Source organism: Magnolia sinica, chromosome 12 (assembly GCF_029962835.1).
Source record: "Magnolia sinica isolate HGM2019 chromosome 12, MsV1, whole genome shotgun sequence".
NCBI classification, from domain to species: Eukaryota; Viridiplantae; Streptophyta; class Magnoliopsida; order Magnoliales; family Magnoliaceae; genus Magnolia; species Magnolia sinica.
Window position 1 is genome coordinate 25,572,616 of NC_080584.1, and position 72,089 is coordinate 25,644,704.

The window sequence follows — 72,089 nt, forward strand, 5'->3', positions numbered from 1 at the left end:
TCTGTCCTCGTTGGGGGATATTGTGACGCTTCGTCACTGTTGCACATGTGGGCGAGCACACGTGGGCGAACACTAATGTAGGTGGGGCCTAAGGGCGTAAGTGAGCTAGCAGTGATTGGCAAGTTACTGTGATGGTAGGCTACTGTGCACATGGTGAAGGCAAGACTTTATCCCCACATCGAAAGCATCGTCCGATGTTGTGGTGGCTATAAGTTAGTTTCTTCCCTTAACTGTAGTGATGCGTTTTAAATCAGTGAGCTTCGGGAAAGCAGTCTATATCACCCCTTGCCATAGAGGCAAGGATATGCAGTATCAGGTTAGTTGTATCCTTTATTTAGAGCCTATCTTGATATTTGGACTAGATCCGCCATCCTTCTGTGGACCCCCATCATTTGTATGCATGTTGTGAGGGATGATTCATTAAACCATATGCCATAGGGCTGAGATATTTATGGGACTCCTTGTGAGACGGAATTTTCCTCACATGATCACGTGATACGGGCAGGTTTGATACATGGCCTAGATACGGCTGACGGTATTCATGGACTCGTCAAGATTTTTATATTGCATTACATCTTTAGTATATGATATTTGGCTTATTATGTCTCCGCATTGCATAGCTGATCTACATTGCTTCGTCAGTATATGATATTGGCTTATTATGTTTTTGCATCGCATAGCTTAGATAAAGCTGATGATATTTATGGACTTACTAGCATGTTTTCGCATTACTCTGATATTGTATACTTGACACTTACCTTGCACACATACTTACACCACCCTCTAAGCTTTCTATAAGCTTATGCACGATAGATGCGTGCAGGTGGCGTTAGGTCGCAACAGCACTAAGCTTGTAGCATGCAGCTGTCATTTGAAGCTTGATTATCGATATATGTATTTTCCTTTCAACACCGTTGAAATTGCTATGTTAGAAACCGTACGTTTAGTCAAATTTTGGTGTGCCAAACCATTTCAAGTTTGTGTCATGCTTATGTGTTTTTTGTATCAAGCTTGTGCTTTGATTTGCTTTGAATCTTCAACAATCGTGCTGAATCAATCTTGCCGATATATACGACGACTTGCTGAGATTTTCAAGCTGAAGAAAGTGTATGAGTTTCAAGTGTTGGTTGAAGACTCAACTTTCAAAGAACCCAATCACAATACTGCGATTCAAGTTTTGTAACCGACAACGTCCAAGACTCAAGTCCTAATTGAAGACTAAGTTCGATACGTTGAGTTCAAGCTTCGTACATCGTAAGAATTAAAATTACTAATGTAATCGATATTTTGATGGTTCACATGTTCTATCTCATAAGCAAGGTATGAATGACCTAGATTGACCATAGGGCATATTACATTCATTTCGGACTTGGTATCGGTCATTTTATAGGTTAATAGGTTATTTTTTCGACTAACCCTAGTACTGGCTTGACCAGTCCTAGTATTTTCTCAACCAGTCCAGGATTTGTTATAATTTTTTAAATTCTTTCTATTGGTCCTCGACTAGTCCTGGAAACTGCTCGACCAGTAGAGTGAACAGTGCTCGACCGGTCGTGCAAGGCCTGACTCGAATTACAACAAGCATTCTACCCCTACTCGACCAATCGTGTGTAGTCCACGACCAGTTGAGCAGGACACTCGATTAGTTGTGGGACCCACAAGGCTAGTCGAGCACTTGCTAAATCTTATCGCACCAGAATTTTTAAAAATCTGTTAGACCTAAGGCCAGTCGAAGCGAACCTAGCGCCAATCGAGTGAACAAATTTTTCACCTATAAATAGCACTCGAATTTCAGAGTTTTCTATTTAATTCTAATGATTTTTAAACAATCACTCTAAGATAATTTTGTGTTCATTCTAAGCTATTTTGTGCATATTTTAGATTCTTTATAAATAGCTCTTGTTATTTGATTTTAAATCTCTATTCCAATCTAATTTTGAAAAAGGGACATTTGAATTACCCTTTGTTGAGATCGAAATCAAATCAAGTTAGCCTAAGTTGATTTAAATTAAAAATCATCTAGACCTATAGCCCTATACACTGGTGGGACTGAACATTGAACATCTACGTCATCATCAAGTTGGTTCTACCGGGGTACTTCAGAATCTTCATATAGATAAGTGTTTCTTTTTCTATAATTCCATTTTGTTTGGTTTATGAGATAAGTCAGAAAATCGCATTTAGTTTTTTCTGAGATCAGCTAGAAAATCTCGGAGTGTGGAGTTATGATTGTGTGAGCCCACTTAAAATATAATTGTGAAGGTTTTAGGTGAACCTTAAAAAACCTATTTGATTAGTAGACGCTAATATCCCGAGGTAGTGGATATTAGGAGTGGAGTAGTTGTGTGGCTGTTTTCAGACAGTTGGTGTACACACACGAACCACTATAATTCTCAGGTGTTTGGTGGATGTTTGATTTATTTCTTTATCATTTTGTGGTTTAAGATCGTGGGATGTATTTGTGGATGTGAATGTTGTAATCTTTATTTTTCAAGCATTGTGTGGTGAATGTTGTAATAGATTACTTCTTATTTCTTTCACCTCCATTTGAGTTTGAGTTTTTGATACTCACCCACGTTCTAGTAAGGTTGTACTGCCACAAACCATAGGTTTTTGGTGTCAGGTTGTCCTTAGAACCAAGTTTGTATCAACCTCTCAATACTTGATTTTAGAGGTTGCTTTCTATTGTGATATCAACTGCTTCTTAAGTCTTAATTTTTATACTTCATTTTAAATTTGGCATTGTCCTATTCACCCCCCCTCTAAAACATTTAACTCAGCCTTTTCAAGTGGTATCAGAGCCTAATAGCTCGTTTTATTTTTATTATTTGGATTAAATTCCTAAGCTAATTGATCTGACCTTTTTAAGAAGTCAAATTTTGATAGCCTCTCAATCACTAGGCCTCCACCATTTGATGGCTCCAATTATGCCTATTGGAAAGCCAGACTGAGGATCTTTTTAAAGTCCAAGGATGAGAGCATGTGCCAAGCCACAGTGACCAATTGGACCCCTCCCACCACTGCAGTGACTGGTACTGATGGATCTATATCTATAAAGGTTTCACCTTATTTTTCTTGGACCACTCTTCAGAAAAGTGAGAGTAGTGTCAATGCAAATGCTTTAAATGCTATTACTTACGCACTATCACCAGATGAATTCAAGAGAATTATATCCTGTGATACTGCAAAGCAAGCTTGGGATATTTTGGAAATGACACACAAGGGTACAACAATTGTCAAGAAATCTAAAGTTCAAATCCTCACAACCAAATTTGTGAAAATACGTATGGAAGAAAGTGAAACTTTCATGGACTTCTATATAAGATTGAATGATATTATCAACTCTATGTGGGGTCTTGGTGATAGGATCCTAGAAAGTAAAGTCTTTGCAAAGATACTGCGCTCGTTGCCTGATCGGTTCAATTCAAAAGTGACCGCGATCCAGGAACTTCGTGATACGGATAATATGTGGGTAGAAGAGTTAGTTAGGTCTCTTCAAACCTATGAGTTAAATTTTAAGGCCCCCAAAGGTAAGTCAACTGCCCTCAAGTCTTTTAAAATTATTTCTCATGAAAATAGTAATAATTCTGATTTAGAAACTTCTGAAGATGATATGGCTCTTTCAGCCAAAAAATTTTACAAGATTTTCAAGAGTAAAAAAAGGGTTAATTTGCAAAAACCTATTGAAAAGAAAATATATAGATCTAAAAATTGGAAATCTCTAAAAGGCAGTCAATGCTACAACTGCCATGAATATGGGCATCTAGCAAACAAATGTCCTAAGAAGGATAAGTCTAAAAAGAAATGTATGTTGGCTACATGGGATGTATCTTCTAACTCAGAAGAGAGTCAGAAGATTCTGAAACCGAGTCGGCTAATGATGTTAAAGCCTTAATGACTCTAACCAAGTTCACTTTCTTAGATAATGATGATTCAACCAGTGAAGAAAATCTAGGTAGTGACCATGAAAATGAAGAAGATCTTCAAGATGCTTATGATGCCCTGTATAAGAAAAGTTGTAAAATAGCTATAAAGTTAAAATTTCAGAAAAAAAAGTTTTCAAAACTAAAAGAGAATTTTGATAATCTAGTCTTAGAAAAATCACGCTTTTTAGATTTCTTTGAAAAAACTAAGTGCCACTTAGATTTTAAAACATCCCAAGTTGAAAACTTAAAATCTGAAAATGAAAAGCTAAAACTAGAAGTCTCTTTGCTTTTGATTTTGAAGGACACATGAAAGTATGCCCAAGGTAATTCTAAACTAGAAAAACTTTTATTCGAATCCAGAAAATGTGGCAATCGATCTGGATTGGGCAATGATAAAAATATTCCTCCCAAATATAAGAATACTCCACCTAAATTTGTTAAAGGGAAGTCTTCTAACTCAAAAGGGAAAAGTCTGAATCAAAATAATTCTAAAAATACTAAAACTTTTCAGACTTTAAAACCTAAAAGTAACCATATCAACTATAAAAATTAGAATTGTTATCCTTTAACTGAGAAATTGTAGACTTACTTAAGGAGCTCTTAAAATCTAACTCAGTGGGTAGGACTTATAACGACTATAAACATAAGAAGACCAACTATGCTCTTAAACCCAAAACTGTAATGAAATGGGTTCCTAATGTTGCTTGTTTGGTTGCCCACACCACTTTTAAGGCTTTGAGCCATTCAAAGTGGTACCTAGATAGTGGTTACTCTAGACATATGATAAGTGACAAAGGTCTATTCACCAGTCTTAAAGACGTGATTGATGGTTCAGTCACATTTGGTGATGGTAACAACTACAGAATTATTGGCAAAGGTATGGTTCAACTCTTTAACCTCCCTCTATTTGAGAATGTTTTATATGTAGAAGGTTTAAAATATAATCTATTAAGCATCTCTCAAATATGCGTTAATAATCATAGTGTAAAATTTACCAACCAAGGGTGTGAAATTTTAAATAAGAATGGTTCTGTAATATTGACTGGTCGCAGAACTTCTGAGAACTGCTACATAGTTAGTGACTCAAGCTCATCTAAGCTATCGTGTTACATGGTCCAAACCGATGAGATCGAATTATGACACAAGCGCATAGGACATGTACACTAATGCAACTTGTATAAATTGAGCAAAATTGAATTAGTAAGAGGTCTACCCAAAATAAAGAAAGTGGATAAAATATATGGCGAGTGCCAGATTGGTAAACAAACTAGGAGTGCTCACAAAAAGGTGAACTCCAATGCCACATCTAAACCACTCGAACTTATCCACATGGATCTCATTGAACCAACTAGAATGGAGAGTCAAGGTGGTAAGAAGTATATTCTGGTCATTGTAGATGACTTTACCAGGTATACTTGGGTAGTCTTCTTAAGACAAATAAAAAACTCTTGATGAAGTAAAAATGGTACTTAAACGTATCCAAACTGAAAAAGAATCACAAGTCACTAAGATCCGTAGTGATCATGGTTTTGAGTTTGAAAATAGCAATTTTGAGAAATTTTACAGTAACCAAGGAATATCACATGAATATTCTTCGCCTAAAACACCACAACAAAATAGGGTAGTGGAAAGGAAAAATAGAGTGCTTCCAAAAATGGCAAATGTAATGATAAATAGTATGAAGCTTCCTAAAACTCTTTGGGCTAAGTCGTAAATACTGCTTGTTATATAATTAACCACATTTATACTAGAAAATCAAATAATAAAATGGCTTATGAAATGTGGTTTGATAAGAAGCCTACTGTCAAATACTTCCGAGTTTTCGGCAGCAAGTGCTACATCTTCTGTGACCAAGAAAATTTGGATAAATTTGACACCAAAAGTGATGAAGGGATATTTTTAGGGTATACTCTAAATAGTCGAGCGTATCGAGTTCTTAATAAGAGGACTAGTGCAATTCAAGAGTCCATTAATGTGGTTATAGATGATCACTTGAATACACCTATCTCAAGTTCAGAAGATGTTGAAGTCTTTTTGTTTAATAATCCAAACACTTCATCTAGTCAAAATAACAATGAACTGCGGACAGTTAAAAACCATCCATCTGATCAAATCCTTGGAAACCCTCTCATTGGTGTGCGCACTTGTAAACTATAAGGTATGTGCAACTACATATGTTTTACATCTAAGATAGAACCGGTTAATGTAAAAGAAGCCCTTACTGACGGAAACTAGATTATAGCAATGCAAGAAGAGCTCAATCAGTTTGTTAGAAATGATGTTTGGTTCTTAGTTCCAAGACCAAAATATAAACACATTATCGAAACAAAATGGATTTTTAAAAATAAGTCTGATGAAGTTGGTAATATTATTAGAAACAAGGCTAGGCTAGTTGTACGAAGGTACACTCAAATTGAAGGCATTGATTATGATGAGACCTTTGCCCTAATAGCTTGTCTTGAATCAATCAGACTATTTATATCCATTGAATGCTTTAAAAAATTCAAAATATATCAAATGGTTGTAAAGAGTGCATTCTTAAATGGCGATTTGTATAAAGAAATGCATATTGAACAACCAAAGGGTTTTGAAGACCCTAAGCATACCAATCATGTCTATCACCTGAAAAAGACACTCTATGGTTTGAAACAAGCTCTTAGGGCATGGTACGAGAAATTGACTAAATTCTTGTTAAGTCATTACTTTGTTATGGTGAGTGTAGATAAAACATTATTTGTTAAGAAACATAATGATCATATACTAATAGTACAAATTTATATTAATGATATTATCTATGGATCTACCTGTGCTAACATGACTATTGAGTTTGCAGATCTTATGAAATCTAAATTTGAAATGAGCATGGTTAGAGAACTAAACTATTTCCTAGGGTTACAGGTCAAACAGCTCCCTGATGGATTCTTTATCTGTCAAACCAAATATGCTCTGAACTTATTTAAAAAGTTCAGATTTGAGAGTGAGAAAATTTTTGATACTCCAATGAGTACTACGCTAAAACTCTCTAAGGATTCAACAGGTAAGAGTGTGGATCCAAAGTTGTATCATAGTATGACAAGTAGTTTACTTTATTTAACTGCAAGCCGACCTAATATTGCTTTTAGTGTAGTAATTTGTGCTAGATATTAATCGGACCTTAAAGAGTCCCACCTGATTGTTGTTAAGCACATCTTACGATATGTCTCTAGTTCAGCTAATCTTAGTCTTTGGTATCCACATGATACTAGTGTGCAGTTAGCTGGTTACACGAATGCTGATTGGGCTAGTAACATTGATGATCGTAAATTGACCAGCGGTGGTTGTTTCTATGCCTGGAACTGTTTGGTTTCTCAGCTAAGTAAGAAACAAAGTTCCGTATCACTCTCCACAGATGAGGCTGAATATATTGCTGCTAGTAATGCATGCTCTCAGCTTATATGGATGAAGAGAATGCTAAGTGATTACGGAATTGTGCAAGAATCTATGATTTTATATTATAACAATTCAAGCGTAATTAATATTTCTAAAAATCCAATTCAGCATTCATGAACCAAGCATATTGACATTAGATATCATTATATTCGTGAATTGGTGGAAGACAAGATAATTTCATTGGAACATATTCAAACCAAGAATCAACTTGCAAACATATTCACAAAATCACTCGACGAAAGCAATTTTGCAAAATTAAAATTTGATGTTGGTATGTGTAATATGAACTGATGATTTGTGCCTAATTGTATCATAATGTATATATTTATTATTTTAAAATTTTTAAAATTCAAATTGAAAATTGTAAATTTTCAGTGGTTATTTGCTTTGGTTCTGTATTAATTTCTTTTAACTCTCTTTACTATCTGTGAGTTTGGATGAAAACTATTTGAACTACTTACCTCTTGTGATATGATACTTGATAGTTATCAGATATTAATCTTTTTATCATATTCTTTTCTATCTTATTTACTCTCTTATTATCTTCATTTATCATTTATCATATATTTCTTTCCGTTGTCATGTTGTGATAAAAAGGGGGTGAAATATTGCGGGGAGTAAGCTTAATTTGATATGATGATATGGATGAGGAGTTTAATTGCAATTTTTTTTTACAATTTGCTTCTCCTAGTTTAAAGGGAGTAATGGATTAAGGGGGAGAGCTGCATGATGTACACAGATGGTGCATGATTCTTTATTAATCATATGTTATTATTAATTGTCAACTAAATGGTGCATGATTCTTTATTGAGAACGTGTTCTTATTGAATATCTATTGCATGACTTGTATTTTTGTTTTTGTCACAAATTTGACAAAAGGAGAGATTGAAATTGCTAGGTAGGAAACCCTAAGTTTAGTCAAATTTTGGTGTGCCAGACCAATTCAAGTTTGTGTCATGCTTATGTGTTTTATATATCAAGCTTGTTCTTTGATTTACTTTGAATCTTTAACGATCGTGCTGAATCAATCTTGTTAATATCTACGACGAACTTGTTGAGATCTTCAATCTGAAGAAAGTGTATGAGTTTTAAGTGTTGGTTGAAGACTCAAATTTCAAGAACCCAATTGCAATATTGTTGTTCAAGTTCTGTAACCAGAAACGTCCAAGACTCAAGTTCTAATTGAAGACTAAGTTCGATACGTTGAGTTCAAGCTTCGAATATCGCAAGAATTAAAGCTGCTGATGTGATCAATAGTTTGATGGTTCACACATTCTATCTCACAAGTAAGGTATGAATGACCTAGATTGACCTTAGAACATGTTATGTTCATTTCATACTTAGTATCGGTCATTTTATAGGTTAATAGGTTGTTTTTTCGACTAGCCCTAGCACTGGCTCGACTAGCCTTAGTATTTTCTTGACCAGTCCAGGATTTATTATAATTTTTTAAATTTTTTCTATTGGTCCTTGACTAATCCTGGAAACTGCATGACCAGTCGAGTGAACAGTGCTCGACCGGTCGTGCAGGGATCGACTCAAATTACAGTAAGCATTCTGCCTTGTAACGCCCTGAAAATCGAGGGTTGAGCAGGAGCTCAACTTCCGAGTTCCAACGCATCACTTATGCAATATAGATAATAATGATTAAATGTTGTCTGTATTAGTGCATTAAACATGAGTGGGATTATACCAAATCAGTATATCATACTCCTGAGATAATTAGATTATGCAAGCGGAAGACTGTGATAAGTATATAAAGCATATAAGTGGTTGTAGGTCCCCAGAGTATGAATATGATACCAAGTTAAATAATTACATATTTAGTTCTAAAAAATACAAAATGATGAAGTGTAATGTCATCTAATCCATATCCCTGTAGCCTCGGTGATGCAACCCCAGGTCTACATAGACCCGTCAGAGAGTTGCAGATAGGAGAACCCCTCGTCGTCGTAGAAGTCAGGCTCCGCCTCATAAGCCTCGACATCACCTAAAACTAGAACAGAGTCTGGTTGGTGTTTTAAAACACCATCCCAGAGTGGGAGTGAGTGATCAACTCGGTGGAGTTATAAGATAAAGGTTAACATGTTATCAATTCAGTCAAGAAGTAATGATAAAGTAATACAAAAAGCATTCCTAAATACTCTGGTTAATGCAAGGATGATATGTATTAATGATGTATGCCCTCACGTGCACTCCTTCTGTGACATCATCTCACAGTCGGGCATGCAATACTCCCGTTGTGCTCAACTCCAACGCCAAAGGCATATGCAATGCGATGCATGTGCGTGATTAGTCAAGTTCTTAATTAGACCTATTCATATAGCAGGTTTAGGAAGCTAAGGTACCTCCCTTTATATCATTGACCCAAACAATGATCCATCTAGGGTCATCAATCCTAGTTAGTCGCATACGATGGTAGTTCCAGGTCGCTACAGAGAGGTCGTCACCTCAGCGCAGGCTTAGTTTATACTCAAAGTCACTATGGAAAGGCACGTCACCTTGGCGTAGTCCTAGTGTATACTCAAGGTCACTACGAGAGACTAGTCACCTCATCGTAGGCTGACAACTCAAATACAATATCTCATACTACTGTATTCAGTTCACGAGTTTGGTTTGCTCACTAGACACTACGGGGAGGCTCATCACCCCAGCGTAGGCCGACAGCTTGACCACGGTGTCCCATACTACCATGCCCGGCTCATGAGTCTTAGTGGATCGTGGTACTAAGGTTAAACAGGCTTTATGCTGGTAAGTGGTACCTTAGATTCAAACAGTAGCGTCCATACATGGTGAACATACGTTAGGTCAATTGGGTTACTTGATAAGCTCGACTGGTACGAGCGTACATTGAATTAATCGACATGGAGCGCATACGCACTCCTCGTGGCTTAACCACTGTCGATAATCACCGTACAACTCGGATTCATCGAACGTATCCATCGTGGCTAAAATAGTTCGGCCACCGATCGTAAACCATTACCGATTGCCTGGACTACATCGTAGCCCCAATCACACTCCAAAGTAATAGCATTCACATGTGATAGTCAAAGACAGCATGTGACAACCAATCTAAATATAAATCTCATTTGAGCATTTCAACAAACACATAGTTCACATGTTATTATACATAGACAATTCATCCATAAATCACATAGTAGTAAGATAGGTTACATAAAGGAAACTGTAACTATAGATAAGGGAATTGAGAATCCTATCTCAACACCCTCATTAAATACATTTCAACAAGCATTTTCTCATTCAAGCATTTTATCAAACACTTAGACTCCACATATCACATACATGTAATAAATTAGTTAAGATGTATATTATGGTAAATCCTTTTGCAAGGGATTTGCCGCATGTACAATCAATCATGTATTCTCAAACAACAATCATGGCAAGCACAGATCATAATTTTATATTCATATAAACATTTAAACAAACACATGGAATGCATTATTTTCAATATAGTTCATATATATATATATATGTAATACGCGGAAAACATCGCATCTAACCATATGTGATAGCAATCAAGTCAGTCATAAATCATTAACTAACATTGAAAGCCTTGAAAACCATAACCTAAATGTTTATAGTCCGCACCTTCCGTCGGTAAACTCGTATCGAACTCAGTTCGAACACTATGCCTTTATCTACGACACAACAACAACCTATAGCATGAAATAGGTTAGCTATTTCACCATTTACTCTATTTGGATACCCAACATAGATTAGGGCTTGGATTTCTTACCCAAGAACGAAATCGGAATCACTGATATAACTACACGGGAGAAGCGATTCGATACATGGAGCGGTGGGATTGAATCCTAGTAACTATCTCTCACTCTCTCTCTCTTCTCCTTACTTTCTCCTTCTCTTTTCTCTCTTCTCTCTCCTAGGGTTAGGAATTTCGTATGGAATAAGAGAGGGATGGGTTAAGGCCCTTATATAGGCACAGAACTGATGTTAATGGCCCCATGGCCATGGTATACTTAGGTTATAACCAAAAGTCATCTGTTTCGGTCCAACGGACCTCATCTGGAGGTCCATTTCCTGCATACAGTCCGGTGAAAGTTTCTTGACAATGGATTTAGGTTAGGTTAAAGTTTCGGTCCGATCGGGTTGGTAGTTCGACCGTGGAGGACCAGTTTCAGTTCAACGGTCATCATCTCTCGATCAGGGCCACAAGTGCACTAACATGTGTAGAGAAATTTTCTTAATCTAAGGGTGCAGTTGCATTAGAATCTGACGGTCTGAAACCTTAAATTTGGCTTGCAAGCGAACAACCCAATTCACTTAAGTTTGAGTTCACTTTCTAAAGATATCTCATACACTTCACTTCGGGCTTAAGTTGTGCATTTCTAAATACTATTGGGACTTGATTTCTGTGGTGGTTGTCGAGCCTAGTAAGACGGTCATGACCATATAATTTCATGGTAATCGGACTTTCAACACGTAGTCCAGGTCCAATACGGAGTTTCAAGATGCTCCCAAGAGCAACTGGGTTTTGAGATTGATCCTAGGTTTTTAGGTAATGTAGAGTTAGTGCTTCTACTAGTTTTGGGTCTTACAGTTCATATTGAAAGTGATTCGAGCTAATTTACCGATTAACTTAGTTTAGTACTTAATCAATTTTTGTCTAATTTCTACATGATTCGATCCTTAGCGATTTCTTCCTGAGGTGGTACTCGGATCTTTGTACAGATTTTTTCGAGACGTTACATGCCCCCACTCGACCAGTCATGTGTAGTCTACGACCAGTTGAACAGGACACGCAACCAGTCATGGGACCCACAAGGCCAGTCGAGCACTTGCGAAATCTTATCACGCCAGAAGTTTTGAAAATCTGTCGAACCCAAGGCCAGTCGAAGCGAACCTAAGGCCAATCGAGTGAACAGATTTTTCACCTATAAATAGCACTCAAATTTTAGAGTTTTCTATTCAATTCTAATGATTTTTAAGTAAACACTTTGAGATAATTTTGTGTTCATTCTAAGCTATTTTGTGCATATTTTAGATTCTTTATAAGCAGTTCTTGTTATTTGATTTTAAATCTCTATTCCAATCTGATTTTGAAAATGGACATTTGATTTACCCTTTGTTGAGATCGAAATCAAATCAAGCTAGCCCAGGTTGATTTAAATTAAAAATCATCTAGACCTAGAACCCTATACACTTGTGGGACTGAACGTTGAACATCTACATCATCATCAAGTTGGTTCTACCGGGCTAGTTCAGAATCTTCATACAGATAAGTGTTTTCTTTTATGTAATTCCATTTTATTTAATTTATGAGATAAGTCAGAAAATCTCATTTGGTTTTTTCTGAGATTAGCCAGAAATTCTCGGAGTGTGGGTTATGATTGTGTGAGTCCACTTAAAATACAATTGTGAAGGTTTTATGTGAACCTTAAAAACCTTATTTAATTACTAAACGCTAATATCCCGAGGTAGTGGATATTAGGAGTGGAGTAGTTGTGTGGCTATTTTCAGACAGTTGGTGTACACATACAAACCACTATAATTCTCAGGTGTTTGGTGGATGTTTGATTTATTTCTTTATCATTTTGTGGTTTAAGATCGTGGGATGTATTTGTGAATGTGAATGTTGTAATCTTTATTTTTCAAGCATTGTGTGTTGAATGTTGAAATATATTAGTTCTTATTTCTTTCACCTCCATTTGAGTTTGAGTTTTTGATACTCACCCACGTTCTAATAAGGTTGTCCTGCCATAAACTGTAGGTTTTTAGTGTCAGGTTGTGCTTAGAACCAAGTTTGTATCAACCTCTCAATACTTGATTTTAGAGGTTACTTTCTATCATGCTATCAACTGTTTCTTAAGTCTTTATTTTCGCACTTTATTCTTAAATTTGGCATTGTCCTATTCATCCCCCCCCCCCTTCTAGGACATTTAGCTCGGCCTTTTCAAGTGGTATCGGAGCCTAATAGCTCATTTTATTTTTGTTATTTAGATTAAATTCCTGAGCTAATCGATCTAAGCTTTTTAAGATGTCAAATTTTGATAGCCTCTCAATCACAGGCCTCCACCATTTGATGGCTCCAATTATGCTTATTGGAAAGCTAGAATGAGGATCTTTTTAAAGTCTATGGATGAGAGCGTGTGGCAAGCCACAATGACCAATTGGACCCCTCCGACCACTGAAGTGACTGGTACTGATGGCTCTATATCTGTAAAGGTTACACCTTATTTTTCTTAGACCACTTGTCAGAAAAGTGAGAGTAGTGTCAATGCAAAGGCTTTAAATGTTATTACTTGTGCACTATCACCAGATGAATTCAAGAGAATTATATCTTATGATACTGTAAAGCAAGCCTGGGATATTTTGGAAATGACACGTGAGAGTGCCACAATTGTCAAGAAATCTAAAGTTCATATCCTCACAACCAAATTTGAGGAAATACGTATGGAAGAAAGTGAAACTTTCATGGACTTCTATACAAGATTGAATGACATTGTCAACTCTATGTGGCTTGGTGATAGGATCCTAGAAAGTAAAGTCTATGCAAAGAAACTGCGCTCGTTGCCTGATCGATTCAATTCAAAAGTGACCGTGATCCAGGAAATTCGTGATACGGATAATATGAGGGTAGAAGAGTTAGTTGGGCCTCTTCAAACATATGAGTTAAATTTAAGGCCTCCAAAGGTAAGCCAATCACCCTCAAGTCTTTTAAAATTATTTCTCATGAAAATAGTAATAATTCTGATTTAGAAACTTTTGAAGATGATATGGCTCTTTTAGCCAAAAAGTTTTACAAGATTTTTAAGAGTAAAAAGAGGGTTAATTTGCAAAAACCTATTGAAAAGAAAAGATCTAGATCTAAAAATTAGAAATCTCTAAAAGACAGTCAATGCTATAACTGCCATGAATATGGGCATCTAGCAAACAAATGTCGTAAGAAAGATAAGTCTAAAAAGAAAGGTATGTTGGCTACATGGGATGAATCTTCCTGCTCTGAAGTCTCTTCTAAGTCAGAAGATTCTGAAATCGAGTTGGTTAATGATGTTAAAGCCCTAATGACTCTAGCCAATTTCACTTTCTCAGATAATGATGATTCAACCAGTGAAGAAAATCTGGGTAGTGACCATGAAAATGAAGAAGATCTTCAAGATGCTTATGATGCCCCTATACATGGAAAGTTGCAAAATAGTTGTATATTTAAAACTTTAGAAAGAAAAGTTTTCAAAACTAAAAGAGAATTTTGATAATCTAGTCTTAGAAAAATCACACTTTTTCAGATTGCTTTAAAAAAACTAAGTGCAACTTAGATTTCAAAACTTTCAAAGTTGAAAACATAAAATCTGAAACTGAAAAGCTAAGACTAAAAGTCTCTTCGCTTTTGAGTTTGAAGGACACACGGAAGTATGCCCAAGGTGATCCTAAATTAGAAAAACTTTTATCCGAATCTAGAAAATGTAGCGATCGATCTGGATTAGGCTATGATAAAAGTATTCCTCCAAAATATAAGAATACTCCACCTAAATTTGTTAAAGGGGAGTCTTCTAACTCAAAAGGGAAAAGTTTGAATCAAAATAATTCTAAAAATACTAAAAATTTTTGGACTTTAAAACCTAAAAGCAACCATATCAACTATAAAAATCAGAATTGTTATCCTTTAGCTGAGAAAATTATAAACTTGCTTAAGGAGATCTTAAAATCTAACTCAGTGGGTAGGACTTATAACGACTATAAACATAAGAAGACCAACTATGCTCCTAAACCCAAAACTGTAATGAAATGGGTCCCGAAGGTTGCTTGTTTGGTTGCCCACACCGCTTTCAAGGCTACGAGCCATTAAAAGTGGTACCTAGATAGTGGTTGCTCTAGACATATGACAAGTGACAAAGGTCTGTTCACCAGTCTTAAAGACATAACTGATGGTTCATTCACATTCGGTGATGGTAGCAACAATAGAACTATTGGCAAAGTTCCGATTCAACTCTTTAACTTCCCTCTATTTGAGAATGTTTTATATTTAGAAGGTTTAAAACATAATCTATTAAGCATCTCTCAAATATGCGATAATAATCATAGTGTAAAATTTACCAACCAAGGGTGTGAAATTTTAAATAAGAATGGTTCTGTAATATTAACTAGTCGCAGAACTTCTGAGAACTGCTACATAGTCAGTGACTCAAGCTCATCTAAGCTATCGTGTTACATGGTCCAAACCGATGAGACCAAATTATGACATAAGCACCTAGGACATGTACACTACTACAACTTGTATAGATTGAGTAAAAGTGAATTGGTAAGAGGTCTACCCAAAATAAAGAAAGTAGATAAAGTATGTGGCGAGTGCCAAATTGGTAAACAAACCAGGAGTGCTCACAAAAAGGTGAACTTCAATGCCACATCTAAACCACTCGAAATTGTCCACATGGATCTCATTGGACCAACTAGAACGGAGAGTCAAGGTGGTAAGAAGTATATTCTGGTCATTGTAGATGACTTTACCAGGTATACTTGGGTAGTCTTCTTAAGAGAGAAATCAGAAACTCTCGACGAGGTAGTAAGGGTACTTAAACATATTTAAACTGAAAAAGAATCACAAGTCACTAAGATCTATAGTGTCGTGGTTCTGAGTTTGAAAATAACAGTTTTGAAAAATTTTGCAGTGACAAGGGAATATCACATGAATATTCCACGCCCAAAACACCACAACAAAATGGGGTAGTGGAAAAGAAAAATAGAGTGCTTCAAGAAATAGCAATGTAATGATAAATAGTATAAAGCTTCCTAAATCTTTGGGTTGAAGCTGTAAATACTACTTGTTATATAATTAACCGCATTTACACAAGAAAATCAAATAGTAAAACGGCTTATGAAATGTGGTTTGATAAGAAGCCTACTGTCAAATACTTTCGAGTTTTCGGCAGCAGGTGCTACATCTTGTGTGACCGAGAAAATCTGAATAAATTTGACACCAAAAGTGATGAAGGGATATTTTTAGGGTATGCTCTAAATAGTTAAGTGTATCGAGTTCTTAAAAAGAGGACTGGTGTAATTTAGGAGTCCATTAATGTGGTTATAAATGATCACTTGAATACACCTGTCTCAAGTTCAGAAGATGATGAAGTCCTTTTATTTGATAATCTAGACTCTTCATCTAGTCAAAATAACACTGAACTATGGATAGTTAAAGACCATCCATCTGATCAAATCCTTAGAAACCCTCTAACTGGTGTGCGCACTTATAAACAACTAGAAGATATGTGCAACTACGTGTACTTTACATCTCAGATAGAACTGGTTAATGTAAAAGAAGACCTTACTGACGAAAACTGGATTGTAGCAATGCAAGAAGAGCTCAATCAGTTCATTAGAAATAATGTTTGGTATTTAGTTCCATGACTAAAAGATAAACACATTATCGAAACAAAATGGATTTTCAAAAATAAGTCTGATGAGGTTGGTAATATTATTAGAAACAAACTAGGCTGGTTGTACAAGGATACACTCAAATTGAAGGCATTGATTATGATGAGATCTTTGCCCCAGTAGCTCATCTTGAATCAATTAGACTATTTAATCCATTACATGCTTCAAAAAATTTAAAATATATCAAATGGATGTAAAGAGTGCGTTCTTGAACGGCGATTTGCATGAAGAAGTGTACGTTGAACAACTAAAGGGTTTTGAAGACTCTTAGCATACTAATCATGTCTATCGCCTAAAAAAGGCACTCTATGGTTTGAAACAAGCTCCCAGGGAATGGTACGAGAAGTTGACTAAATTCTTGTTAAGTCATTACTTTGTTATGGGGAGTGTAGATAAAATATTATTTGTTAAGAAATATAATGATCATATACTAATAGTACAAATCTATGTTGATGACATTATCTATGGATCTACTTGTGCTAACATGACTACTGAGTTTGCAGATCTTATGAAATCTAAATTTGAAATGATCATGGTTGGAGAACTAAACTATTTCCTAGGGTTGCAAGTCAAACAGCTCCCTGATGGGTTCTTTATCTCTCAACTCTGAACTTAGTTAAAAAGTTCATATTTGAGAGTGGGAAAAATTTTTGTACTCCAATGAGTACTATACTAAAACTCTCTAAGTATTCAACAGGTAAGAGTGTAGATCCAAAGTTGTATCATATTATGATAGGTAGTTTATTTTGTTTAACTGCGAGCCGACCTGATATTGCTTTTAGCATAGGAAGTTGTATCAGATATCAATCGGACCCTAAAGAGTCCCACCTGATTGTTGGCTCATTTTGAGATGTGTCGCTAGTTCAGCTAATCTTGGTCTCCGATATCTACATGATACTAATGTGCAATTAGTTAGTTACACGGATGTTATTTGGACTGGTAACATTGGTGTTCGTAAATCGACCAACAGTGGTTGTTTTTATGTCAGGAACTGTTTGGTTTTTTGGCTAAGTAAGAAATAAAGTTCTCTATCACTCTCCACAGCTGAGGTTGAATATATTGCTGCTGGTAATGCATGCACTCGGATTGTGTGGATGAAGAGAATGCTAAGCGATTACGGAATTACGCAAGAATCTATGGTTTTATATTGTGACAATTCAAGCGCAATTAATATTTCTAAAAATCCAATTCAGCATTCACGAAGCAAACATATTGACATTAGATATCATTATATTCATGAATTGGTGGAAGACAAGATAATTTCATTAGAATATATTCAGACCGAGAATCAACTTGCAAACATATTCACAAAATCGCTCGACGAAAACAGGTTTGCAAAATTGAAATTTGATCTTGGTATGTGCAATATGAACTGATGATTTATGCCTATTTGTATCATAATGTATATATTTATTATTTTGAAAATTTTAAAATTCAAATTGATGCAAAATTGCAAATTTTCATTAGTTATTTGCTTTGGTTCTATATTAATTTCTTCTAACTCTCTTTACCATCTGTGAGTTTGGATGATAACTAGTTGAACTACTTATCTCTTGTGACATGATACTTGATGGTTATCTGATATTAATCTTTTTATCATATTCTTTTATATCTTATTTGCTCTCTTAATCTTCATTTATCATTTATCATATATTTCTTTCCTTTCTCATGTTGTGAAAAAAAGGGGGAGAAATATTGTGGGGAATAAGCTTGATTTGATAAAAGCTTAATTTGATATGATGATGTGGATAAGGAGCTTAATTATAATTATTACTTTTTACAATTTGCTTCTCCTGGTTTAAAGGGAGTAATGGATTAAGGGGTAGAGTTGCATGGTGTGCACAGATGGTGCATGATTCTTTATTGATCATATGTTATTGATCAATTGTTGACTAAATGGTGCATGATTCTTTATTGAGCATGTGTTCTTATTGAATATCTATTGCATGACTCGTATTTTTATTTTTGTCACAAATTTAACAAAGGGGGAGATTGAAATTGTTAGGTTGGAAACCCTGAGTTTAGTCAAATTTTATTGTGCCAAACCAATTCGAGTTTGTGTCATGCTTAGGTATTTTATGTATCAAGCTTGCGCTTTGATTTGCTTTGAATCTTTAATGATCATGCTAAATCAATCTTACGGATATCTACAATGAACTTGTCGAGATCTTTAAGCTTGAAAAGGTCGTGCTAAGAGTCCTAGAGGGAGGGGTGAATAGGACTACGCCAAATTAAAAAATAAATGCAAAATTAAGCAAATATAAATAAAGATAGCACTAAATAATCCCAAAAAGCATAAATGAATAACAACCTAAAGTGTACAAGTATTGAGAGGTTGATACAGATGTTGTTCTAAGGATAACCTTACACCAAAAACTAATGGTTTATGGTAGGACAACTTGATTCCTAAAACGGTCTGTGTATCAAAATCTCAAACCGATACAAAGGAATAAAGAATAAAAATAGCAAAGAAAATAACTAAGCTATTACAGCATTCCCACACTTGCATAAAAGAAATTACAACATTCTCCACAAATGCTTAAAAGGAAATTACAACATTCTCTAAAATGCCACAATCAACCATCCACCACAAGACCAGAAATTATAGTGGTTCGCTTGTGTGTACACCAACTATTTAGAAAAACAGCCACACAACTACTCCACTCCCAATATCCTCATACGGTGGATATTGGTGTTCACTATGAAATAGGTTTTTTAAGGTTCACCTAAAACCTTCACAATTATGTCTTTCAAGTAGGCTTACAAAATTCAAAAACCCCCCACTGTGAGTTTTCTGGATCACCTCAGACGAACCAAAAAGAAAGAGATTTTTCCTGGCACAATCTCAAAGAAATGAAAAGAATAGATTTACACAAATGTAAAATACTTATCCTCGCTAACAACTAGGAGATCTGCACAGTCTGCCATAAAGTGCCTCAAAAGGAGCCATGCCGATAGTTGCCTGATAGTTGTTGTTGTACGCGAACTCGACGAGGCGCATATGATCATCCCATCTGCCCGCAAAGTCGATCACACAAGCCCTGAGCATATCCTCAAGGATCTGGTTGACCCTTTCAATCTTCCCATTTGTCTGTGGATGATAAGCGGTGCTGAGATGCAAAGTGACCCCCAATGCCTGTTGAAAACTCCTCCAAAACTGAGACGTAAATCTAGAGTCTCGGTCTGAAATGATCGAAACTGCAATGCCGTGCAGTCTCACTATCTCCTCAATGAATATCCTTGTTAACCAGTCCATAGACCAGGAAGCACGTACTAGAATGAAATGAGCCGACTTCGTCAGACGATCGACGGTAACCTAGATGGTATCGTGACTGCGCTGAGTCCTCGGAAAACCTGCGATGAAGTCCATCGATACATGCTCTCACTTCCATTCTGGAATGCTCAACGGCTGCAAAGGACCAGGGGGTCTCTGATGATTGGCCTTAACACGCTGGCATGTGTCACACTGGGCCACAAAACTCGCAATCTGACTCTTCATCCCCTGTCAGAAGTACTACCTCCTCATATCACGATACATCTTCGTGGAGCCCGGGTGGATAGTAAGTCTCAATCGGTGTGACTCGGTCATCAGATCCCGACGCAACTCTGGAACGTCCGGGACACACAATCGGCCTCTGAAGCGTAATCCACCATCGGAACCAATCTGCCAGTCTGATTGCTCTAAGGATGCGGCCTCTGCTTGGTACTCCTGAAGTGACTCGTCCGTCTGCTGAGCCTCAATCACCCTGGCCACTGAGGGTTGAATCGACAAGCTCGAAAGCTGAACAATGGAAGACTGTAGACCGAATTCCAAGGCGAACTACTGGGACGAATGAAACCTAACTCCCGAAGCTCATCCAACTGCTCCTGCAGTTACCACAACTCTAACGGTGCCATCCGGTAGGGGGCCTTCGAGATGGGCGCAGTACCGGGCACTAAATCAATCTGGAACTCCACCTGCCGACGTGGAGGCAAACCCGGGATCTCTTGAAACACATCTGAGTACTCATAAACAACTGGCAACAACTCAAAATTCTCTACCACAGAATCCTCAACGACTAAAGCCAAGAAACTAGATAACGGCTCTCCTCTGGGCTCAGCAAGGAACTGGAACACTGGTAAGCCTGGAATGTGAAATGTAACCATCCGCGCGGCACAAACGGCATAATACTCTGCAAGATAGTCCATACCTAGAATCACATCAAAACCTGACATCGGCATCACGAAAATTGGCAAGAAGGAACATCTCGCCCACTAACACCGGCAAGAAGGACAATGACGGGTTAACATCATAGACTTCCCCATGGGAGTCAAAGCTACCAAGGCCTCAGACACGAACTCCGATGGAATACCGATCGATGAAAACTACTCGGCCACAAAAGAATGAGAGGCACTAGAATCAAATAAAACATGAGCAATGCAGAAGAAACAAGAAGAATACTCGACTACTCCACCGGTCGATGATTGCGGGTCTTGTGACGCCTGCTGTGCAGAATAAAAGCAGCCCTGAGGTGGTAGGGGAAGCAACCCGGAAGACTGAGGGTCTTGAGTCTGTGCTTGTTGGGCTGCGATACATACTGGACTCGGGGACCGGACATGCGGATATCCCCTCTGGCTGCCGCGCCTCTCTGTTCTTGCTTATCTCTACTCGTTGTCACCGCCGAGGAGGTCTGCTCGGCCGCCTCTCGCCGAGGAGCCTTAGGAATGGCGGGTGGAAGTTGAGCTCTCGCTGCCGAGGAGGACGAGGAGGAGGCAACCGCGATGGCTGCTGCCGAATGGGGAGAGGGCACTCACGCCTCCGATGCCCGGCCTATCCACAACCGAAGCATACACCGGAAAAGGGGCCGGAAGATGAAGCCGATGATGATGAAGATACTGTCTGAATCGTAGGCTGCTGAAATCTTGACCTGCCCCTCCGTCTCTGCTGATGGTGCTGCTTGGAGCCGACTGGTGCCCTCCTCTTCCGATCTCCACCAGAACTCTGTTCGCTCGACCTCTGGGTCATAGCTCAGTCCTCCTCATAAACTAGTGCCCGACGAACGACCTGGTTAAACGTCTCCAAACAATGCCCTACCACAAGACTGCGAAGGGCAGGACGCAAACCAGCCACAAAACGACGAGCCCTCATCTTCTCATCGCTGGTGAGATGAGGAGCAAATCTAGACAAGGCCAAGAAACGGGCCTCATACTGAGATATGGTCATATCACCCTGCACTAGGGTCTCAAACTCGATTGCCCACTGGATCTGAACATGCTCAGGGAAGAACTTCTGGTCGAAACAGACCACGAACTCCTCCCATGACCAAACAAACTGAGGTCCGACCATCCTAGATACAAATGACCACCAATGACGAGCCTCACCCTGAAGAAGATAGGTTGCAAGAGATACTCTCTGACCCGCAGGACGCTGAATAGTATCAAAAATCCACACAACCTCAGTGCGCCAAGCCTCGGCGGCAGAAGGGTCAGGGTCACCACTAAACCTCGGAGGATCATGCTGCTGAAACTCTCGGGCTATCACACCAGCACACAATAAGTCAGACTGCCTAAAAATCTCAGCGGTAGCTGGCTGATGGGTCTGCAATGCGGTGGCAACAAGCTGCATCAACTGCTGAAAATGCTCAGCTCCTATAGGTACTGTCGAAAAGGCAGGGGCGGCACTCGCCTTAGGCGGAGGCACGGGTGCGGCCAGAGGAGCAGGAGCCTTAGTAACTGGAACAGCAGGCTGAGTAGGGGGAATACGTGGGAGAACCGGAGCAACTGGAGGTATGGGAGCTACGGGCTCAACTGGAGGAACAGGCCGGATCGGGTCCTCAGGAATCGGATCCTCAACAACGGGAGCAGGATGTGCTCGAGTAGGAGGGGTAACTCGGGTGCCTCGTCCACGGGCACCACAACCACGGGTGCCACGACCACGGGAGCCACGTCCACGCAGCATCGTCTACAAAATAATGATGACACAAGGAATCAAAACAATTACAGGCTCAATACGGAGCGATAGGAAGGATCTCGAGACACTACTTGTCCCAAGTTCTTAGCAGACCTGCAATGTTATCCTTAGTCATTCCAGAATTACCTGCTATGCTCTGATACCAACTCCTGTCACGCCCCAAACTCGGTAACCGGACTCACAAGGAACCCGATGGCCGGTTCTGGCCGCAACAGCCTCCATAGTACCCCATTCTCGGCTCTTGAGGTAGGTTCCGATCCTGGGATCCTACAAGGAGGATTTTCATAACAGTATAATCACTTCTAATGTGAGCATACCCAAGATCACAGTAAGTACATCTGAGAATAACAAAGGCACACATCACAAAATCCACTAAAAATTTGAACTTTTACAATCATCCAAAAGGTCCAAAAGGATATACATGAGAATAAAAGGAAAAGAGAGAGAAATCAGCAACACTGGAGTCCTCACTGCTCAACTCTACTCCACGCTCTACTGCTACAACGCCTACCTAGAGTCTCCTGCACGCATCAAACGTGCATAAGCTTATAGAATATTAGAGGGTGGTGTAAGTGTGTGACAATGGTGCATAGAAGAATAGTATGAGGTATAAGGAGAGAAGCATGATTAATGAACATATCACTAGTCTTACTAAGGCTTACCATGAATGCGATGCAATAAGTAATGGGTGTCATACCAAGGCAATATATGAAGGGGGGCTTGTACAGCCAATGCTAATGCGATGCAAGTAATGTCAGTGCTCATATCCAAACCATAAGTCAAGTACATTTTCAATCATAAGGAAATCACCGGGGTCCATTACACTGCTGAATGATTGCCTCTCTACAGACCCCACACAATCAAACGAGTGTAAGAGACCTCACTACCCGCCTGTGGACAACCAATCACCAACAAGGCCTGAAGGTAGTGGACCTATTTATGAGCTAGTCAGACTCAGCCTAGTAATGCCTCCTCACACCAGGCAGGTAAGGCCACGCCCCTATCCAACCGACTACACGATAGTGGGAGTCGCGGCCTAACGGTATAAGGCCCTCGTGCGCTCATGTATTCCACCCGGTCATGGCGTTGGAGCAGATCCTTGGTACCATGGAAGTTTTAAAAATTTCACCCATGGGCATCCTATGCACCCGGTATACTCAACTAATATTTCCGGTGTCCACACATACGGCTATCCATGAATACCCCTGTGGAGGCAAGGCCCTGATGAAGTAAGGGCGGATATCCACAAGCTATGCAATGCCAGATGCATGAATCACACAATCACCCATGCATCAATTCCAAGCATCCATCTCTTAGGGAGATAGCAACATGTCTACACAATGACACAGCCATGGCCAATCATACCTCAACCAAGCATGCATATGATGCGTATGAGAGTGGCCCATGAAGATGAATAGGGGTGTCGATGAGGTGAAGATGAACTCTCTACCTAATTATAAAGGGTTTAGGTACTTAACCAATTCCTCATAAGGAATACAACCTCTAGTGGGGGCCCATATACCTGGGGTAGCCCACGAGACTAAGGACCTAGACTAAGGACCACAAGACTAATGGAACAGGCCTAAATAGATGAAACGGGCCTAGCAAGGGTCTATGGTGGGCCTTTAACCACCTATAGAAGCCCATGGGCCTACCTTAGGGCCACCAATGTGGACATCCAACCACAATTGGTCCCCAAGAGTTAGCCCATCTCTAATTGATCATGGATCAAGGCCCAAGGCCCACGCAACATCAGAAATAAGAAACGGGCAGCCATAATCATATAACAAATACTCATGTTGGGCTTCAGAAAGGCGCCCCAAGGCCTATCTACAATATGGGTCCAAGGGAAACACACATAGCCCAACCCATATATACTGCTATGGGCCCATAGGGGAAAGGTTAGGGCCCAACATAAAAGCCACTAATCCCATATATTGTGGTGGCCTAGTGGGTAGCCCATTGCTCAAACCACATGGGCAAATGTCATGCTCTTAGTCAAGTAAGTTGGGCCTACAACCCGGCCCAAGTATTAAAGTTGATTTGGTGGGCAACCAAGGGCCCATCTACTTGTGTAATCCGGCCCACTAACCCAACACAATAGTATGGTAAAAATGGCCCAAGAGTTCAATGGGCCTATCTGGAAAGTTCTAGCCCAATTGGGCCTAAAGAGTTCAACAACCAGCTACATTCATGGACCCGATTAAATTCAACTGTGGTGGGCCTCAAAAGTGTATTTATCAAGCCCAACATTTAAGGAACCAAAGGTATAAATTATTCTCTCTAAGATCTTCACAATGTGGTGGGCCCCACTCCTCAAAATTTCAGCCCAAAGGCCAATCATAATTATAACAAGTTGCTGGATTTTTTTAACCCAACAGGTTTATGGGCTTATTGGAGTCCAGTAATTGTTTCATTTGATTAGGACATCAGCCCAAGTGGTCCAGCTATCAAGTCAGAGGGCCCCACCGCATAGGGTTACATCATACTACAGAAGGGAGTAGGTGGGCCACACTGCTAGACCAAAGTCCAGCAGGTAGCCCACATGGGGCGTCCCATATGGGCCTGGGTATTTGGCCCAAACTGACCCAAATTTCAAGCCGCACCACAGTCAGCTCGATTATCCGTTGGGCCTAAAATTTTGCAGAGTGACACGTCTATAGGTAGGTCACACTCTTACAAAATTTTAGAATTTTTGAACACTTAAAAATATTTTCATTTATTTAAATAAAACAGACTATCCAGAAAATCAGACTGATCTGGACACCATATTGTAATAGGCCGGTCCAGCCACCACCATGGTATGTACAGGCGTCCATTAGCCCCAAAATTTTGTAGGTGGGTCCTACCATGAGTGAACCACCTCTCTACAAAATTTTATGATTTTTGGATACTCATAAATATTTTAATTAAATTAAGAATTTCAATCTGTCCAGGAAGAGATGTTGCTGTCCATGCATTGTTTACCCAATAAGGTGGGCCCAACCTTCATCCAAGAGGGGGAAAATGGAGGTTTAGTATTTTATTCATAAAATAAAGTAAGGTGGGGTCCATAAAAGTGGCCCATCCCTTAGAGAAACCAAGCTAAAGTGTATATTTTCCCTCCATACATGTGGGCTGGACAGCCCAACAAAGTGGACCGCCCACTCCTATGGGCCTCCTTTCTGGGTAGCATTTCATGGGCCATCTAAGGTATGAACCATCATACCTCAAGGTGGGGTCCACACCTTCTCATTACACCCCATAATTATAACAAAAATAATGGCAATCATGATCCAAAAATCCATGCTAAAGATTGAACATGACAGTCCATGCAACAGTCCAGGTTTTTAAACAGCAATACATGGCTGGACACATCAGCCTATATCTCAATAATCTCAGCCATAAAAAGGGTGTGTGGCCTTCCTCAGTGGGCCCCACATAAGTCCAGATCACATACTAGGACTAGGACACTTGCATACATTGATTAAGGTGTCCAATGATCATGGAGTTAGGTGGTAAGAGCATCCCACCTTGCTGGATTTTTATTTTTATTTATTTTGGGACATCCAAGGCCCACTATAAATGGGCCACACACACATTATCATCCATACATCAGAGAACAGAGAAGAAAGAAAGAGAGTAATCCGGCCATGGGGGTAGGGCCCCACCACTAGTGGGCCCTCCCAAGAGTGAATCATACCCATACAACTACATTGATTGTACATGCAACATAAAATCACTACATGCATGATCTATAATTGCTATGGATAGTTGGGATGACATCCCAACATGATCCTTAGGGTCTAGATGACCTTAAGATGGAGTGGATCATTAAATACATCATGATGGGGTCCATGGAGAATGGCCCCATCATGGATCATGACATGCATGTAGGATGGGCCAAAGGGCCACATCCATAGGATCAAATGGGATCCCCACCATGGATTGGTGGGTCCCATATGATCCATCTAGAAAGAAAAATAAGATCAAAGGGTAGAAAAGAAGATTAGCAATTATAATCACCCACCTTAATGGATCCCACTCCAAAGTTACATCAATCTTCTCTTTATCCTCCAAGGGACATGTTTCAATGGGTGAGATGGATTATTGAAGGTTAGATGGGAGGGGATTTGAGAGAGAAGGGGCTGGAGAAGAGGGAAAATGGGGCTGGATTTTTTTCTAAGAGAGAAAGAAAGAGAGAAGAGAGTAGAGAGAAAATGAGAGGGAGAGTATGGAAATTTGCTAGAAAAGAGAGAAAGGAAAAGTAATCATCACTCTCTCTCCTAGATAAGAGAAAAATCATCATAGCCTATGGTGATATAAACTATGTTGTTAGGCTAGAGTAGGGATGGTTAGTGTGTGGGTGATGGGTGGTGTAGGATTTGGGGGTTTAGATAGTGTATGGGTAGTGTGTGTTGGAATTTTCACAAAAGAGGGTTGCCACCTTGAAAAATGTGCCCTCCACACTAGGTGGGCCACATGATCATGCTCAAAGGCTACAAATAAGATGCATATAACTTATGATCCACACTTCGGATGGACACACAAGATGCATCGTTGGAACCGCGGCGATGATGTGGTCACAATGGCATAGGTCTCAACTCGATCCGAGTCGGGTCTTCATGACTAGGCTCACAGGTGACCGCAAACACTATCCAAGGGTTACGGGTCGCCAGGATTTGACCGGTAGGATCGCGGGATCAAGATGGACGGAACACATACTCACACACACATATGCACACCTGCGAACTCGGGTCGGGTCTCACACAAACCTTGGACTGATCGAGTAAATTCTTGGACTGGTCAAGCCAATACTAGAACTAGTCAAACATAGCGAAGACTAGTTGAGAAACAGCCTATACACTTATAAAGTGACCCACTTAAAGTATGCAATCAATATAACCTAACCTATGGTCAATTTAGGGTCATTCATACCTTATAAGCAATGTTTGAACATTGAATCATTATTTACTTCAGTTGATAGTTGATCTTGACGTACATGAAGCTTGATATCATGAAGTATGTTGAAGGTTGAACTTGTAACACTTTAAAGCTTGAATTTGAAATATTTTAAAGCTTGAGCTTGAGGTACTTGAGTTACATTTTATCTTGAGCTTTAAGTACCAAAGTAAAGTATATTATCTTAACTTAGATGAAGCTTTGAAAGCTTGAACTATCAGTTGATGTTGTACTTGAACTACTATACTTGTGATGCTTGAATCTTGAAATGAATCATCTTGAACTTGAAGACGAACTAAACATGATACAGATTCCAGGAGGTTTTGGCACTACAAAATTTGACAATCATAGGAGCTAGAAAACATAGCACTTCAATCTCCTCCTTTGTCAAATTTGTGACAAAACATACTTTATTAAAATAAGATAAGCATAACATTCACAATAAAGAATCATGCACTAGTTATAACTTGGTTAAACCAATTCTCATCAATACTCCCCCTTACTACCATACTCCATACGAAGAAAATTTTTTGCCTACCTATCCACAATCTCACATTCATTATAATGAAATAACCATGAATAAATTCTCCCCCTTTTTGTCACAATATGACAGAGAAAAGAACCAATAAATAATAATGGAAGTAGATAAATAAGTAAATAGAAGAGTAATGAGAAATAGGAGAATATATGATCAAGATTACCAAGTTGACCAAGTCCATAAGCAAGCATGTCCAAGCACATAAAACAAGAGAAGTTCAAGTAGTTGAAAAGTAATTACAAAACACATATGCAATTACTAATTTGAACCCAAAGGAGTAGGTATGAAAGGATCGATTTGATGAAGTTCCTTGTTAATGCGCTTCAGATACTTGCGCATATATTTAAATTGCATTTAATGGGACACATTCATACTTTCAACCTTCTCTTCAAGTGAGCGTAAACGCACATCAAAGTCAGATAGCTGATAATCAGGATCAGCAGCAGAATTGGATTCAATTTCATCAAAGAGGTCATCCATATTGATATCATCTGGAGGTAAAACACCTTCATCTTCATTTACGGCAGCAGCTCCACCAACACCCACATCAAGTTGGCCTGTGACCAACTTCAAATTCATCATGTTAATGTTAGAGTTGTTGAAGGGTAGGTGATGAATGAGAGCTTCTCCAATAGGCATAGCCACTAAACTATGAGTGGCTAACACAGTCATAAGATAAGCAAAGGGTATGTCACTGTGACCTAGGTGGAGACGGAACTAAATTATGCTATAACAAATCAGAGAAGGAAGATATATAGAGATTCCAGAAATGATAGAATGAAGAATACAAACCATGAATGTAGTAAGTTCGGTTTTGTTACTAGATCGAGGATAAACATTTGAAATGAAAATCTTGTAAAGAATTTTATATCTGGGTAACATAAACTTGGAGGCAAGCACATTTCCAGTGCTCCATTCCGCATCCATATTACATAAATCCCTAGCGAGCATTCTCTTATCAGTTTCAAAAGGTTTTGCCACTAGAGAACTAATGGCAATACCTTCATCATTAACTGGAAGGTCCATTAAAATAGAAATAAGATGACGATCCACATCAATTGGACCTTCTCTGGTCGTAATAGTAAATGCCAGATTTTTAGTAGAAAAATTAGTAATACACGCATACATAGCCTTTACAATGGATCGGTATGCCGGGTCACCCCAATGTAGTATGTTATCCCATCCTACAGACTGAAGGAGAGGAAGGATATCAAAAGGAGACAAATGATCAATGTTAACCGGCCGTTCTACTATCACATTACACAAACGAATATCCTGCACATAACTGGGATCATCCTCAGGCGACCGAAGGTGGCGCACTATGATACGAGCATTACGAGATGAAGAGGGACCACGAGATCCTTTCTTCTTGGTTTTACCCTCCATTTATACTAAATAAATCAAGGAAGAAAGAGATTGTAAAAGAGGCAAAATGGGTTTCTAGTAGATCAGATTTTTTGATAGAAAACCTTAAAAACCAATATAAAGTATGAAATAAAACACACAAATAAAGAAAAGGAAGTGTAAAGGACTTGAATCTACAAGAAAATCGAAAATAACGCACTAACCATGGAAGAATCGAAGATGGGTTCGACCGGTCTACGTAGAGCTCGTTCGAGAAGAAGACTCAAACGAAGAAAAAGTGATTTTCCCAAATAAAAGGTCAAATCCGTGTTTCACGACGGGTCGAGTACATGCTCGATCGGTCGTGCCATAACTGGTCGAGTATGTACTCGACTAGTCGTGCACCTCACAAAATTTACAATTTTCATAAAATTTAAATTCTAAAAAAATTCAACATAATAATTATATACATTATGATACAGAAAGACATGAATCATCAGTTCATATTACACATACCAATATCAAATTTTAATTTTGCAAACCTACTTTTGTCGAGCAGTTTTGTGAATATGTCAGTAAGTTGAGTCTCGGTCAGAATATAATCAAAGAAAATTGTCTTGTCTTTCACTAATTCACGAATATAGTGATATCGAATGTCAATATGCTTGGTTCATGAATGCCGGATTGGATTTTTAGAGATATTAATTGCGCTTGAATTATCACAATATAAAACCATGGTATCTTGCGCAATTCCGTAATCGTTAAGCATTCTTTTCATCCATAGAAGTTAAGTACATGCATTACCTGTAGCAATGTATTTGGCCTCAGCTGTTAAGAGTGATACAGAACTTTATTTTTTACTTATCCAAGAAACTAAACAGTTCCCTACATAGAAACAACCACCACTGGTTGATTTTCGATCATCAATGTTACCAGCCCAATCAGCATCTGTATAACCAGCTAATTGCACACTAGTATCATGTGGATACCAGAGACCAAGATTTTCTTAACTAGCGACATCGCATAATCCACTTAACAACAATTAGATGTGACTCTTTAGGGTCAGATTGATATCTGGCACAAATTCCTACACTAAATGTAATATTAGGTCAGCTTGCAGTTAAATAAAGCAAACTACTTATCATACTACGATACAACTTAGGATCCACACTCTTACCAGTAGAGTCCTTTGAGAGTTTTAAAGTAGTACTCATTAGAGTATCAAAATTTTTCTCACTCTCAAATCCGAACTTTTTAACTAAGTTCAGAGCATATTTAGTTTGAGAGATAAAGAAACCATCAGGTAGCTATTTGACTTCCAACCATGCTCATTTCAAATTTAGACTTCATAAGATCTACAAACTCAACAATCATGTTAGTACGGGTAGATCCATAAATAATATCATCAACATAGATTTGCACTATTAGTATGTGATCATTATGTTTCTTTACAAACAATGTCTTATTAACACTTCCCATTATAAAGTTATGACTTAGTAGAAACTTAGTCAACTTTCCATACCATGCCCTAGGAGCTTGTTTCAAACCATAAAGTGCCTTTTTTAGGCAATAGACATGATTAACATGTTTAGGGTCTTCAAAACCCGATGGTTGTTCAACATATATCTCTTCATGCAAATCGTCGTTCAAGAATGCCCTCTTTACATCCATTTGGCATATTTTAAACTTTTTAAAGCACGCAATGGATATAAATAGTCTAATTGATTCAAGACGAGCTACTGGGGCAAAGGTCTCATCATAATCAATGCCTTCAATTTGAGTGCACCCTTGTACAACCAGCCTAGGATTGTTTCTAAAAATATTACCAAGTTCATCAAACTTATTTTTTAAAATCCATTTTGTTCCGATAATGTGTTTATCTTTCGGTCTTGGAATTAAGTACCAAACATCATTTCTTACAAATTGATTAAGTTCCTCTTGCATCGCAACAATCCAGTTTACGTCAGTAAGAGCTTCTTTTACATTAGCCAGTTCTACCTGAGATGTAAAGCACATGTAGTTATACATATCTTTAAGTTGCTTACGAGTGCACACACCAATGAGAGAGTTTCCATGGATTTCATTAGAAGGATGATCTTTAACTGTCGTCATTTCAGTGTTATTTTGACTTGATGAAGAGTCTGGTTTATCAATTAAAAGAACTTCATCATTTTCTGAACTTGAGACAGGTGTATTCAAGTGATCGTCTATAACCACATTAATGGACTTTTAAATTACACTAGTCCTTTTGTTAAGAACTTGTTATGCTCGACTATTTAGAGCATATCCTAAAAATATCCCTTCATCACTTTTGGTGTCATACTTACCCAGATTTTCTCGATCACGTAAGATGTAGCACTTGCTGCCAAAAACTCAAAAGTATTTGACAATAGGCTTCTTATCAGACCACATTTCATAAGCCATTTTACCATTTGATTTTCTAGTGTAAACATGGTTAATTATATAATAAGCAGTATTTACGGCTTCGGCCCAAAGATTTTTAGGGAGCTTCATACTATTTAACATTACATTTGCCATTTCTTGAAGCACTATTTTTTCTTTCTACTACACCATTTTGTTGTGGTGTTTTGGGCGTAGAAAATTCATGTGATATTCCCTGATCACTGCAAAATTTCTCAAAACTGCTATTTTCAAATTCTGAACCATGATCACTACAGATCTTAGAGACATGTGATTCTTTTTCCGTTTGGATACGTTTAAGTACCCTTTTTACTTTATCGAGAGTTTCTAATTTGTCTCTTAAGAAGACTATCCAAGTGAACCTGGTAAAGTCATCAACAATTACCAGAATGTACTTCTTACCACCTCGACTCTCCATTCTGGTTGGTCCAATAAGATCCATGTGGAGAAGTTCAAGTGGTTTAGATGTGGCATTAGAGTTCACCTTTTTCTAAGTACTCCTGGTTTGTTTGCCAATCTGGCATTCGTCATATATTTTATCTATTTTCTGTATTTTTGGTAAACCTCTTACCAACTCTCTTTTGCTCAATCTATACAAGTTACGGTAGTGTACATGTCCGAGGCATTTATGCCATAGTTCGATTTCTTCAACATGGACCATGTAACACAATAGATTAGATGAGCTAGCATCATAAACAATGTAGCAGTTTTCAGAAGTTCTGTGACCAGTTAATATTACAGAACCATTTTTATTTAAAATTTCGCACCCTTGGTTGGTGAATTTTACACTATGATTATTATCGAATATTTGAGAGATGCTTAATAAATTATGTTTTAACCCTTTTACATATAAAACATTCTCAAATAGAGGGAGGTTAAAGAGCTGAACTGTACCTTGGCTAAAAATTCTACAGTTGCTACCATCACCCAATGTGACTGAACCATCAGTTATATCTTTAAGATTGGTGAATAGACACTTGTCGCCTATCATATGTCTGAAGCAACCACTGTTTAGGTATCACTTTGAATGGCTTAAAGCTTTGAAAGTGGTGTGGGCAACCAAACACGTAACCTCAGGCACCCATTTCACTACAGTTTTGGGTTTAGGAGCATAGTTGGTCTTCTTATGTTTGAAGTTGTTATAAGACCGACCCATTGAGTTAGATTTTAAGAGCTTCTTAAGTAAATCAACAGTTTTCTCAGCTAAAGAATTACGATTCTGATGTTTATAGTTGATATGATTGCATTTAGGTTTTAAGTTTTGAAAAGTCTTAGCAGTTTTAGAATAATTTTGATTCAAACTTTTCCCTTTTGAGTTAGAAGACTCCCCTTTCACAAATTTGGGTGGAGTATTCTTATGTTTGGGAGGAATACTTTTATCGTAGCCCAATACAGATCGATCGCCACATTTTCTGGATCTGGATAAGAGTTTTTCTAACTTAGAATCACCTTGGGCATACCTCCATGTGTCTTTTAAACTCAAAAGTGAAGAGACTTCAAGTTTTAGCTTTTCATTTTCAGATTTTAAGTTTTTAACTTGGGAGGATTTGAAATCTAAGTCACACTTAGTTTTTTCAAAACAATCTGAAATGTGTGATTTTTCTAAGACTAGATTATCAAAATTTTCTTTTAGTTTTGAAAACTTTTCTTTCTGAAGTTTTGGTTTTACAACAATTTTGCAACTCTCCTTGTATAAGGCATTATAAGCATCTTAAAGATCTTCCTTATTTTCATGGTCACTATTCAGATTTTCTTCACTGGTTGAATCATCATTATCTGAAAAAGTGAAGTTGGCTAGAGTCATTAGGGCTTTAACATCATTACCTGACTAGGTTTTAAAATCTTCTGACTCAGAAGAAGCTTCAAAGTAAGAAGATTCATCCCATGTAGCCAACATACCTTTCTTTTTAGGTTTGTTCTTTTCAGGACATTTGGTCGCTAGATGCCCATATTCATGGTAGTTATAACATTGGTCGTCTTTTAAATATTTCCAAGTTTTATATCTAGATCTTTTCTTTTCATTAGGTTTTTACAAATCAACCTTCTTTTTACTTTTAAAAATCTTATAAAACTTTTTAGCTAAAAGGGTCATATCATCTTCAGAATTTTCTAAATCAGAATTGTTATTTTCTTGAGAAATATTTTTAAAAGACTTAAGGGTGATGGATTTACCTCTTGGAGCTTTAAAGTTTAACTCATAGGTCTGTAAAAAACCAACTAATTCTTCTACCCTCATATTATCCATATCATGAAGTTCCTGGATCACAATCACCTTTGAATTGAACCGTTCAGGCAATGAGCGCAGTATCTTTGCACAGACTTTTCTTTCTGGGATTCTATCACCGAGACCCCACATAGAGTTGACAATGTCATTCATTCTTATATAGAAGTCCATGAAAGTTTCACTTTCTTCCATACGTATTTTCTCAAATTTGGTTGTGAGGATTTGGACTTTAGATTTCTTGACAATTGTTGTTCCCTCATGTGTCATTTCTAAAATATCTCAGGCTTGCTTTGCAGTATCACAGGATATAATTCTTTTGAATTCATTCGGTGATAGTGCGCAAGTTATAGCATTTAAAGCCTTTGCATTGGCACTACTCTCACTTTTCTAAAGAGTGGTCTAAGAAAAGTAAGGTGAGACTTTTACAGTTTTAGATCCGTCGGTACCAGTTACTTCAGTGGTAGGAGGGGTCTAATTGGTCACTATGGCTTGCCACACGCTCTCATCTATAGATTTTAAGAAAATCCTCATTTTGGCTTTCCAATAGGCATAATTGGAGACATCAAATGGTGGACGCCTAGTGACTAAAAGGCTATCAAAATTTGACATCTTAAAAAGATCAAATCGATTAGCTCAGGAAATAAATCCAAAAAAAAATAAGGCAAGCTATTAGGCTTTGATACCACTTGAAAAGGCCGAGCTAAGAGTCATAAAGGGGGAGGGGAGGGTGAATAGGACTATGTCAAATTAAAAAATAAATGCAAAATTAAGTAAATATAAATAAAGATAGGACTAAACAATCCCACAAAGCAGAAATGAATAACAAGCTCAAATGTACAAGTATTGAGAGGTTGATACAGATGTTGTTCTAAGGACAACCTTACACCAAAAATTAATGGTTTATGGTAGGACAACCTGATTCCTAGAACGGTCTGTGTATCAAAACCTCAAACTGATACAGAGGAATAAAGAATAAAAATAGAAAAGAAAATAACTAAGTTATTACAGCATTCCCACACTTGCATAAAAGAAATTACAAGATTCTCCAAAATGCCACAATCAACTATCCACCATAAGACTAGAAGTTATAGTGGTTCTCTTGTGTGTACACCAACTATTTAGAAAAACAACCACACAACTACTCCACTCCCAATATCCTTACGCAGTAGATATTGGCGTTCACTATGAAATAGGTTTTTCAAGGTTCACATAAAACCTTCACAATTATCTTTCAAGTGGGCTTACAAAATTCAAAAACCCCACGCTCTGAGTTTTCTGGATCACTTCAGACAAACTAAAAAGAAAGATATTTTTCCTAGCACAATCTCAAAGAAATGAAAAGAATAGATTTACACAAATGTAAAATACTTATCTAGATATTCTCCTTTGATGCAGCCCGGTAGAACCAATTCGGAGTAGAAGTTCAACGTAGATGTCCAAGGTCTATACTCACTTATGAAAAGGTTATAAGTTCTAAATGATTTTTAGATCACTTTGGGCTAGCTTGATTTGATTTTGATTCCAATAAATGGGAAAACTTCAATCCCTTCTTCAAATAAGAATGGAATGTAGAATACAAAATCAAATGCAAAAAAACTAATTAAAGAGAATATTAAATGAGCACTAAATAGGTTAAGAATATCACAAACTTATCTCTCAAAGTAGTGTCTTGATTTTGCTTGAATTAAATGAAAAACTTTGAAAATCGTGCTTTATTTATAAGTGCAGAAACTGTTCACTCGAGTGGCCCAAAGGTCAGCTCGACTGGTCGAAGGACCAACAAACTTTTGAAAATTTAGGCACGATAAGATAAGATCGTTCCACAACTGGTCGAGTGGAAGGTTCGACTAGTTGTGTTGCCTGTACGGCTGGTCGAGCCCTACTTTTGACTAGTTATGTAGGACCCAATTTAGTTGCTAGACTTTGAGTTGAGCCTACTCGATTGGTCGAGCACTATTCATTCGACTAGTCGAACAGTCTCCAGTGCTGGTCGAGGGTCCAATAAAAAATTTCAAAAATTAGTAACAAATCTTAAACTGGTCGAGTAAATTCTTGGACTAGTTGAGCCAGTACTAGGACTAGTCGAACATAGGCCACGACTAGTCAAGAAACAGCTTATACACTTATAAAGTGACCCACTTAAAGTATGCAATCAATATGACCTAACCTATGGTCAATCTAGGGTCATTCATACCTTATAAGCAATGTTTGAACATTGAATCATCATTTGCTTCAGTTGATAGTTGATCTTGACGTACATGAAGCTTGACATCATGAAGTATGTTGAAGCTTGAACTTGTAACACTTTGAAGCTTGAATTTGAAACATTTTGAAGCTTGAGCTTGAGGTACTTGAGTTGCATTTCACCTTGAGCTTTGAGTACCAAAGTAAAGTATATTGTCTTGACTTAGATGAAGCTTTGAAAGCTTGAACTATCAATTGATGTTGTACTTAAACTCTTATACTTGTGATGCCTGAATCTTGAAATGAATCATCTTGAACTTGAAGACGAACTAAACATGATACAGATTCCAAGAGGTTTTGGCACTACAAAATTTGATAATCATAGGATCTAGAAAACATAGCACTTACAAAGCTGAAGAAAGTGTATAAGTTTCAAGTGTTGGTTGAAGACTCAACTTTCAAGAACCCAATCGCAATATTGCGTTTCAAGTTCTGTAACTGGAAAGGTCCAAGACTCAAGTCCTAATTGAAGACTAAGTTCGATACATTGATCATTCAATCTTCAAATATCGCAAGAATTAAAGCTGCCGATGTGATCAATAGTTTGATGGTTCACATGTTCTATCTCATAAGTAACGAATGAATGACCTAGATTGACCTTAAGGCATGTTACGTTCATTTCGTATTTAGTATCGGTCATTTTATAGGTTAATAGGTTATTTTTTTCGACTAACCTTAACACTGGCTCGACAAGTTCTAGTATTTTCTCAACCAGTCCAGGATTTATTATAATTTTTTAGATTTTTTCTGTTGGTCCTCGACCAGTCCTGGAAACTGCTCGACCAGTCGAGTGAACAGTGCTTGACCGGTCGTGCAGGGCTCGACTCAAATTACAGCAAGCATTCTGGCCCCACTCGACCAGTCATGTGTAGTCCACGACCAGTCGCGTAGGACACTTGACCATTCATGGGACCCACAAGGCCAGTCGAGCACTTGCCAAATCTTATCACGACAAAACTTTTAAAAATCTGTTGGACCTAAGGCCAGTCGAAGCGAACTTAAGGTCAGTCGAGTGAACAGATTTTTCACCTATAAATTGCACTCGAATTTCAGAGTTTTCTATTGTGTGGTGAATGTTGTAATAGATTAGTTCTTATTTCTTTTACCTCCATTTGAGTTTGAGTTTTTGATACTCACCCACGTTCTAGTAAGGTTGTCTTGCCATAAACCGTAGGTTTTTGGTGTCAGGTTGTCCTTAGAACTAAGTTTGTATCATCCTCTCAATACTTGATTTTAGAGGTTGCTTTCTATTTTGCTATCAACTGCTTCTTAAGTCTTTATTTTCGCGCTTTATTTTCAAATTTGGCATGGTCCTATTCACCCCCCTCTAGGACATTTAGCTCGGCCTTTTCAACTGTTTATATTAGTGGATATGTGATGATGATGTTACCTTTGTGATTTGGAAAATTTTGTGGTTATGCTTCTTATAAGATAAATGTACGCTGGAAAATCCTCCTTGTAGGATCCCAGGATTGGAATCTGGTGTATGGGCGCTAGAAGCCGAGAATGAGGTACTACGGAGGCTGTCGGCATTGGATTCGGCGATTGCAAATTTTGTGAGCCCAGTTTCCGAGTTTGGGACATGACAGGCTAGGGCGGTGAGTTCTTTAGCATCATCATCAATTCCCGATGAGTCTTGAACTTCTACTTGATCAAGGCATTAAGTTCATTAGTAAGCGCCTCGGATTTAGTATTTGGATCAAACCGCTTATACCTTGCTTGAATATAGTTCTGTAAGTTCGTGGTCCTGATTATTTTAGATCCTTGGGAAATATCATGTATTTTTTCATTCCACCATAAAAGTATCCTAGGTTTCATAAAGGATAAGCTCAAATGGTCCATCCCCCTTTGAACCTAAGCTTTAGTGTTATTATTTATGTGAAAACCGGTAAATTCTCAAAAATAATTTACATTAAGAATCTTTCACTCCCAGAATTTTAATTTCTAAATCATATATCCAAATTATCTTAAATTTAAAAATTAGGTTCCTAACTTATTTCTAGGACTCTAGAAAAATTTTCGAAGTAACATTCTACAGTTTAATCAATGTTTCATCCCTGTAAGATGCAAAAAGGCTTGTTGTTCAACATCATATTTTGTTAAAAAAAAATAAAAAATCACCATTTGATTTTTATAGAATTCTTTAGAAATTAAATTAAGATGAGATTTTAAAGGGAGATTTCAAGATACCTAAGCGAGCTACTAGAAATGTTTCAAAAATTTCCAACAAGTCCACCTATTGAAACCAGTGGGCGTTTACTATGGTGTCAATTTTCACTGAAATGACCAAAAAATTTAGAAAATTTGGAAAATCTCCAATTCTGGTTTGGGAAACTTGTTTATCTTGCTTGGAACTTCATTTAAGGATAAATTTTAATCCATAATAAATTATTTGTGAGTTTGAAAATTTATTCCGAAGGTACCTAGATTCATTCTCTAAATTCCACATTTAACTTAATAATTTCAATGGGGAACATGAATATGGGTTTCTAATTCCTCAACTTCCTAGTTCCATTGGAAATTCACTTAAGTATATGTATCTAATTCATGATCATATCCCAGCTGCATAAAGTTTTTGATGATCCTTGCCTTCAGGCCCAATTAATCTTATTCTCGTGCTCTAATACCAACTATAATGCTCCGAGTTTTCACAGCCCAAGTACATACTCATTGTTCACAACCCCAAGTGTAGAGTCATGATGCAGTAATAATCTTGGTGAGACTGAGGTCAAATCCACAGAGACTAATCTCGTGAGTATTCTAAATGCAATTAGAAGTATAACTAGAAGAAAATGTGAATCTAAATCTGGAAATAAAAGGGAGAAATTATGAAGGATTTAATTAGAAACTTCAGAATTTAAAGGTGGGAACTAGGGTTTCTAAGGATCCACTTATAACAATCAGGGAGATCTATGCTTGATTTAATGACATAACTGGAATCGGAGTCCTACCTTATCCAGTTGGAAGATATCTCAATATAATCAAATCTGAACTTCCTTTGACCTAATTCTCAATGGATAAGAGTTATGAGAATTAGAACCATCAGTAAACCATGCCTAGGTGATGATGGGTCACAATAGGATATACCAATTCACAACTAACATAGGAGAATTATGAAGATTAGAAGGGATTCCATCACCCAACCATGCCCAAGGGATGATGGTGAACAACAGGATTTCCTAATTTCATACTCTCAAAGCATGGAAAGAAGATACTCATAGCTATTGCAGATCCACTGTAATTTGAGTCACAATAAACCATTAAAAACTAAAAGTATTCCTTAAATATCAAACTAGAATCAAAGAGAATTCAACATAAACATGAATCAATCAAAGAGAATTCAACATAAACATGAATTAAAGTAATAGAAAACATCTCATCACACTACAAGCTTCACCTCTTAGCCCTAGCTAAAAGGTTTAGCCAACCATAGACATGATTGGATCTAAAACCCTAGAAGAAAGCATGAAAAACTAAGGAAGGAAGAAGAAAAACACTTGGCGATGGCTCTCCACCCTTGTGCTTTGTTCCCCCAAACTCTAGATTAATTAGATAGATCCTCATGGATGCCCTGGGGACTCCTATTTATAGTTGTGCAACACCTCCTTTTACACCTCCTTGGAAAAATTCAGAAACTGCCTCAAATTTACCACTCTGCGTAACTCTACGCGATTCGTTCGATGACATCGAACTGCCTTCGATGTCATTGAAGGTGTCTTTTATACGTTCTTTTTTCACACTTTTATAGCTTCATCCGAACTTTGTAACCTTAAATGTCATTGAACCTAAAGGCCTTCGATGCCTTTAATGTCATCAAGCATTGTTCGAGGAATCGATAATGCATCTAAAATAGTCCAGAGAGTTTATTCAATTTCTTCACTAAATTCGATGCCATCAAAGAGACCTTCAATGTTATCGAGCAGGTCTTCGATATCATCGAGGAAGCCTTCGAGTAATCGTAAATGGTACCCAATATGTCCAACGAGTTTCGTCAAAAATCCACATAAATTTTGATGTCATCAAACAACCCTTCAATGTCATCGAACAAGGCTTCGAGTCATCGAACAAGTTCTCGAGTCATCGAAAAATGCCTTCAATTTGTCCAGCGACTAACTCGATTTTCCTTCATAAATTCAATGTCATCAACTTGTGTTCGATGTCATCGAATGTGTCCTCGATGTCATCGACACAGTCAATGTGTATTCTGCACATGTTCTTTCGGCTTTGTTCCTTCTCCACTTGGTTTTCTTGAATCTTGGGACCTTGAAATCTTTAATATTTATCTCTTAAGATCCATTCTTTGCCTTGGTGATCTTTGAGAATCAAATCTATGCTTTTAGCACCTTTCCAATCCAAGTTATTAAATTCATCTTGCAACACAAACATAAGTAAAATAAGACATTAAGCAGTATCATGTTCGTAAAACCAAGATATAAATGGGGTTTAATATGCAATATTTGACCCCCCAACACCCATGCCCGAGAATTCAAGGTGTTAGTGAAATGAATGAATGAATATTTCATAGTTGCACCATATTTTTTTCCAAATCATTTTAATAAATGTACCCATTCATGGTAATAAAAGTAACCATATTATAAATCTTGTTCCATTTAAATACAAAGTCTAACTAATCATTTAATGCTCACTCAGGTGGGAGGTTATTACAAATATCCAAATTTGTAGTATAAAACATAAATAAAGCTAAATTAAAAATGAAAGCATCAACAACGTAATCCCACATCACTTGCAGTCTTTCACAGGAAGATCATGCATCACCCATATCTTCAACTTGTGCATCACCTGCATCATTTGTATGGTTGGATAGGGTCAACACCCTACTCATAGTGATGGTTGTCCTTTAAGATTAACAATAACTTAAGTGATTCATCATAATAACAATATAAGGGTTCTAATACAACTCGTATTCCACCATTACGAGTGGTATCAATATGCACAACCAAATCTACATGAATGCATGCCTAACATAGTGTGTGAGGATCATCATACATAGTGACCACCACATTATGGAATATAATTCATAAAAATCTGGCTCGTTCTGCATCCCATAACTACATAGATTAATCATTGACATGTCGAATACTACCATGGATTTACTTAAACACATCAAGACGGTACAACACATAGATTGGATGAATTATGTAACACAATTTGTTTATGGAGTGACTAATTGCGACATCTAATCCCAGAAAGGTGATTTAACAAACATTGCGGATTACTAACATCGATGTATACATCACTACCCAAATTCAAAGATTTACGCATTGACCAAGAGAGTCACTACGCAAAGTGTATTATGTCCACAATAATTGCATACAAGCCACTAGTTGAGAGTCCTTCAACACATCACTTGCATCAATAGAGAATTATATTAAACCATGACAGTTTTGGAACTCCAAGACAAATGCCCAAGCCATCACATAAGAAAAGTAGCACAAGGCTTACGTAATAAAGAAAAAATAGAATAACAATAACCTAACTCTATAAAATAGAGGAGTAAAAAATAAGCTAACTCAAAAAAATAAGAGAGTGTAGTAAGAGCCAACTCATTACAGAGTAGAACATGCGTCGCTCTCAAAATCGGCGAAGGGCAATGTTTGTATCCATCACTCCTCATGAATTCATAAAAAATCTAGTGGTATTTTCATTGACTAATTATTTTATAATTACAATCAAATAAATCCCAATATGGTAGAAAATATATCATATACTTCAAGGTTAATCCATATGCTCAACATTGCGATTTCGAGTCAGACAGGTCACCCGATAAGTACAAATTACTCTAAAAGTGCATCTTGCTAGATGAAGATTTAAAATATGGATTTTAGGTCATATTAATATCATTAAATTTATAAGACTTACTGAAATAAATATCTAGTCCATTGGATGCGTAAACTATGCACCATTTGGGACCCAAACCCATGTAGTTTCATGATTTAGGGCATAGTTTTGTGATCCGACCCATAAAATATTTCCAAATTGATTAAAATTATACCTCAAACATAATTCCAATATGGATAAGTAATTCATAATTATCAAGCAAATTATTAACATAGAAATCACATTAAAAATTAAACTATACACAACTTTAACGCGAAAAATAAGAGAACTACGTATAAATTCAACTTAAATTGGTGTAAGCTTACAGGAATTCCCCACTTTATCCATAGATGTAAACCCTATGTAGATATCGATATAGGAGGGCTTCTACGCGAACCATGACATCACTCAAGCAAGATGAAGACACCACACACATAGAGAATGAAGAGAATGGATGAACGTATGGGCTTGGATCTCTCCCTCTCTTTCTATATATTTGCTCTCTTCCTTAAATGTGAGAAGGTGGGTGTGCATGGGTTTTTGAGTAGAGAAGGGGTGCACACCTCCTTTTATAAAGGAATAGTTGTGAGAGGGGGTGTGTCACTTCCCACTTGAAATGGGTTTCTCAAATCTCCTTAAATCATAAATATTTCTTCAAATCTAACTCATTTGCAGCGTCGAGGTCTTTGAATAGGGCCATGATATATAATTTTTCTGGTGATCCGAAATTTAGATTAGTCTATCGTGAAATTCTCCTAGCGAGTACTAAAATGGACTTAATCTCAATTATCTCTCCACGCTTAATGATCAGCACCCAATTTTAGGAGAAATGTGTATTTAAGATAGTAAAATTATTATAAAAAATTTGGTGGTTGATCGATGCTGGAAAATGCCTAAATCTAAAATTTCACCTGTTACGCCAAAATGAATGAGTTGGCTTTAAGGCGGTCATCATTCAACGGTGTATGATCATATATTAGGGTATAAATTTTGAATGATCTCATAGTTGTATGAGAACCAAGTGTGGTCTAAATTTGAGTTGCAATTGATCGTGTAAACTGGGTCAATCAGAAGGTCCAGATTTTAAAAGAGTTGATAAGCCTAAAACAGCTAACTTCACACCTAAGAAAAGGCTAACCAAGTTGGGGTTCTCACATTTCACACTTAGTCCATATAATTGGAAATTCAAGTCATTCATATGAAGGGAAATATCCTATTACAACTATTGACGAGCTTTACTCACTCGATGGACACTAAAATCAATGGTTAATGATTAGATCTGTCAATTGGGCAACTTTTATAATGGTCTAAGGGCTAAAATTCAACATGTATGTTTAATTTATGATACTCATTGTATAAATTTTCACATCAAACGGATCATAAGAACCATGTGTTCAAGAATTTAAGGGTTTAGGTTAATGGCATTTTTGTAATTATTGTTGATCTGAGAGTTTTAGGAAATTTAATGATCCTACATGGTTATAGGCATGTTTCTAAGCAATTTTTACAAAATTTCACATATCTAAATCATTATAGATAAGTAGTTATTCATGAAATAAGTTAAAATTCTCATTAATTAAGGGGAAATACTTATATCAAACAACCAGATTAACCTAAGCTAAAATAGGAACATTTGGGATATTACAATTAGTCATATTCAAGTTATAAAATAGATGTAAGGTTAGGATAGACTAAATTAGTGACATACACATGTATATACTAAATTAAATTTCATAATAACTGTTAGGGGTAATAATGGACTTGCCACTAAGGAAAATGCAATTCAGACATACATGCACAATGCGAGAAGCTCGTCCGATACTAATCATAATAGAGGAAGAACACTTTGTCACATTTCACGAAATAATCCTGAAGCCGACCATCGGTAGAAAGAATCTATCTATCTCCAACAGACGTCCAGCCCATCCAGATGTCGAGCCCTTCTACAGACCCATACATTTTCGAGTTGGTGCTCGGAACATCTCCTGGGAAAGAGGCCCAGAGTACGACCTCCGTCATACGATAAGATGAAGAGGATGGTCATCCCCGATATCCCATCTGTACCCTACTAGGGAAAAGAGCTCGGCCCCAATGTTGGGCAATGAAGCTCGCCCCTAATGTTCAGCCACGAAGCTCGGCCCCAGTGTTCGACCACGTAGCTCGGCTCCAATGTTCAGCCACGTATCCCAGGAGTAGGTCGACCAGCATCTAGGTCGAAACGACCTCTCTTCTACTAATTCTAACCTGGTCCCGACAATATCTGCCTGAAATCCCAGCCGAGGATCTAGGAAGATGATCGCTACACGGATCTGCTCGAGATCTCAGACGAGGATCTCAAGAGATCTACACGGCATGAACTGGATCTGAATCCCCATATAATACGTCCTTGTCAAATAAGGAGACTACCTCCTACCACCACCGCATTCTCCCACCTATAAATAGGAGCATCCTTAATGGTAAAATGTACGCACAATCTTATACTTAAAAACCATACGTTCTACCAGACCTAGCTTACTTATCTGACTTTGGCATCGGAGGGTCCTCTACAGTAGCCAGGGTCTCCATCTTTGTCTTATCTTATAGGTCCTAAGTGGTCTAAGAAGGATGACCAGATTTCTAAATCAACAGTTTGGCGTCGTCTGTGGGAACGACAGCAAAGCCGCTCCTTTTACCTACTGTGTTTCAACAATGGTGAAGGAGAGAAAGAAAGCTTTGACCAACACCGTTGTGTCTAGCCCTATGCCGCCATAATAATCGAAAAACTATCGGGACTCATCTTCCCAACTTCAGGCTAATTCTACAGCCGGAAGCCCAGTACAGCAGTCCTGAAACTGAGGAGGTCAGCTTATCTCTCTGGAACAACGAGTAGAGGCACTGAACAACAACATCGACCTGATAAAAAGATTGTTGGAGTAACAAATCCCTCCTCCCGGTCAGAGGGCTGAGGAAGTAGTCACCCGAACAGTTATAGAAGTTTTCGCACGAACTCGAGAACCTACAGGATCCTAACAGAACTGAAAAATCAGCGAAGCACCAGTACCAGCACCTTCCCACATTTCAGGCACTGCTGAATTGGCTCCCTCCGACTTACGTCATGAGTTGGAGAAAAAAAGGCATGGCAAAGCTCCCGAAACTCTGACCGAAGATAACCCTACCGAAGCAACCGAAAATGAAGATCCCTGGGAGGCCGAGCTTAACGAGCTACGAGGTAAGATCGGCGACATATGACAAACTTATAATGTGCATGCTCCGACCTTAATAAAAGCTATGTTAGAGGAGATCAAGCCACCAATTACCACCAACATCATGCACACTCACCGCCCACCCAAAGTTTGGATGCCACAAATCACCCCTTACTCTGGGGCCACAAACCTAACCAATCACCTAGAATCTTTTAGGGCATGAATGGAGCTTCAGGGTGCGTCAACACTGGTAATGTGTTGAGCCTTCTCTTTAACCTTAACTGGAGCAGCACAAAAGTGGTTTCGACAGCTCAAACCATGATACATAAGCTCATTCACCCATCTCAGTAAAGCTCTCATCATTAGAGGAAAACAAAGGCTGAAGCCGATGACTCACCTCCTCACCATTATCCAAAAGGATAACGAGTTGTTGAAGGATTACATTAAGCGCTTCACAGTGTAAGCAATGCAAGTGGAACTCTTCAGTTCTAGTTGGGGGGCCACCTTGGCTGACCTCCTCAACCGACCTCAAAAAGTACTCCAACGCCAAAGAGCTCTATAGTTCGTGAAAAGCTACGAAGAATGGAGGAAGCTCGACCAGGGAAAAATAGCCCAAGTAAGAGCAAGTGACCGATCGTGGCAACAAGCTAGGAAGGGACGACACGTCGACTAGAGGACAACGACCAAGCAAAATGACTCGATAGCAGGTTCATTTCCTACACTCCTCTCAACGCTACGCCCGAATAGGTCCCCATAAAAGTCTGAGACAAATGACTTCTCAAATGGCCAAACAGGATGAAGACCAATGCCGACAAACGAGATAAGTGGAAATACAGTCACTTCCACCACGACCACAGTCACTCCATTAGCGACTGTTTTGATCTGAAATAGGAGATCGAAGCCCTCATCCGTAATGGACATTTGTGAGAATATGTCAACGAGAGAGAAGAATGGACAGATCGGAAGAACGAACATCCCATTAACAATGAAGCTACCGGAGAAATCCATACCATCTTCAGTGGACTCGCTGGAGGAGAAAACGAGCACGAAGAGCTCACGCCCAGAGCATCGGTCACAAAAGCCCGAAGCACCAAGTCCATGTCACTAACAGGCCTCTAACGAAATAGAAAGTAGCATCATGTGAGCTAACATTTACCTAAGAGGACGCCTGAGGTGTCCACCACTCCCACGATGATGCGTTATTAATGACCATGGCTATAGCCAACCGTAAGGTGTTCCAGACCCTGGTGGACACCGGTAGCTCAGCAGATATCCTCTTTGCCAATGCTTTCAACAAGATGGGGGTCAGAAGATCATGGTTCCGACCTATCAAAATCCCCTACTAGGATTTGCATGTGATAGGGTCGCCTCTGAGGGATCCATATTGCTTCATGTCACGGCAAGGGAAGGGCAGAACTAGCTGACGATAATGGTCAACTTCCTTATGGTCAATTTTTCCTGGAATAGATTAAGCCAAACTGCAAACATAATTCAGGGATGAGTGAGAAATGCAAGCGGAAGACTTATAGAAACATAAGTGTACAAGTGCAAATCCCTGAAGTCTGTATACATGCCAGGTCATATTACAAGTGTTGCTATCAAAATAATACAAGCATTAAAAGACATTATCTATTCCCAAAAGAAAATCCAGCATCCCCGCACATCAAGACATGGCTCACTAAAACCTGCCTGAAAACTGCATGAAAGAAAATGCGGCCTCATCATCCTCGAACTCCTGCTCTGCCTCAGAGGTCGCATCAACATCTGCAACTAAGACAGAGACTGGTGGTGTTTAATCACCTCCCCAGAACGTGGGAGTGAGTGATCAACTCAGTGGAACAATAAAGCAAAGGTTAACATGTTATCAATTCAATCAAGCAGTAATGATAAAGAAGAACAATCAAACATGTCCTAATTACTCTTGTTAGTGCAAGGATGAATGTAGAATGATGCATGCCCTCACTTATACACCCTGAGCATCTTCATCTCACGTTACGCATGACATCACCTCAAGTGCTCCACCTCTTCCAGGCACATGCAATGCAGTGTATGAACATGATTACCAAGTTGTTATTAGTCCTTTTCATACAGCAGGATTGGGAAGCTAAGGTACCTTCCTCATATCACTTTCCACATAGTGATCCATTCTAGGGTCGTCAGTCCTAGGCAATCTCATACAATCATATGGTTTTAGGTCGCTAAAAGGGCCACCAATCAATGCACGCCTATCATACCTTCGATTACAATAAGGCTCGCACCTCAATGCGGTATCGTATGCTCGAGGTCACTACAAAGGGCTCACCAATCAATGTAGGCAGACAGCACAAAGGGATCGCTCTCGGTCACTATGGGGAGGCTCTTCACCCTAGCACCGACAACTCGACCTCGGTGTCCCATACCACTATGTCCGCATGAGTCTTAGCGGATCAAGGTACAATAGTAACGAGATTTCATCGATAAGTTTGGTACCCTAGATTCAAACAATAGCGTCCATACATGGTGAACATACATCGAACAATCGGGTTACTTGACGAACTCGACTAACACGAGCGCACGTTGGGTTGAACGACAAATGAATCGACCAGCTGGTTGATAGCACCACCAGGCATGAGCTCTTGAGCTTCATAGACTCTTATTTGGGCTATAACCAGATCACCATACAACCCCATGCTAAGCAAAACACCCCCATGCTAAGCAAAAAATTACCTTTGTCACCAACAAGGGTCTCTATTGCTATAAGGTTATGCCTTTCGAGTTGAAGAACGTGGGGGCCACATACCATCGACTCGTAAACAAGATGTTCGCCCAGTAGATTGGATGCTCTATGGAGGTCTATGTCAATAACAAGCTCGTCAAAAGCATCAAAGCTACAGCTAGAGTTGGGCACAAATCGACTTAACCCGACAAACTCGACTCGTCCAACTCAACCCAAACTGAATGGGTGAGTCGGTCTGAGCCGAGTAGGCTCCGCCCAATCCGAACTCAAATCAAGTCGAGTTCGAGTTACCCAGTAACTCGATTTGTTAAACTCGACCAAATCTGAAACACGACTCGACTTGGGGGTATGGTGTGTGTGTGTGTGTGTATACCTAATTTCTAATCCACTTTACCCTACCCCATCCTTTTTCTCCAAAAAAAACCTCCCCGACCTTCTAAATCTGTTTATTTTTTTAAAATAAAAGAGAATAAGCTTTTTCCCCCCCGATGAGTTCGTGTCCCCCGGGCTGGTTGTTTTAAATGTTTGGTGTTTTAAATGGTGCATGCCCCCCAAAGCCATGGGGAGAAATAAGAAGATAAAAAAAATACCAAAAAAACAAAAAAAAATGTAATGGCTGTTACGGGCCTTAAACAATAGGAAAAAAAAAAATATCCAAAAAATATCAAAAAAAATTCATATGTTTCTAAACACCCACCCTGGTCAAATTCAAACTATTTTAAGGTCATTAGAATGGATTTGTCTAAACAAAATTTGATAAAAAAAAAATATTTAACACAGCAGCCGACTTAAGTTTTAATACGTTTTTTAAAGAAAATTCTTTAAAAAATAAAAAAAAAATAAAATAAACATTAAAAGGATTTTTATTAATAAAATTAAACATTGAAAATTGCGGAAGCAGTTAAATTAAGGCCTAGGGCCAATTTGTTTAGCAAAATAAATGAAAATCAAATAATAAATCCAGTGGAAAACTTTATTTCCATTTTTGCGCAATTGCCTGTGTCCTTTCCGTCCACCTCCGTCAACCAAATCTTTGCTTTTTGGGCCCTTTTTCTCCCACCTTCAGTTTTAAAACGTTGACCCCCATTTTTTTAAACCTTTTAAAATTATTAACCTTTTTTCTTAACCCACCTATTTCCCTTCTTTCCCAAACCTACCTCTATAGGGTAATAAAAGGGTGTTTTTTTTTGGCATAGCCCTGATTTTCTTGGGCTCGCCCTTTTTTTTCCCTTTTGATGCATCGTTGGAGTGGTTGTCTCCACTTTTTTTGAACTTGGCTTTGTTTTCTCCAGTATATTATGGTGTGTGGTTCAATTGATCAATCTTTGAATTTGCTTTCATTTTTTGGCCCATTTCTTAAAAGATGTATTCGTTAGCCGCTTTTGTCTTTGAAAAACTTTGAAGGGTTAATGCAGGGACATTTTCACATTCGGCCAAGGGAAAGTGATCCAAAACTTCTAAAAATTTTCCAAAACAATTGGATTTAGCGATGGATTCCAGATTTGGCAAAGGGGCAGCAATTCCTCATCATCCTCGAACTCCCGCTCTGCCTCGGAGGTCGCATCAACATCTGGCAACTAAGACAGAGTCCGGTGGGTGTTTAACACCCTCCCGTAACGTGGGAGTGAATGATCAACTCAGTGGAACAATAAAGCAAAGGTTAACATGTTATCAGTTCAATCAAGCAGTAATGATAAAGCAGAATAATCAAACATGTCCTAATTACTCTTGTTAGTGCAAGGATGAATGTAGAATGATGCATGCTCTCGCTTATACACCCTCAACGTCTTCATCTTACGTTATGCATGACCTCCCGCAGTGCTCCACAACGACAGGGCACATGCAATGCAGTGTATGAACATGATTACCAAGTTGTTATTAGTCCTTTTCATACAGCAGGATTGGGAAGCTAAGGTACCTTCCTCATATCACTTTCCACATAGTGATCCATTCTAGGGTCGTCAGTCCTAGGCAATCTCATACAATCATATGGTTTTAGGTCGTTGCAAAGGGCTCGTCACCAATCAATGCACGTCTATCATACCTTTGTTACTACAATAAGGCTCGTCACCTCAATGCGGTATCTAGGTATGCTCGAGGTCACTACAAAGGGCTCGTCACCAATCAATGTAGGCCGACAGCACGAATATAGCTCACTGGTCACTACGGGGAGGCTCGTCACCCCAACGTAGGCCAACAGCTTGACCACGGTGTCTCATACCACTATGTCCGGCTTATGAGTCTTAGCGGATCAAGGTACAACAGTTAACGGGATTTCATCGGTAAGTTTGGTACCCTAGATTCAAACAATAGCGTCCATACATGGTGAACATACATCAGACAATCGGGTTACTTGACGAACTTGACTAACACGAGCGCATGTTGGGTTGAACGACATAGAGTGCGCAAACACTCCATGTGGCCAAACCACTGCCGACAACTCTAATACGACTCGGGTTCGTCAAATCACGTCCTCCGTGGCGAAAGCAATCTCAGCCACGAACTCAAGGCCGATTACCGATTTCCTGGACTATTTCCTAGTCCCAACACATTCCACTAAAATAGATATTCATATCAACAATTTAGAATAGTAATGGAACAACAATTCAAATCATGTAATAAGTGAGCATTTGCAGAATATCAACTTAGCATGGATTTAAACATAAGTAATACTTATAATTAAACAACAAGGAAAGTGACTTGCATATGGGTAATCATACACACCAATAGGAGAGTTGAGGATCGCTTCTCAACACCCGCAAATAGGATAATATGCTACCCCTTAGGCCATACAGACATTTCTACAAACACTTAGAATACATAGTTCAACATACATGATGCATGTTGAAATACACGCATTTGGACAATTCCTTTTACCAAGGAGTTGTCACACATACAATTAGCAAAAGTACACGACAGTTAATCATGGCAAGTACATGTTCACATTTTATACGTATACGGTACTTCCTACATACACATAAAATACACAAATCTCAATATAACACATACATATCAGGAACGCAAGATAAACATAGCATTTGACATGTGAAATTTCATCCATAACAAGAATAAACCATTAACTAGCATTGAAAGCCTTGGAAACCATAACATATACGAATAAAGTCCGCACCTTAAGCAAAAAAAGAACACCGAACTGATTCAGATGATATGTCTTCGTCAACGGCGACTAGATAACCTAAAGCAAGAATAGAAATGAGCTACAACAACACATAGACTATTCTAAGTTCTAAAATAGATTAGGGTTAGGTTAACTTATCCAAAGATGAGCTTAGAATCGCCGGAATAACGATTCAAAAGTGATGGTTTAAGGATGAAGAATAACAGGAAAGAATCTAAGATGATTCACCAACTTCTCTCCACTTTCTCTCACTTTTCCTCTCTCTTTCTTAGCTAGGGTTAGGAAATTCGTATGGAAAAGAGAGTGAGAGTTTTAAGGTCTATATATAGGCCTAACATTGATGAAAATAGCCCCAGGGCCAATGTATACTTAGGTTATAACCAAAACAGGCCTCTCTCGATCCAACGGAACACTTCCGGTGGTCCTTTTTCCACGTGCGGTCGGACTTAAGCTCACTGACCATGGATCTAGGTCAGGCTGAGTTTTCGTACCGATCGGACTTACAGATCAGCCGTGGAGGATCACACTCAATTCAACGGTCACCGAAACTCGATCAGGTCCACAAGCACAAAGACATGCCTGGGCCACCTTCCCTGATCAGAGAGTGAAATTGGGTCAGAATCCAACGGTCAGATTGCTTAAAATCGTCGCGCAAGTGACACGACTCAGATTTCACAAAATCACATTTAATTTCTCACCGTTCTCACACTCTTCACTCTGGACTCAATCAAATCGACCCAAGACATCATCTGGACTTGATTTTTGAGGTGATGGTCAAGTCCAACATAGTGACCACAACTGCCTAAGATCATCGCTATCGGACTTTCGACGTGCGGTCTAGATCCGACCCAAAGCTTTTAAAAATTCCCAAGAGCAACTGGATTTAGCGATAGATCCCAGATTTCAGAGTAACATAGCATAACTATTCTACAAGTTTTGAGTCATGCAGATCAAATTTAAAGTGATTTATGCAATTTTCACAAGCAATTGAGTTTAGCGCTAATTACCCCATAAAAAGCTTCTAAGGAAAATAGAGGTAGTACTCGGGTCTTGGCACAAAATTTTCCAGGTCATTACACAGGGTCGCCTTTGAGGGATCCATATTGCTTCATGTCACGGCAAGGGAAGGGCAGAACTAGATAACGATAATGGTCGACTTCCTTATGGTCAAGTTTTCCTCTGTCTACAACCTCATCCTCGGACAACCATCCTTGAACACCCTAGGACAACCTGATTTCTAGAACGGTCTGTGTATCAAAGTCCTAAATTAATACAGGGGAATAAAGAATAAAATAGAAATAAATATCTACTACTATTACAACATTCACCACATGTGCCAAAAATAAATTACAATCATTCACCAAAAATGCACAATAATAAACATTTACCACAACTTCAGCAATTATAGTGGTTTGCTTGTATGTACACCACCTGTTAGAAAATAGCCACACAACTACTCCACTCCCAATATCCTCACCCACGAGATATTGGCGTTCACTATGAAATATGTTTTCAAGGTTCACCCAAAACCTTCACAATTGTGTTTTCAAAGGGTTACCACAATTTAAAAACCCCACTCAAGATTTTTTAACTATCTCAGTTAAAACCAACAATGAAAGATTTTCTGGCAATCTTACAAACTAAATACAGAAAATCAAAATGTACTTATCTGAAGATTCTTCTTCTAATGAAGCCCGGTAGAACCAATTCGATGTATATGTTCAATGTCCAATCTCACATCTGAAAGGATTCTAAGGTCTAAATGAATTTTAGATTAAATTAACCTAGGCTAGCTTGATTTGATTTTGATCTCAAAAAGGATAAAATCAATATTTCCTTTTCAAAAGAAATAGAATTGAATATAGATCACAAAATCAAATGCAAAAAAAGCTATTAAAAGAATCTTAAATACTAACCAATTAGCTTCTAAAATGTGGGGACAAGTTTCTCAGAGTTGTGACTTGAATATCTTTGAATGAATTGAAAAACTTTGAAAATCGTCCTCAATTTATAGGCAAAAATATTGTTCACTCGACTGGCCTAGTGGTCAGCTCAACTGGTCGAAGGACCAACAGCATTTCAAAATTTCTAGCACGACAAGATAAGATCGCTACTCGACTGGTCGAGTGGCCTACTCGACTAGTCGAGCCTTGCACTCAACTGGTCGAGTGGGACCCAGAAATGTTGCTGGACTTTGAGTCGAGCACTATTCACTCGACTGGTCGAGCAGTCTCTAGGACTAGTCGAGAGTCCAATAGAAAATTCTAAAATTGGTCAAAAAATTACCTATAAAATTATCAAATGACTTATGATGTAAGTGCAAATTGTATGACCTATCCTAAGGTCATTCTAGGGTCAAACAAACCTTACTTGTGAGATTAATTCATCACATTTCTATGAGACCTGACCCAAGTTTGCATGTGTGCATGTGTGTGTGTGAGTATGCATCTCGTGTATTTTGGTCCCGCGGTCCTACCAGTCAAATTTCGGTGACCCGCGACCTTCGGATAGTGATTGTGGTTACCCTTGAGTTTAGTCACATAGACCCGACTCGGATTGACCCAAGACCTATGCCATTGCGACCGCATCATCGCCGCGGTTCCAGTGCCGCGTCTCATGCATAAATCCGACGTGTCCATCAAAAGTTATGAGCCGCGCATTATTTGGACCGTTGATTGCATTTTTGGTGGGACCCACCTGATTGCACATTTTTCCATGTGCACTATTCCCCATGTAAGCCACCTTTAGCCTAGCAATGATGGCTTCTTTTCTCAAGAAAACCATGAGGAGATTAGCTTCTCTAGGCAATGATGAGCCACCCTATCCCATGAGCAATGATTATTTTCTCTTTTCAAAACCCATCTTTTTCTAAGAAAGTAATCATTTCAACTTTAGAAACTCTCTCATCTCCCTCTCTCTTTCTTCATTTCTCTCTTCTCCTCTTTGCAAATGCCCTCCAATGTCCTCCATTGCTGAACTTTTCCAGCCCTCTTTCCTCTTCTTTCCCCCTAGATCTAATCATCAAAGATCCATCATCACCATTGAACCTCCTTCCTTGAAGCTTAAGGAGCATGGTGGTTGAAGAATCTTGAAGATCAAACAAGTGGGTGAGCATGTAGGATAGATTGCATGGTTCTTATTTTCATAGATCTTTTGTTGCATCATATGGAGAGTGTAGGACTCACCACATCAATGTTGAAGGTCCACCACTCCTTGGATAAGTTTTTTTTTAGCCATCACTTGCATGCATGTGATCTTGATGGGGCCATTCTCCATGGACCCCATCTTGATGAGATTTCATTTCTTCTTCTCTTCTCCCCTTTCTGTCATTTGGATGTAATGATTATGTGGCCCACCTGATGTGTCATGCAACCAGAATTTTTAAATTTTTGGGACATCCAGGCCCAAGTTGTTGGACACCCAGGCCCAACTATGCTGCCTAGTTTTGTTGCTTGATTTGGAAAGCCTTTGGGCCTGATTTTATGGATTTTCTTGGGGAGGGGTTGGGCTAGGGAGTTGTGTAACACATCAGGGTGGACCCCACCTTATGGAATCTATGATTTATTTCCCATTTATTAATTTTTTTGGGCTGATCTAGATAGCAACATGTTGCTGTCCAGATTGCTGGAATTTTTTTTATGCTGTAATGTATGGGTTGTAAGCCTTGTTTGTGGTCTCCTTTTCCTAATTTCTTAGACTTCTCTTTGAGGTGTGGACCCCACCTAAAAGTATACTAAACCTCACCTTCAAATGTCCCTATTTGATCACCCAAAAGGGTGGGCCAAGGAGGGTGGACGGTCCAGATTTTTCTGGACTGTTCAGCCACACTGTTTGTTGGAAAATCATAAATATCAGCCTGATTTTAAAATGGTGGGCCACCTTTGTGGACCCCACCTTACTGTATACTTGTATAGGAAGGTTGGCCTTACATTTTTCCAAATTTAGATAGACCTGGGCCCACTCAAATGGGGTGCTAAAGTCAAGGACAGCAGCATTGCTACAGCAGGAAAATAAAAATCTGGACCTTGCTGTCCATAAATTACATGAGTTAAATAAAATATTTTTACTATCCCAAAAATCCTAAATTTTTGTAGGGAGGTGTCCCACCCATGGTAGGACCTATCCACATAATTTCAGGGCCAAGGAATCTTATTTGGGCATCCAAAAGGGTGGGCCAATACACTGGACTGCCAGAAATTTCTGTTATGCAGTCCAGCAGCATAGTCCCATAAAAATGATATAAAAAAAATAATTTCTAAGAAGGTGGCTATATTTTTGGATCCCACCTTATTTTAGGCTTGATGAGGGACCTTGGGTCCAAATTTCAGGATTTTTGGAGGCCCAGAACCCACCCATTGGATGGCCCAAATTCAGGACAGTTATATTCCAGCAATATTTCACCCTGGATAGATTGTATTCTTTAAATTAATTTAAATACTTTTAACTATCCTAAAATCATAAAAATTTATAGAGAGCTGTTCCACCCATGGTGGGACTTACATACAAATTTTTGGAGCCAATGGAGCCTCGTGCACATCGTGGAAAGTGCTGGACTGGCTCACCACGTTCAAGTGTCCTGATTCACCAGATTTTCTTGATGGTCTGTTTATTTAAATTAATTAAAATACTTCTGACCATCCAAAAATCACAAAATTTTGAGGATTCGTGGTCCACCTATGGAAGGACCATCTTATAAATTTTCATGGCCATCGGGCCCCTGTACTGACTGTGGTGTGGCCTGCAAACTTGGGTCAATTTTGAGCCAGATACTTAGGCCCGTAGGACTACCCACCACGGGACGCCCCTACCTTGGGCTGTTGCTAGGCTTGTATTCCAGCGGCATGGCCCACTTTTAATGTGTGTTGTGCATTCCCCTCTCATCCAGTGGGACCCACTGTGATATGTGTGGGTCACCATGGGCTAGTAACCCATCTGAATTACAAAAATTTCTGGATTCCAGCAGGCCCAGGAAGTGGGTGGGCTGGAATTCCAGTAAGGGGCCCAAATTTGATCCATAGTTGATTGTTTTGGAGCTATTGTGGCCTACCAGATTTAAGGGAGTATTGCACATGCCTTATTTCCTTAGACATTTTTTGGCAAAATTAGTTCCTCTTAAGGCCCACCTTTGTGGTGATGTTGGGGGTTAGCCTTAACCAGATTTTTGGTAGTTTATAGGCCCAATGGGCTGGAAACCTATTTCTTGAGCCCAAGATCATGTAGGGCCTGATCTTATTGTTTCATGGGCCCAACGAGCTGTCTACGGGCTGACCGTGTGTATTTATTAGCCGTGATGCCCTCATGAAATGCTTAATTATGGGCTGACTTGCGGGGCCCACATAAATGTATAGTGTGGAGGGCCTTGCTAAGTCTTTAAGCTGATGTGGTAAGGCCCACACTGTCAGTATAGGCCTTGCCTATGTGTATTCTTGGGTTTATGGGCTGCCCTCAAGTCCACCATAATGTATGAATTGGATGACTTTTGTTTTAGGCCATTTCTTTAGGGCCCATTATATGATATAGTATATGCATGTTTGTGTTAGCAAGTAGGCCTTGTGGACTCAATTCTTTTGGATAGGCCCATTGATCTTAGGCTTATACTCTCTTATCTATTGTGATGGGCTTAGGGGCAATGATACACAAGAAGTCGGGCCCTTGGCTGCCCACTAAACTGACCCCGTACTTAGGCCAAAAGTGAGGCCCAACTCACTTGTGTTAAATGTGAAACTTGTCCATGTAAATGAATTACTGGGCTGCCCATGAAGCCCACCACAATATGTGGAATTATGACCTTTGTGGTTGGGCCCAAACCTTACTTGAGGGCCCACTATATGGCTTATGAGTTGGGCTTGGTGTATGGCCTACTAGTCCACACATTACTTAGGCCTTAGATCTTTCATTATATGGGTAGTGGTGAGCTACCTCTTGGAAACTAGTTGAGGTTGGATGTCCTCCTGGGTGATCCTAAGGTAAGCTCATAGGTTTCTCTATGGGTGGTTAAAGGCCCACCATAGACCTTAGGCCATTTATTTAAGGCTCAATGTGCATGTATGTAGAATCTACCTTAATGCATGTTTGGTCCAGGCCATCCAAGCCTTGGATCGCCCGATTGTGGAAGCACTCTCTGCCTTGGGTTGCTGCTGGACTCACAATCCAGTAGCAGGCCCACTTGATCTTTTCATGATATATACACACTCTCCATCTGGTGGGGTCCCCTAGTGAGTATAGTTGGCCTTCATGAGATTATTTCCACATACTCAACTAATTTCTGGACCTTAGCAGGCCCAGGAAGTCAAACGGGCCAAAAGTTTATCAAAGGGCCTTCGATGGTTACAACTTTATTTGGCTGTGGGGCACACCATATTGAGAACTTGTGTACGTGTTACATGCTTATGCTTTCTTATAATCTTTGGGCTTAATCAGTGCATTCTTTGAGTTACTTTTAGTGATCTTATAAGGACCCCATCTTAAGATCAGAATTTTGGGACATCCAGTGAGCCCAGATTGGGCAGGGACATCCCAGCTTGGCCCAACCATACATTGGGCAGACTTCCACCATTTTGATGGACTTGTGGGCTAAGGTAAGGATAGTATTGGGCCCTCGGTTGCCTACTTAAATTGCTAATATTTGGGCTGATGTAGTGGGGCCTATTTCATCCAAGCTTAAACCTATTTTTTTAGGCCGTATATTGTGTACGTGGGCTACCCACCAAGTCCAACTTAATGCATGGATTCTATAGCCATTGGGAATTGGGCCTTGGGCCTTAATTTCCCTCTTAGAGCCCATGTTGTTAAAAGTGGTATTATATCTTTTTATGGCCTATTATGAGGAATATATGTATGTGGTTACTTTTATTTTTATCTTAAATGTAGGCCTTGGGCCTTTTATCCATATAGTTCATGGTTGATATGCCTTTTTGGGGAATGGTGGTTAAATGTCCCCATTATGGACCCCTCTAGGTCCGGTTGTATTTAAGTGTGATTGGATACTTATCTTAGACAGTTGCTAGGCTCATTTCTATATTACTTAGACCCGTAGTTGTATACTTTATCTCGTGGGCTACCCCAGGTAAATGGGCCCCCACTAGAGGTGGGATTCCTTATGGATATTGTCTAAATACCTAGTCTTGGTTCCTTCTTGGATAAGAGGAATATAATTTACTTTGTACATCACGGCATGATGCGCCTAGATCTTCATGGCCCATGTGCATCATTGTATGCTTGGATGACACTCTGTGTGTGGTTATGAATGTGCCATTGGGCATTGCATGCTGTCTTCCCGAGGGACGTAATATTCCCTCTTGAGCATGTTGGATGCTTGGAATTGATGCATAGTTGATTGTGTGATTTATGCATCTGGCATTGCATAATATATGAGCGTTATCACCCTTGCTTCATCAAGGTTGTAGCCTCCACAAATACATCGTGGATAGCCATGTTTGGACACCGAAAATGTTACTTAAGCATACCGGGTGCATAGGATGCCCATGGGTGAAATTTCCAAAACTTCCATGGTACCAAGGATCTGCTCCAATGCCATGACCGAGTGGAATATATGAGTGCACGAGGGCCTTATACCATTAGGCCGCGACTCCCACTATCGTGTAGTCAGTTGGATAGGGGTGTGGCCTTACTCGCCTGATGTAAGAGGGCATTGCTAGGCTGAATCTGACCAGCTGGTGAATGGGTCCGCTACCGTCAGGCCTTGCTGGTGATTGGTTGTCCACAGGCAGGTAATGAGGTCTCTTACGCTCGTTTGACTGTGCGGGGTCTGTAGAGCTGCAGTCATCCAGCAGTGTAATGGACCCCGGTGATTTCCTTATGATTGGAAATATACTTGACATACAGTTTGGTTATGAGCATTAGCATTACTCGCATTGCATTAGTATTGGTTATGTAAGCTCCTTCATACATTGCCTTGGTATGGCGTCCAGTACTCATTGCATCATATTCATGATAAGCCTTGGTAAGGCTAGTGATATTCTCATAGAGATGTCTCCTTCCTGTATCTCCTATTTTTCTTCTGTGCACTATTATCACACACTTACACCACCCTCTAAGCTTCTATAAGCTTATGCACGATTGATACGTGCAGGAGATCCTAGGCAGGTGTCACAGTGGCAGAGTTTGGATTAGAGCTGAACTTGAGGACCTAGTATTGCATCCTTCCTTTCTTTCTTCTATTATCTTATGTATGTCCTTTTGGACCTTATGTAAACTTGTAAAAGTTCAAATTCATAGTGGATTTTGTGATATGTGCCTTTTTTATTCTCAGATTTACTTGTTATGATCTTAGGTATACTCGTATTGGAAATGGTTATATTGTTATGAAAATCCTCCTTGTAGGATCCCAAGATTGGAACCTGCTTCAGGAGCCGAGAATGGGGTACTACGGAGGCTGTTGCGGCCAGAACCGGCCATCGGGTTCCTTGTGAATCCGGTTACCGAGTCTGGGGCATGACAATTTCATTCTCTTAAAGTAGTTGAAGCTTAAAGACTTAATCTAGTACTTGAACTTCTTGTTCTTGAACCTCGTGATCTTGTACTTGAACTTCTTGTTCTTAAAAGTGAACTTCTTGATGTTGTGTTTGAACTTCTTGATTTTGTACTTAAACTTCTTGATCTTGTACTTGAACGTAGATAAGATTGGCAAGGATGACATGAAGTTGATCTTATAATAATCGCTAAACAAGATACAAATTCTAAGAGGTTTTAGCACTACAAAATTTGATAAACCTAGGACCTATATAAGATAGCATTTACAATCTCCCCCTTTGTCAAATTTATGATAAAACAAACCAAGACCTAGGAATCATGCAACAATTGGATCAATAAAGAATCACGCACCAGTGAAAAACTGGTCAGTAAAAATCAATACTCCCCTTTAATACATTACTCCATAGAATCCAAGAGAAGAGAAGAAATTGCTTGCAGTACCTGTATATGAGCAAATACAGATCCAAATATATATATATATATATATATATATATATATATATATATATATATATATATATATATAACCACTTCTCCACATACCTCTTCTCCACATCTTCCACTTCATTAATTATACATACCAACCCAAATTCTCCCCCTTTTGTCACAATATGACAAAGGAAAGAGCATATAACTAAAGGAAAGATAAGAGTAGAATAAGAGCAATGAGTAATGAGAGTAATTTCAAGATAACATAAACATTGTCAAGATAACCAGTAAAAAAATGTCCAAGCATATAGAGTCAAGAGAAATCAAAGTATAAAAGTTATTACAAATCAGAAATTCAACAATAATCTGAACCAGAGGAAGGAGCGGGTATGGAAGGATCTATTTAATGTTGTCCCTTATTAATGCGCCTAAGATATTTGTGCATATATTTAAATTGAGTTTCTTAAGACACATGCATACCCTCTATCTTCTCCTTAAGAGATCGCAAACATGCAACAAAGTCAGAAGGCTGATAATCAGGATCAACTGCAGAGTCAGACTCAATTTCATTAAATATATCATCCATATTGACATCATCTGGAGGCAAAGCATCCTCCTCTTTAGTTGCTTCAGCTACTCCTCCAGCACCTACATCAAATTGGCATGGTGTCAACCTCAAATTCATCTTATTTATGTTCGAGTTGTTGAATGGTAGATGGTTAATCGGAGCTTCTCCAACAGGCATAGCCACAAGACTATGGGTGGCTAGTGCAGTCATAAGATAGGCAAAAGGTATATCACTATGACCTGAATAGAGATGAAACTTAATAATTATGTAACAGATAAGGGATGGAAGACAAACAGAGACACCAGTAACAATAGAATGAAGAATACGAGCCATGAAAGTAGTGAGCTCAGTCTTGTTACCAGATCTAGGGTAGACATTAGAAATAAAAATTTGATGGAGAACCTTGTATCTAGGTAACATAAACTTCGAAGTGAGCGCATTCCCAGAACTCCATTCCGCATTCTTTCTCAAATTCAGACGGTTTTGCTACAAATGTATAAATAGGAATACCGTTATCATTAACTGGAAGGTCCATTAATCCAAAAATTAAGTGACAGTCTACATCAATTGGACCTTCTTTGGTTGTAATGGTAAACGTTAGATTCTCAATAGAGAAGTCACTAACGCAAGCATACATGGCCTACGCAATGGAATGGTATGTAGGACCGCCCCAATGTAAAATGTTATCCCATCCTACAGATTGAAGGAGTGAAATAATACCAAAATGTGTTAAATGATCAGTGTTAACTGTCTGTTCAACTATCACGTTGCGTAAACGAATATCCCGTACATACTCGGGATGTTTTTCGAGTGACCGAAGATGGCACACAGTGATAGGAGAGGAATGAGAAGAAGAGGGACCACGAGATCCTTTCTTCTTATTTCTACTCTCCATTTCAACAAGAAAAATAAGGAATACAAGGATTGCAAAAGAGGAAAGAAAGGTTTCAAGTAAATCATATTTTTATCTAGAAAACCCAGCAAACCACCATAAACCTTGAAATAAACAACACAAACAAGGAAATGAAAGTGCAAAGAACTCAAATCTACAAGGAAATTGAAAATGATGCACTAACCAAGGAGGAATCGAAGGTGGGTTCGACTGGTCATGTTAGGGCTGGTTGGGAAGATGAAGCAAATGAAAAGAAATTGCTTTTTAGGTAATAAAAACTCCCAAACCCAAGCGAGCTGACTGCTCGAGTGCATACTCGACCGGTCGTGTCACAACTGGTCGAGTGCGTACTCGACTGGTCGAGCGTGTACTCGACTGGTCGAGCACCTCGAAAATTCAGCATATTTTTAAATTTTAAAATTTAGAAAATATACTAAAAGAAAATAAAATAAAAACATGCAATATTGTACAAATAAATATAAATATTTTAGTTCATATTGCATATACCCATATCCAATTTCAACTTAGCAAACCTATTTCTGTCAAGCAGCTTTGTAAATTTGTCAGCAAGTTGATTTTCAGTCTGAATATAATCTACTGAAATAATCTTATCTTAAACTAATTCATGAATATAATAATATCTAATGTCAATGTGCTTAGTTCGTGAATGTTGAATTGGATTTTTAGAAATATTAATTACGCTAGAATTGTCACAATACAAAACCATAGTATCTTGCACAAATCCATAATCACTTAACATTCTTTTCATCCACACAAGTTGGGTATAAGCATTACTGGCTATAATATACTCAGCCTCAGCTGTGGAAAGAGATACAGAACTCTGTTTCTTGTTATGCCATGAAACTAAACATGTCCCGACATAAAAACATCCACCGGTGGTAGACTTGTCGTCATCAATATTACCAGCCCAATCAGCATTCGAATAACTGTCAATTGAACATTAGTATCATGAGGATACCAAAGGCCAAGTGTGGCAGAACTTACGACATATCTTAAAATGTGCTTTATAGCAATCAAGTGGGACTCTTTACAGTCCGATTGATATCTAGCACAGATTCCTATGCTGAATGTAATATCAGGTCAGCTCGTAGTTAAATATAATAAACTACTTATCATACTATGATACAACTTAGGATCTCTACTGTTACCTATTGAATCCTTAGAGAGTTTAAGTGTCATACTCATAGGAGTATCGAAGTTCTTACCACTTTCAAATCTAAATTTTTTTCACCAAGTTTAGAGTATACTTTGTTTGAGAGATAAATATCCAAGCAGCAAGTTGTTTCACTTTCAGACCTAGAAAATAGTTAAATTCTCCTACCATTCTCATTTTGAACTTGGACTTCATTATTTTTGCAAACTCAACAGACATGTTAGAACAAGTAGATCCATAGATAATGTCATCAACATATATCTGCACTATTAGGATGTGATCATTGTATTGCTTTACAAATAGTGTCTTATCAACACTCCCATTACAAAGTTATGACTGATTAAAAACTTAGTCAACTTTTCGTACCATGCCCTGGGAGCTTGTTTTAAACCATAGAGTGCCTTTTTTAGATGATAAACATAGTTAGAATGTGTAGGGTCTTTAAAACCCTTAGGTTGTTCTATATATACCTCCTCATGCAGATCACCACTCAAGAAAGCACTCTTGACATGCGTTTGATAAATTTTAAAATTTTTGTAACAAGCAATGGATATGAACAGTCTGATAGATACAAGGCAAGCTACTAGGGCAAAGGTTTCAACATAATCGATGCCTTCTATTTGAGTGTACAACCAATCTCGCTTATTTCTTATAATGTTACCTAATTCATTAGATTTATTTTAAAAAATTCACTTGGTTCCAATTATATGTTTATCATCAGGTCTAGGAACCAAATTCCATACATCATTTTGAACAAATTGATTAAGTTCATCTTGCATAGCTATAATCCAGTTTTCATCAGCTAGTGCATCTTTTACATTGACTTGGTCAATCTAGGAAATGAAGCACACATAGTTAGATATGTTTTCAAGTTGTTTACGAGTGTGCACACCAGTGAGAGGATTCTCAAGTATTTGATCAGTTGGATGGTCTTTAACTAATCGTAGTTCAGTGTCATTATTTCGACAAGATGAAGAGTCTGGTTTATCAATTAATGAGACTTCATCATCATTTGAACTAGTGGGAAATGTATTCAAATGATCATCTATGACAACATTAATGGATTCCTGAATTACACCGGTCCTCTTATTGAGAACACGAAATGCTTGACTATTTAGAGCATATCCTAAGAAAATACCTTCTTCACTTTTAGTGTCTAATTTTTCCAAAATTTCCTGGTCACGTAGAATATAACATTTGCTACCAAAAACTTGAAAATATTTGACTATTGGCTTCTTATTGAACCATAGTTCATATGCAGTCTTATTATTCAATTTTCTAGTATATTCACGATTAATAATATAAAAAGCAGTGTTAACAGCTTTAGCGCAAAGATTTTTAGGAAGTTTCTTGCTATTTAACAAAACATTAGCCATCTCTTAAAGTACACGATTTTTTCTTTCAACAACCCCATTCTATTGAGGTGTCTTCGGAGAAGAAAATTCATGCAATATCCCATGATCCCTATAAAACTTCTTAAAGCTGTTATTATCGAATTCAGAACCATGATCAATTCGTATTTTAATAACTGGTGATTCCTTCTTAATTTGAATACGCTTGAGTACCCGTTTTACTTCATCGAGAGTTTTAGATTTCTCACGCATGAAGACTACCCATGTAAACCTGGTAAAACATCTAATATTACCAGAATATATTTTTTTACCACCTCAACTCTCCGTTCTAGTAGGTCCAACTAGATCCATGTGGAGGAGCTCAAGATGTTTGGATGTGGTAATAGAGTTCACTTTCTTGTGAGCACTTCTAGTTTCTTTTCCAATCTGACAATCGCTACAGATTTTATCCATTTTCTTTAACTTGAGTAGACCACATATTACTTTACCTTTGCTCAGCCTATAGAGATTACGATAGTGTACATGTCCTAGGCGTTTATGTCATAGATCAGATTCATTGGTTTGGACCATGTAGCACGATAACTTAGATGAGCTTGAGTTACTTATAATATAACAGTTCTTAGAAGTTTTACGACTAATCAATATCACAGAACCATTCTCATTAGAAATTTCACACCCTTGATTGTTGAATTTGACACTATGTTTATTATCACAAATTTGCGATATACTTAAGAGATTATGCTTAAGACCTTCTACAAATAAGACATTCTCAAATGGTGGAAGATTAAAGAGTTGAACCGTACCTTGGCCAACAATTCTGCAATTACTACCATCACCGAGAGTGACTGAACCATTAGCCATATCTTTGAGATTGGTGAACAAATCTTTATCACCTATCATATGTCTAAAGCATCCACTGTCTAGGTACCACTTTGATTGACTTGAAGCCTTAAAAGCAGTATGAGCAACCAAATAAGTAACCTTAGGGACCCATTTCATTACAGTTTTAGGTTTTAGAACATTGTTGGTTTTTCGATACTTGTACTTATTATATATTCTACCATTTGAGTTAAATTTTAAGGTTCCTTATGTCGATCCACAATTTTTTCAGCTAAGGGGTTATGATTCTAATTTCTATAGTTGATATGATTGCTTTTAGGTTTCATAGCATGAAAAGTTTTAGAATTTTGAAAATTATTTTGATTTAGACTTTTCCCTTTTGAGTTAGAGGACTCTCCTCTAACAAATTTAGGAGGAGTAGGCTTACTTTTAGGAGGGGTATTTTTATCATAGCCCAAACTAGATTGATCGCCACAATTCCTTGATCCGGTTAAGAGTCTTTCAAATTTAGGATTAGCTTGGTCATACCTCTAAGTATCCTTCAAACTCAAGAGAGAAGAGACTTTTAATTTTAGATTATTATTCTCTGATTTTAGATTTTCAATTTGAGATGTTTTAAAATCTAAATTGCACTTAGTTTTTTGAAAACAATCAGATAGATGTGATTTTTCTAAAACTTAAGTATCAAAATTTTCTTTTATCTTTACAAAAATTTTCTTTTTGAAGTTTTAATTTTATAGCTACCTTGCAACTATCCCTGTATAGGGCATTGTAGGCATCTTGTAAATCTTCATCATTTTTAGGATCACTTCTCAGATTATCATCGCAAGTTGAATCACAACTTTCTGAGGAAGCGACTCTGGTTAGAGTCATTAAGGCCTTAAACTCATCAGTAGACTCAGAATCAATATCATCTGACTTAGAAGAAGCTTCAGAGTAGGATGATTCATCCCATGTAGCCAACATACCTTTCCTTTTAAGCTTGTCCTTCTTTAGGCATTTATTTGCCAAATGCCCATATTTATGGCAGTTGAAACATTGGATGTCTTTAAGTGATTTCCAAGTTTTAGATCTACCCTTTTTCTTCTCAGAGGGTTTTTGAAAATCAACTCTCTTTTTGCTTTTGAAAATTTTATAATACTTCTTAGCTAAAAGTGTCATATCAACCTCTGAATTTTCGCAATCAGAATTATTAGAATATGAGAAATACCTTTAGAAGATTTTAGGGCTATGGATTTACCTTTAGGAGCCTTAAAATTTAACTCGTAGGTTTGTAAAGAACCAACAAGTTCTTTAGCCTGCATGTTATCCGTATCACAAAGTTCCTGAATGGCAGTGACTTTTGAATTGAACCTTTCAGGCACTGAGCGCAGTATCTTTGCACAGACTTTACTTTTTGGGATGTTATCTCCAAGAGCCCACATTGAGTTGACTATGTCATTTAACTTAGTATAGAAGTCCATGAATGTTTCACTTTCTTCCATACGTATTTCCTCAACCCTAGTGGTGAGGATTTGCAGGTTAGATTTCTTAACAGTAGTCGTACCCTCGCTTGTCATTTCTAAGATATCCCAGGCTTGTTTTGCAGTATCATAAGATATAATCCCTTTGAATTCATCTAGTGATAGTGCGCAAGTAATTGCATTTAAAGCCTTGGCATTGGCACTGCCCTCATTTTTCTGAAGAGTGGTCCAAGTATTATAAGGTGCAACCTTAAGAGTTTTAATACCATCAATACCTAGAACTTCAATGGTAAGTGAGTTCCACCTAGTTACTCTGGATTGCTACACATTTTCATTGATAGATCTAAAGAAAATTCTCATCTTGGCTTTCCAATAGGCATAATTGGAGCCATCAAATGGTGGCAGCCTAGTAATTGAGAGGCTATCAAAATTTGACATAATATAAGCTCAGATCGGTTATCTCAGGAAATTAATCCAAATAAATTAGCTATTAGGCTCGGATACCACTTGAAAAGGCCGAGTTAAGAGTCCTAGAGGGGGGGGGGGGTGAATAAGACTATGCCAAATAAAAATTTAAATGCGGAATTAAGAAAAAACTAGAACAAGATAGCACTTATCAATCCTAAATAACAAAAATAAATAGCAACCTTAAATGCACAAGTATTGAGAGGTTGATATAAATGTTGTCCTAAGGACAACCATACACTAAAAACCAATGGCTTATGGTAGGACAACCTGATTTCTAGAACGGTCTATGTATCAAAGTCCCAAACTAATACAAAGGAATAAAGAATAAAACATAAATAAATATCTCCTGCTATTACAACATTCACCACATGTGTAGAAAATAAATTACAATCATTCACCACAAATGCATAGTAATAAACATTCACCACAACTCCAGTAATTATAGTGGTTCGCTTATGTGTACACCAACTGTTAGAAAACAGCCACACAACTACTCCACTCCCAATATCCTCACCCACGGGATATTGGCTTTCACTATGAAATAGATTTTTCAAGGTTCACCCAAAACCTTTACAATTATGTTTTTAAATGGCTACCACAATTAAAACATCCCACTCACTGAGATTTTCTGGCTGTTTCAGTCAAAACCAACAATGATAGATTTTCTGGCAATCTTACAAACCAAATACAGAAAATTGAAATGAACTTATCTAAAGATTCTTCTTCTGATGAAGCCCGGTAGAACCAATCCGATGTAGATGTTCAATGTAGACATTCAATGTCCAATCTCACATATGAAAGGGTTCTTAAGTCTAAGTGAATTTTAGATTAAATCAACCTGGGCTAGCTTGATTTGATTTTAATCTCAAAAATGAAAAAATCAATATTCCCATTTCAAAGAAATAGAATCGAATAGAGATCACAAAATTAAATGCAAAAATGTTATTAAAAGAATCTTAAATATTAATCAATTAGCTTCTCAAATGTGGGGACAAGTTTCTCAGAGTTGTGACTTGAATATCTTTGAATGAATTAAAAAACTCTGAAAATCGTCCTCAATTTAGAGGCAAAAATATTGTTCACTCGACTAGCCTAGTGGTCAGCTCGACTGGTCGAAGGATTAATAGTAATTCAAAATTTTTGGCGCGATAAGATAAGATTGCTACTCTTCTTGTCGAGTGGCTTGCTTGACTAGTCAAGTGGCCTGCTCGACTAGTCGATCCTTACACTCGGCTGGTCGAGTGGGACCCAGAAATATTACTGGACTTTGAGTCGAGCCTGCACGACTAGTCGAGCATTGTTCACTCGACTGGTCGAGCAATCTCCATGACCGGTGAGAGTCCAATAAAAAATTCTAAAATTTCACAACAAACCTTGGACTGGCCAAGAAAATTCTTGGACTGGTTGAGCCAGTGTCTGGACTAGTCGAATCATGACTAGGACTAGTCAAAAAATTACCTATAAAATTATCGAATGACTTATGATATAAGTACAAATTGTATGACCTATCCTAAGGTCAATCTAGGGTCAAACAAACCTTACTTGTGAGATTGATTCATCACATTTCATTCTCTTGAAGTAGTTGAAGCTTGAAGACTTGTTCTAGTACTTGAACTTCTTATTCTTGAACCTCTTGATCTTGTACTTAAACTTCTTGTTCTTGAAAGTGAACTTCTTGATGTTGTATTTGAACTTCTTAATTTTGTACTTGAACTTCTTGATCTTGTACTTGAACATAGACAAGATTGGCAAGGATGACATGAAGTTGATCTTACAATATCTGCTAAACAAGATACAGATTCCAAGAGGTTTTAGCACTACAAAAGTTGACGAACCTAGGAGCTAGATAAGATAACATTTACAATAGTTCACATCACTAACCTCATTATATGTTCACGATTGTCCGAAAATATCAGATTAGGCTGAATCCAAGAAAGTGCGCCCTCAGAGTCAGCTCAGAAAAATTCATCAGCTTCCTAGTCAGCCAAAGAGGGATTGAGGCAAACCCCGACAAAATTTGAGCTTTGCTAGACATAAGCTTACCTAAGACAACGAAAGAGGTTCAATGCCTTACAAGGAGGATAGCCACCCTCAACCAACTTGTCTCCTGAGCCACTAATAGATGTCTGCCCTTCTTCAAGTAGTTGAAAGGAAAATAAAAGGTGCAGTGGATCAAAGACTGTGAGCTCGCTTTCCAACGACTCAAATAGTACTTAAGATCCCTCCACTACTCTCAAAACTAGAGCAAGGAGAACTACTGTTTTTATACTTAGCAATATCAATAGCAGCAGTCAACTCGACCCTTATCCGAGAGAAAAAACTATCGGTGTATTATGTCAGCAAAGCCCTGGTCTCGGTAGAGACCAGGTATCTAGATATAGACATAAATGTTATAGTGTAAATCAAGCACCCGAAGAGTTGTCAAATTTTATTTTGGCAAACCATTTAGAATTTGTATCATACTTTGAGTTGAATTGATCAAGTTCGTACATTTTAAAGTCGTCTGCATCTTTGACGAACTTGCCTACATTTTCAAGTTGAAGAGAAGATTCTTGAAGTTCATGATTTCAAGCTTAAATTCAAGAACTAAGGCTCAAGAACTCAAGTTTAAGCTTGAAGTTCAAATACTGTACGATAAAGACTCAAGAACTCAAGCGTAACTCAAGCTCAAGTTCAAGAGATCAAACTCAAGCTTCACGTATTCCAAGAATTCAAGGTTTTGAAGCAAATGATGTTTCAATTGTTCCAACTCACAACGGGTATGGATGACCCTAGATTGACCATAGGTTGAGTCATATTCATTGCATATTTTATATGGATCATTTCATAAGTTTATAGGTCATTTTCTCGACTAGTCCAAGTACTGGCTTGACCAGTCTAAGATTTTTCTCGACCAATCCAAGGTTTGTTGCAACTTTTTAGAATTTATGTTGAACTTTCGACCAGTCCTAGAGACCGCTCGACCAGTCGAATGAACAGTTCTCAACTGGTCGTGCAGTGCTTGACTCAAAGTCTAGCAAGCTTTTCTGGTCCCACTCGACCAGTCAAGCAAGCCACTCGACTAGTCGAGTAACGACCTTATCTTATTGCACAAGAAAATTAGAAATTTAGTTGGTCCTTCGACCAATCGAACCGACTCTTAGACCAGTCGAGTGAACAGTATTTTCACCTATAAATATAGAACAAATTTCAAAGTTTATTCATTCATTCTAAGCTAAATCAAGACACCACTCTAAGAGATAAGTTTGTGAATTTATTAAGCTATATTGTACTCATTTTAGATTCCCTTTATTAGCTATTGTAATTTAATTTTGTGATCTTCATTTAAATCTTATATTAAGAAGGGATTTGTGTTTTACCCTTTCTTGAGATTAAAATCAAATTAAGCTAGCCCAAGTTGATTTAATTAAAAATCATTTAGAACTAGAACCTTTTCATCTGTGAGACTGGACATTGAACATCTTCGCCTACGTCGAATTGGTTCTACCGGGCTTCTTCAGAAGGAGAATTTTCAGATAAGTATCATTTACATTTTGTATATCTTTTGTGGTTTGTGAGGTTGTGCCAGGAAAATCTCAAAGTGTGGGGTTTTTGTAATTGTGTAATCCCAACTAAAGACACAATTGTGAAGGTTTTAAGGTGAACCTTGGAAAACTTTTTTCATAGTGAACGCTAATATCTCGAGGGAGTGGATATTATGAGTGGAGTAGTTGTGTGGCTATTTTCCAACAGTTGGTGTACACACAAACGAACCACTATAATTCCTGGAGTTGTGGTGGATGATTGAATGTACTTATATGTGTGAATGTTGTAATTTACTTTGAGATTTATGGTGAATGGTGTAATTTATTTTATGCACTTGTGGGAATGTTATAATAACTTAATTTATTTCCTTGCCTCTTTATTGGTTTGGGTTTTTGATAATTAAAAATGTTCTAGTAAGGTTGTCCTACTATAAGCCTTTGGCTTTTGGTGTTAGGTTGTCCTTAGAACTAAGTTTGTATCAACCTCTCAAGACTAGTACATTTGAGGTTGCTATTTACTTGTGCTTCGTTATTATTTGATTGTGCTATCTCACTTTCAATTTTGCATTTATTTTAAATTTGGCATAGTCTTATTAAACCCCCCTCCCTCTTCTAGGACGTTTAACCCGACTTTTTCAAGTGGTATCAGAGCCTAATAACTCTTTTTATTATTTGAATTTATTGCCTAAGCTAACCGATCTAAGCTTATAAGATGTCAAATTTTGATAGCCTCTCAATTACTAGGCTTTCACCTTGTGATGGCTCCAATTACGCATATTGGAAAGCCAAAATGAGGATCTTTTTAAGGTCCATAGATGAGAGCAAGTGGCAAGCCACAATGACTAGATGGACCCCTCTTACCACTGAAGTGACTAGCACTGATGGATCCAAAAATATAAAGGTTACACCATATTTTTCTTGGACCACACTTCAAAAAAATGATAGTGTCAATGCAAATGCTTTAAATGCAATTACTTGCGCACTATCACCGGATGAATTCAAAAGAATTATATCTTGTGATACTGCAAAGCAAGCATGGGACATTATAGAAATGACACACGAGGGTACAACTATAGTCAAGAAATCTAAACTTCAAATCCTCATCACTCGATTTAAGGAGATACATATGGAAGAAAGTGAAACTTTCATAGACTTCTATACTAAGTTAAATGACATAGTCAACTCTATGTGGGGTCTTAGTGATAGTATCTCAGAAATCAAAGTTTGTGCAAAGATATTATGCTCATTGCCTGATAGACTCAATTCTAAGGTCACTGCCATTGAGGAACTTCGTGATACGGATAATATGAGGGTTGAAGAGCCGGTTGGTTCTTTACAAACCTATGAGTTAAACTTTAAGGCTCCTAAAGGTAAATCCATCACCCTTAAGTCTTTTAAAAAAGTTTCTCAAAATAATGTTCAAAATTCTAATTGTGAAAATTTTGAAGATGATATGGCACTATTAGCCAAGAAGTTTTATAAAATTTTCAAAAGTAAAAAGATGGTAGATTTTCAAAAACCTTCTAAAAAGAAAAGGACTAGATCTAAAAATTGGAAATCTATTAAAGAAAGTCAATGTTTCAACT